At 45.5% G+C, this 71,474-nt stretch overlaps 1 protein-coding gene across 4 annotated transcripts; it reads left to right on the forward strand.

Moving 5' to 3' along the window:
* Positions 1-10,265: 10,265 nt before the first annotated feature.
* ERCC4 (ERCC excision repair 4, endonuclease catalytic subunit) lies at positions 10,266-44,974 on the forward strand. 4 transcript variants are annotated; one of them, XR_006382194.1, is made up of 13 exons: positions 10,266-10,472; positions 12,119-12,299; positions 17,408-17,603; positions 18,532-18,739; positions 21,672-21,852; positions 22,846-22,974; positions 23,918-24,028; positions 26,558-27,155; positions 29,434-29,526; positions 36,163-36,275; positions 38,734-39,657; positions 40,892-41,009; positions 44,649-44,974. XR_006382194.1 is itself a non-coding variant. In XM_044232714.1 (11 exons), the coding sequence occupies exons 1-11, from the start codon at positions 10,266-10,268 to the stop codon at positions 39,465-39,467; spliced, it is 2,751 nt and encodes a 916-aa protein (XP_044088649.1). In that variant the 3' UTR covers positions 39,468-40,455. The 4 variants fall into 4 exon arrangements, 1 of the variants encoding a protein (XP_044088649.1); XR_006382195.1 differs by lacking the exon at positions 40,892-41,009 and having other exon boundaries at positions 44,649-44,973; XR_006382193.1 differs by lacking the exon at positions 44,649-44,974 and having other exon boundaries at positions 40,892-42,865.
* The last annotated feature ends 26,500 nt before the right edge of the window (positions 44,975-71,474 follow it).

The raw sequence follows: 71,474 nt of genomic DNA on the forward strand, positions 1-71,474 counted from the left end.
TATAATTTAACATGTAACTAGTGTCTGAAATAAAATTTGTGGTGAATAAAAAGTTCGGGGGGCGCCTGGGTGGCTCAGTGGGTTAAAGCCTCTGCCTTCTGCTCAGGTCACGATCCCGGGGTCCTGGGATCGAGCCCCGCATCGGGCTCTCTGCTCAGTGGGGAGCCTGCTTCCCCCTCTCTCTCTGCCTGTCTCTCTGCCTGTCTCTCTGTCTGTCAAACAAATAAATAAAATCTTTTAAAAAAAAAAGTTTGGGACAGAAATGTGTCTTTTCTCAGGGTGCTGACAATTTGATATAAAGTACAGTTCTTCAAAGCTGCAGCTCACCCTCAAAAAATTACCTCCACACTGTCTTTTGACGTCTATGGTTGCCAAATTTCTCTGTACTTTCAGGCATCCATCTCATTCAGAAATATCCTTCCCCTAATATTTGCTGAGCTCTGAGTATGTGTCATGTTAACTCAGCTCATTTTCAAAACATTCCCAAGATTCGCCTTTCATTTCTGTGCTCTCATTTTACAAATGAAAAGTCTGAGGCTCAAAAACTTGCCTATAGCCATGAAATTCCTAAGATGCAGAAGCAGGGCTCCAAGACATGGCACTTTGGTTGCAGAGCCCAGGCTTTTGCGGGTGTCACTGGACTGAAACTCCTTGGAATAGAGCCTCTTCGGCTACGGTGGTTACGTCCCATAGACGGACATCCATGGACGTTCCAGAGTGTTGTTAGCTACTTAAAAAAAAACACCTGTGGACATCAAGGATGGATTAATACTAGGAGATCTAAAATTCAATGTATTTCTTCAATAGATCAAAGAAAAAAATCATGATTACGTCCATAGATGCTGAAAAATATTTGATAAAAGCCAGCGTCTGTTCCAGATTTGAAATGAACCCCTCAATAGGAGAAATGATGGGTATGAAAACTACCCTAGATCAGCAAAAGCATATTAAAGTGGATATGATCAGGGGCGCCTGGGTGGCTCAGTGGGTTAAAGCCTCTGCCTTCAGCTCAGGTCATGGTCTCAGGGTCCTGGGATCGAGCCCCGCGTCAGGGTCTCTGCTCGATGGGGAGCCTGCTTCCTTTCTTCTCTTTCTGCCTGCCTCTCTGCCTACTTGTGATCTCTAATAAATAAATTTAAAAATATATATATTTTTTTAAAAAGTGAAAATGATCAGTTCCACAAAAACCAGAGGCAAGGCATGACCACTTTCTTCTGCAGCAACCTCCCAGCGAAGTCCCAGAGCTCTGGAAGGCAGACTTTCTGCCCCGCCCCCACTGGTGGATTCTTCTCCCAAGAAACAAACGTGACCAAGAGAAAATATATAGAGAACATGAAGCATGGAGATCCTCAGTGAAGCCAACTAGTCTGCCAGCCTCACCAAAGCACACCGATAGCCAAGAAGCCAATGTGAGGCTCTGCCAACAACCGTTGTCCATTCCAATTACACCTGGCCGGCCCCAGAAAGAAGTGGCACAAGTCTTAGAGGCTAGGACGAGAGCTATTGATTCTCAACATTTCCAGAAGATGGGAGAATTAATGTTTCCATTTTAAGGGGAGTGTAGGCAGCAGAGCTCTAGCTGGGTGGCCCACCACGGTAACAGACCTCATATTCTTTGATGAAACTCATGGTTTAAAAAAAAGAAGAAAAAAGAAAAATCAAGGATTTATCTGAAAGTGGCCTAGGAGGGGACAAGAAGAAAGAATGCTATTTACTTTCTTTTTTCCAGATTGAGTAAAGAACCAACCTTGTGATTTGTCTTAAAGAGTAATTCCAGTGAGTAAGCTATTTCACAGCCTCATTTCTCCCACTGAAATGATATGTAAACTATCAAACTATTTCCTCCTTCTGTCGTTCCAAGCACTTGTCTTGACTTCTAAACATAATTCCTCACTCTAAATGTCAATGCTGTATATCGTATCTCCCTGTGCAGGTAAAAGCAGGCAACGATTAGATCTACATTAAATAATAAATTCCACTTTTGAAATGAACCAACTTTGAATTTCCTGAACCTATTCTTTTTTTAACTGAGAAAGCACCTTCACCCCATGGCATTTCTTAGGAAAATATAAAAAGAGAACTTCAAATTAAGCTACCTCAGAGGTCAGGAAAACACCAGGCTATGAAAAAATATTTTAATAGGTTATAATTTAATTTCATTTATTTAATGAATTGATGCTTTTATTCCCAAAACGCAGCACAATGTATATTTGATGTCTTATTTTTTATTGAACTCAATTTTTGTTAATTTTATTTAATTTTTAATACCAAGGGATCCAAAATAACAAATATAAGACAATGAATGATATCTCCCTCTTTTCCTCATTCCCATCTGTCAAATTTCCTCCAATAGAAAACCAACAGTGTTACCTTCCTATATATCCTGCCACATTTTCTTTCTGTATATTCAAGCATAAATATATATCGGCAAAAATGTCTTACACACCATTCTGTACTTTGCTTTTTTCACTTAACAAAATCAATTCCTTGTGTTTAATAAGAAACTCCAGGGTTTGGGGGGACAGATGGCAATAAAATATTAGGATTTTTTGGTAATCATAATATTCTTGCATACATGCTTGGGATGATAACTAGTTATTACTTATAATTTGTAGATTTAATTCTGTATACATGCTCTACCCCCATGACAAGTTCTTACAGAAACATGACATGGTTTATTTCTTTTTAAGATGATCATTGGTCACTACAAGCAATGTGATCCATTAATCAGGCCCAAATTTATTGTCATCCACCTGTTTCTTTCCCTGACTGTGCTTCTATGAGACTAGGTAGAACCATATTTGGAGAAAACACCAGAAGTCTGTGTGTAAGTCTCCTTGTGACAAGGTGCCAGAGAAATGCCATTCCCCCGTCACAACCCCTACTTCCCCTTCTTTACAAGAAACACTAACTCCAAATCAGGCAAGTGGATTACAACAGTGTCGGTAGTGCCTAGTGACAAAGACAGCTTTTTTTTAAGATTGTATTTGTTTATTAGTGAGAGAGAGAGAATAAACATAAGTGGGGGAGGGGCAGAGGGAAAGAGAAAAGCACACTTGCTCTAGCAGGGAGCCTGATGGGGGTCTCAATCCCAGGACCTCAATCTCAGGATCATGACCTGAGCCTAAGGCAGATGATTAACTGACTGAACCACCCAGGCACCCCTTAAATGAATAGTTCTTAGAACATTGTCATTCACAAGGTCAAAGCTCTTTGTCAAGGCCATAGTCAGGGCTTGTGTAATCACTAGGACCCCATGGCCAAAAGGGCCCCAGGCTTGGTTGAATGCTCTGCTATTGCCATCTTGAAATTCCCATTACATTTTTAACAGGATGCCCTGAATTCTCATGTGCACTGGGCCCCACAAATGATATAGCTAGTCCTCTCTCCCTTTTCAGAATACATTGTAAGAGGGAATATGCAATGGGAGAGAAGGAATGTCTCTAAAAATAAGGGAAAACACAGTTCACAAAGCTTTCCTGACTTAAGCATTTCTTCCCCCAGGGAGAGTCTCCTCCAGGCTCCTTGTAAATCCGTACAAAAGGTTAATTGCCTAATCCATAAGAAACGCTATCATTTTCAGATGTCCTTGCAAAGAGGGGCAGGTAATTGGTTTTCATGCTCAGATTCATTCTTACTTTTTTTTTTTCCTTTGCCGTTAATGATGAATGGTTTGTCAAACAGTAAAAAATATTTTTATATTTTTATTTTAATTACACAGTCATCAAAAGTCCTTATTTCCAAGAGAAGAGATTAGCTTAATGATTAAATTCCCTCTGCCTCTCTGAGTAATCATTACTTAACCAAATACAAGTCTTCTCTCAGTGGACTAATGATACAGTTTTAGTACACAGGTGACTTCATTTTCAGAGAATTAATGTAAGTGATCTGCAACAGTGGGTTCCCACGAACCTCAGGTCCCCAGCAAAATTCTGCAAGTACTACAAAGACTTCATCCTGTATCTACCATCCCTTGCCTGCAGACAGAATCCTAACAGACTGCTCAAGGTCATATACTAAAAATTTTCAAATGCTTCTAGATGCTGTTGGGATTAATAATCCACAAATCTATTTGAAACTGTTGCTGAATTCATAGCAGCTTTTTAAAAGTATCATAGCAGCCAACAGGCACAGAGCTCTGACTGTCATCATGAGGGATTGATCCAAGAGTGTTCTGAGTTTACGTTAAAGGGATGCATACGCATGGAAAGGAAGGGAACCATATGAGCCACATGTTCAAGTCTAAAGGACTCAGGATGTCATTGGTGGGCTGCTGGTAGCCTGCATCTAAGGAGGCAGTTGCAGGAGGGGTAGGTTTAGAAGTCAGGTAGGCTGTGCTCCTTGCTCCAGCTTAGTTGGGGCCCTTGGGCAAGCTACTTACCCTCTCTACGTCTTATTCTCCTCACTTATAAAACAATATAAGTACCTACCTTATCCTCTTAGTGGTCATCATCTTTCCAAGGAAGATCGCGGTGGTAGAGGGAACTCCCATCTCCATATAGGGGGAGGAAAGAGCTGAACAGGACAAGCTAGAGCCAGGACAGTGGTTAGCAATGTGCACGGCAGATCCATGGAAAAATCTAGCTGTCATGTCGACACAGTGCAAACCTATGCTAGAGATACCTTGGGTAATGTTATCATGGTCAGGTCACTTGCCCACCTGTTTCTAGCCGAGTGGTTTTCCTAACCCATATGATCATTAAAAGCACACTCCAGCTCAGCATTTCTCAGTTGTTTTGTTCATTACCTTTTAAGACATTGTTTCCTCTAATTCTTCCTAATTGCCTTTCTAATGAAATTTTAATACAGCAGATGTATTGCAATTCTGTGCGTTATGATTAATTTCATGTGTCAACTTGGCTGGACCATGAGTTGCAAACCCCACCCCTAGGGTACAGACTTGGAAAGGAGCTGTAGGCTCCAGATGAGGGGGTTCTTGGCCAAGCAAGATAGTGACACGTGGCTTTTGGGGACCCCTTGTCTCAGTTCTGTCTTTCCAGACTGTGGGCTGGACACCTTCCCTGAAAGCCGCTCCTAGGACTTTGGGCCCCACCTAGAAACCTCCTTGCTTGCTTCACTTCTGATACCCCCATCTTCCTTCAAGTTCTAGACCTGAACCCCCTTTACCCCTCTATGTAAAACTTCTAAAATTCTCTTTTCCTTTCATAATCATCTTTAAAGCATTTAAAATCTGGACCCCAAAGGATAGCAACCACGGACTACTTTCCCCTTATCAGAGGGTAGGGATGATTCAGGCATCAAACACTCCTTGGCATTAAGAGGGAATGTTTGGTTTTAATCCTTTCGGGTCTGTGTGCTTCAGGTCCTAGAATGAATTGGATTGTTTTAAAGCAGCTGTAATGAAGTTTCTGAGTTAAAATTGGTTGAATGCTGGGGCGCCTGGGTGGCTCAGTCCATTAAACATCTGCTTTCGGCTCAGGTCATGATCCCAGGGTCCTGGATTTGAGCACCACATCAGGATCCCTGCTCAGGGGAGAGCCTGCTTCTCCCTCTCCTTCTGCTGTTCCCCCTGCTGTTCTCTTTCTCTTTCTCTCTGTCAAATAAATTAAAAAATTAAAATCTTGGGATGCCTGGGTGGCTCAGTTGGTTAAGCCACTGCCTTCAGCTCAGGTCATGATCCCAGGGTCCTGAGATCGAGTCCCGCATCAGGCTCCTTACTCAGTGGGGAGACTGCTTCTCTCTCTCCCTCTGCCTGCCGCTCTGCCTGCTTGAGTTCTCTCTCTCTCTCTCTGACAAATAAATAAGTAAATAAAATCTTTTTTAAAAAAATTAAAATCTTAAAAAAAAATAAAATTGGTTGACTATTCATGTCCTGCTATATTCTTCATCTTGCTAACAATCACGTGAGGTAGGTCCTATGACCAGCCCTGTGTTTTTTTTAAAGATTTATTTATTTGCAAGAGAGAGACAGAGAGAACACGCGTGTGCCATTTGGGAGGTAGGGAGAGGGAGAGAGAGAATTCCAAGCAGACTCCGTGCTGAGCATGGAGCCCGAGTGGGGCTCCATCTCACAACCCCGAGATCATGACTGAGCCAAAACCATGAGTCAGTTGCTCCACTGAGTTCACCACCCAAGCACTTCTCTCACCCCCATTTTAAAGATGAGGCAACTCAGGCACAGAGAGGTTAAGTAACTTGCCTGAGGTCACACAGCTCGTAGGCACCTAAGCTCAGTTTCCAACTTTAAACCACCACAAGCTAACTCTAAGGGACTCACAGGTATTCCAGCCCTAGAATAGGAGGTAAGCCTGGGAAGCATTCACTCTTTACCCATCTTCTGGATTTAGTAGGCATTTTACATAGGTATGTGAAATACCGAGTTTTTTTTTTATTGTATTTATTTATTTGACAGATAGAGATCACAAGTAGGCAGAGAGGCAGGCAGAGAGAGAGGAGGAAGCAGGCTCCCTGCCAAGCAGAGAGCCTGACATGGGGCTCGATCCCAGGACCCTGGGATCAGGACCTGAGCCGAAGGCAGAGGCTTTAACCCACTGAACCACCCAGGTGCCCCAGAAAGACCGAGACTGTTAAGAGAAATTATAGGGCCAGTCAAGCTAAAGGTTAACCAAGGTGTGCTGGATTCTAGCTCAGCTCAGAGAGGAAAATGATGCTGAATCTCATTCCCATCCTCAAAGGCCAAAGGCCAACCTCCTGGCCTGTGCCCTCATGGGCAAAAAACTGAAACTTATAAAGTGACCTGTAGGGGAAGGGGCTATGGTGATAAGGACAGTCTAAAATATAAGGGGAGATTCGCAGAATTATTATGACAGAGACACAAGAAAAGAGGAAGAGAAAGAAGAATCCCATCACCTTAAGTTGGAAACTTTTGCCCAGGGAAAAACTAAAATGTCAAGACAGAATCTGTGAGAGTTTGTAAGTCCACTTCCCCAGGTACCAGATTTTGGCATTAAGCTTTGTCCACCACATGCATATTAAATCTAGAATTCACAAGGTAATAATTTTTAGGGCTGGTGAAGTATTTATACAGCAAGTGGGAATTGGTTTTGGTTTTATTATAAAAGCAATATAAGTTCATGGTAAGAAAAACCAACAGAATAGAAGGGAATAAAATAAAATATAAAGGTCTTACTCTGATGCCAGTCACTCATTTCAACTCCCCAGAAGCAATTGCTTTTGTTAAGAAATTTAATTCCAGAGCTCTCCTATGCAGTCATGGGAAAATATTGCTATTTTGCTCATGTTTTTAGACAAATGGGATGCCACTCTATATTAATGTCTTACAACTGCTTTTTTCGGTATATAATCACATGTATTGGGAGCTTGCCACATACTGCTTTTAATAGTTGTATGATATCCCACGTATTAGAGATGCAGGAAGACACTTTAATTAGTCTCCTACTATTGGACATGTAGGTGAAATATCTGAGAAGTAATGGTAGTTCACAAAATGATTTGATAAACATCTTTGTATATAAGCTCCCGCCGGAGTACAAGTTCTTTGGTGGCAAAGATGTCGCCTGCTTGGTTCACTCCTGAACTCCCAGCATTTAGTACATGGCCCGACATACAGCAGGTGCCCTATAAATGTTTATTGAGTGAATACATCTTCATGTGTATGTGTATCTATACAAGTATTTACATATTAAATATATGTTGACCAATCACCCACCAAAATTATTGCTTCCCTGTATACTCCCATCTAGGTTTCCTTCTGTTTGGTTTTGGTCTACTGGGGACATCTTAAAGCTCAATGTAATAGAACTAGTGAATAATTGTATATGTTTCCCATTGCTGCTGTACCTAGTTAACGTGAATTTAGTGGCTTAACATGATACCAATTCATTATCTTCCAATTTGGGGGGGTCAGAACTCCAAAGTGGGTTGGCTGGGCTGCGTGTTATTTCTGAAGCTTCTAGGGTAGAATTCATTTCCTTGCCTTTTCTGGCTTTTCTGGTTTTCATTCCTTGGCTCTTGGTCCCTCCTACAGCACTCCCACCTCTGCTTCCCCTGCCACCTCTCTCTCTCTGACTCTGACCCTCAGGAGGGTCATATAACAGGAGGTCATATAACAGGAGGTTATATGGACCCCTGTAATTTACACTGAGCCCCTGGATAACCCAAGATAATCTCCCTATCTTGAAATCACATCTACAAACTCCCATTTGCCACCGAAGGTAACATATTCACTGGTCTCAGGATTACGACAGGGACATCTTTGGGGAGCCATTATTCTGCCTACCACAGCTTGGGAATGAGGTTTCAACTTCACTGTCACTTAAACACACGCATCCTCAAGGTGTGTCACGTTCCTACTTACCGCATCCTGAGCAATATACTAACTCGCTCAGTGGTATTGCCCAAGTTATATAACCTCCCTGGAGAAATTAATACTTGTTTCCTAGGAAATGCGGCATGTAAAATATTGCAGACAAACCTTTGCATTCGACCAGCATTCGGGAATTATTACATGCTGTTTTAATCCGACAAAAGTAAGTAAAGTCCTGGTTAAGCAGTAACGGGGTAGAGAAACAGATCCGTGTGCATACTGCTGATGGGAATGTAAATTGGTGCAGGCTTTCTAGACGGCAACGTAGCACTGTGAATATAATGAAAAGCCTTGTGTTTGTTCTCTTTATCCCACTAATTATCTCTTCGGAGTGTATCTTAGGGGCATGGTTGAATTTATGTACTAAAATGTTCAGTGAAAAATTATTTATAGTGAGGGGAGGAGTGGAAACAAACTAGATGTCCACTAACAAAGGATTAGATTAATAGGTGTGGTACACCTCGTGACAGAAATCTCATCAGAGGGGCACCTGCGTGGCTCAGTGGGTTAAAGCCTCTGCCTTCGGCTAGGGTCATGATCTCAGGGTCCTGGGATCGAGCCCCGCATCGGGCTCTCTGCTCGGCAGGGAGCCTGCTTCCTCCTCTCTCTCTCTGCCTGCCTCTGTACTTGTGATCTCTGTCTGTCAAATAAATAGATAAAATCTTGAAAAAAAAAGAAAGAAAGAAAGAAAGAAATCTCATCAACCGTGTAAAAGGGTTTTGTAAAATACTCGATACCATGTTCAGAGGTTTGTCACATGCTAGCGACAAACTTGGAAACCTGCCTTATTGATTGTGTCAAATCAATAAGAGAATTCTGTGGTGAGAGAGTGTAGGTATAAAGAAAAAAGAAAAGATTGAAGGTATACATTTCATGATGTTACAGTGGCTATTTCTAGGTCATGGGATAACAAGTGATTTTCATTTTCCAGCAAGGAAGGCTGGGGTTGAGGCGGGGAAGGGACTTCCACACAGAACAGTTCCTCTGGTTGGGTTCTCAGGATGTCCTGGTATAGCAAAAACTTCCGAAGGTGTCCCTCTAGTGGAAGAAAGGACGCCGTGGCTGCGGGGACACCTGGTGGACTCTAAGAAACAGACGGAGGGTTTGAGAGGGGAGAGGGGTGGGGGGTTGGGTTGGCCCCGTGATGGGAATTAAAGACACGTATTGCACGGGACACTGAGTATTATAGCAAACAATAAATCTTAGAACACGGCATCGAAAACGAATGACGTACTGTATGGTGACGAACATAACATAAAAAAAAAAAAAAGCAGAGAATTCCTCTAAAAAAATAAAATAATTAAAAATTGAAAAATAGCTTATTGTATTCAAGACCTTTGCAGCGAAACAAGGGCCTGAAAGTGGTAAACTATTCTGGTTATCCCCCCAAAAATGTTAATAGGGACACAGAGGTCAGTTGCAAAAGTAAGACTCCAGCCTCGCTGTAGGAAACAGGCTATTCGTTCCAGGCGCCCTGGAATGCTGACGATTAGCTTGGATTAGTTCTCGTCTCCTTGCTTTAGGGCAGCTTTGGGCGCTAGTCGTTGATCCAGGCCGCCCCACTCTCAGACCGGGGCTGGAGCCTGAGGCCTGGGGATGACACCTGTCAGCAACTCCAGCGCCTTCTCCGGACTGTACGGTTCTTCGGCCCCATTCGGCTCCTCTTCGGCTACGTTCGGCCAGCGCTCCTCCCGGCTTCGGCGGCTCTTGGGCTGAGCTCGGCGGGCTCTCACCCTGTCGGGCTCGGCTGTCTTCGGCTTCCTTCGACCGACGCTCGTCTGGCGCTCGGCTCTCCTCGGAGGAGCTCGGTCCACGCTCGGCTCGCGCTCGGCTCTCCTCGGCGGAGCTCGGCCTACGCTCGGCTCACGCTCGGCTCTCTTCGGCTGCGCTCGGCCCACGCCCGTCCCGGACTCGGCTCTCTTCGGCCGGGCTCGGCCGCGGCCCCGGAAGGGCGCCCATGGAGCCGGGATTGCCGGCTCGGCCGACAGCTATGGCGCCACTGCTGGAGTATGAGCGGCAGCTGGTGCTGGAACTGCTGGACGCGGACGGGCTGGTAGTGTGCGCCCGCGGGCTCGGCGCGGACCGGCTCCTGTACCACTTCCTCCGGCTGCACTGCCACCCGGCGTGCCTGGTGCTGGTGCTCAACACTCAGCCGGCGGAGGAGGTGCGGCCGGCCGCGCGGGGGAGAGGGGACCCCGAGACCGTTGGGGGCTCCTGAGCCGATGCGGGCCCTGGCGCGGGTGCGAGGCCCTGGCGCTTCTGAGGGCGATTCCGGCCCGTGGCGCCGGAGGGAGGGGGCCCTGAACGGGGGTCTCTAGGCAGAGGGAGGTCCTGACAGGGGCTCGAGGACACGGCGGGTGGGAGGGGTCCCGAGGAGGATGCAGGTCCCTGACGCGGGTGCGGGGACGCTGAGAAGGAGGAGAAGGAACCCGAAGTGGATGAAGGTTTCTGATACGGGGTGGGAAGGGGACACAGAGGGTGCGAGGCGGTCTGAGGAGGATGCAGGTCCCTGGCAGGGGTGCAAGGACGCAGAGGGTAGGAGGGGTCCCAGGGCCAAGGCAGGTCCCTGACATGGGAGGGGGGGCTTTGAATAGGGGTCAGATGCAGGTCCCCTGACACAAGCTCGAGGACGCAGAGGGTAGGAAGGGTCCCGAGGCGGATGGAGGTCCCTGACAACGTATGGGAGGGCTTTGAATGGGGGTCCGTAAGGCAGTTGCAGGTCTCTGCCACGGGTGCAAGGACACTGAGAGGGATGGAGGGGCTCTGAGAGGAGTGGGGGAGTCATTTGAGGAGCATGGGGGCGGAGGGGAGGATTGGAGGTCCCTGAAGAGGACGGGGATGTCTATAGAGGGATACAGACACAGATACAGGGATGTGTAGGGAAAGATATAGATCGGAGCGAGGAGGAGTCCCAAAGCTGGATATCATGGGGCTTGCTGGGCTTGTAGGAGTGGGATCTGTGATGGGGAACAGAGGAATCTCAGAGGGTAATGTGTGAGGCTGGGGAGAGCCCTGTAGGGAAGGGGTGCACCGAAACTCGAAACTCGGTGGGGAGAGGGGCATTGGGTCAGAAGGAAAGGGAGCTGGAAGCTGAGGGTGTTGGGGATGGGTGCCTGTGGTTAAGGACTGGAGGACACTGAAGACAGAAGGCGGATACGCCTGGGCTAAGATGGGGGCTTGGTATTGGGAGGTGGCACAGCCTGGTCTGACAAGTCTGATGAGCCTTTTGCTAGAGCAGGTGGCCAGGAGGAAGAAGTCCACAGAGAAGAATGACCGCAGACTCCTTGACTGATGTGTCTAGGTATCCCCAGTACCTCCCACAGAACCTAGCACAACACAGTGTCCCCAAAGAGGAAGCGGAGGTTCCACTGAAGATATAAAGGGCCGAGGGAGCACTGACACGAAATCCCCTCTGGGGTGGATCGGGACAGAGCTAAGAGTCTAAAACACAGCCTGGGAAAAGCATTCCTTGTGATGGGCTTGCACAGTCCGCTTGACTGCAAACCTGGCTTTGGCGGCAACTATTTTGTAACTAGCAGCAGGCTTTTAGCCAAGGGTTTAAAATGTCTTTTTTTTTTGGTTGTTAAAGCGTTAAGAACAACTCAAGTGCAAGGATTCCTTCGTGCAAACCCAAAAATAAAAATAAAAGCCTAGTTAAAGGCAGATGATTGCGGGCGATCGATGTAAAGTCGCCACTTGGTTCACACGTTCCTTCAGTGTATTGTCTCTCTTCTTAAATTCAAAGACCTGCAGCCTAATTAAAACTGCTCTGTATTCAACAGCCTACTAATCACCTCTGGTTTGCTTTAGGAGTACTTCATCAATCAGCTGAAGATTGAAGGAGTCGAGCACCTCCCTCGCCGCGTAACAAATGAAATCACCAGTAACAGCCGCTATGAGGTCTACACACAAGGAGGGGTAATATTTGCAACAAGTCGAATACTTGTGGTTGACTTCTTGACCGATAGAATACCTTCAGATTTAATTACCGGTAAGATTTGAAACCTTATTATTTGTATATAAATGGGCACGTTTTCCATCGGTCCCCTCTGCTGAACGAAACCAGGACCTCCTTGTGCACACTCCTAGATGTTTTTGCTCAACACTGTGCTTCCAGGTGTTAGCACAATACCAGACACATTCTAGATGCTTAAAAAGTATCTGTGTCTCGGGGCACCTGGGTGGCTCTGCCTTCAGCTCAGGTCGTGATTCCAGGGTCCTGGGATCGAGCCCCACATTGGGCTCTCCGCTTGGCTGGGAGCCTGCTTCCCTTCCTCTCTCTCCACCTCTTTGCCTACTTGTGATCTCTGTCAAATAAATTAAAAAAAAAAAAAGTATCTGTGGCCCGCATAAGTAACTAAATTAGTGAGTAAAGTCAGAACGACTCTTCCTGGTTTCCTAAGCTCAAATCTGGTAAATATTTGGTGATTGCCTGGTATTTGCTTTTAGAACTGAATCAGACTCAAAATGTTTACAAATATTCTTTATATATTTCCTGAAATATTTGGTTTTCCCTTGAAAGAGGTTCTTTTTCCCTCCGTGATTTGAAATTAAACCAAGCAGTTGCTTAATTATTTTGAGAAGTATGGTTTCGTTTTTGTTAGAATTAATATGGAAAAGGAATTGTTTTTCATTATTATTCATCCTTCTGGAACCCTTTTCTGGTTTTCCCCAAAGCTAACGTGAGGGCCTTACCTCATTGCCCTCAGATTTCGCTTTGCTTCTCCCCAGTCCTAGCACTAAAGAACACCACGTTATCTTTGCCTGTTTGTTTGTCTGTCCAGCTCATGAGATAACAAGCTTCTTAAGTACAAGGGACAACTTGTTCATCCCAGGCTAAGTAACTGGTACCCGCATTTGTTGGACAAAAGGATGCATGAGTATGCTGTGACCTTCAGTGAACTTCTAGGAGGCAGAAAAACTGCAATATTCATAATCGTACTTCCCATTGTGGCCCTGAACCTAGAAGACCCTCAAGAAATAGTTAATGAATAAATATATGAACGAATGCTTTACGTGGTTCATGGTAAACTGATTGAAGAACAGTGTTGTTATAGTTTTGTAACATTTATTCTATTGTATTTTATCTTATTTTATTTTATTTTTAAAGATTTTGTTCATGTGATAGAAGGAGACAGTGAGAACAGGAACACCAGCAGGGGGAGTTGGGGAGGGAGAAGCAGGCTTCCCACCAAGCAGGGAGCCCGATGCAGGGCTGGATCCCAGGACCCTGGGATCATGATCTGAGCTGAAGACAGACGCTTAATGACTGAGCCACCCAGGCGCCCCTAGTTTTGTAACATTTATAATTGCCATCAGCCAGGGCCCAGGCGGTGAGGTCTGACTCACCTGGCTTTGAAGAAGGATGATGCCACGACTTACAGGCAAGTTACTTAATTTTAATAAGCCTCAAGTTATTTTTCTTTTTCTCATTTCTTTAAATTGAGAAAATAGCACTTCCCAGAGTTATCATTAAGGATTAAGTGAGTGAAAATAAATGGCTTTAGTATTGCACCTGGGACATACTAAACAGTAAAGAATAGCAAAAAACAAAAAATATTGGCTTTTCATCACCAGAAATTCTGATACATCAGAAGGTCTTTTCCCGCTTGCTCCTTTCTTCTCAGCCTGGTTTTGCATTTATTTTTTTAAGTGGATAAAATGGGGAGGGAGGGAAGCGCACTGGAACCACCACTAGATGTCAGTATTGCTCTGACTTTTAGTAACCGTTGGCCCCAATTAGGCCGAGAGCAGTAATGAATCAAAGAAACATGCCGCTCATAGCTTATAGGTAGCCCCTAATTAAAAGCGCAAAATTCCATATCCATTTCTGAACATGTCCCAACCCTAATGAAGCTGGGGCTGCTGCTGCCGCTTGGCTGAATGGAACGCCCATGAAGGCCAGAAGTGAATCCCTTCAGATTCTGCACTCTGGAGGTATCGTCCCCCAGAGGCTCCCCCTGGCACTTTCCCCACGGCTCTCACACACCAAACAGCAGTCCTTGAAGCATGTAACCCTCTGGAAGGTTCTGAATGCCCCCCTGCCCCAGGTTTCCCCGTCATTACCTATGAAAATCACCACCGCACCCACGCAAGGGTCCCTGCCAACTACAGCACCTCAGCAGTGAAAGAAGTGTGTACACAGGTACCCTGCTGGTACTTTCGAAAGACAGGACAGGAGGCTTGCATTGCCAAAACGGCTCTAGCACCTCCAAACAGAACTCAGGACACACTTTCCATGACAAACTTGAAAAAAAAAAGTTACATGTCAGATTGGTGCCCCCAGTGCTATAATTCAGTTTTAAGTTCATTCAATAAACATTAAATTTACTAAGGGTCCCTTGTTTGGCGGGAATGTGGTAGGGGCTGATGGTAGAAAGATCAGTGAGACGGTGTGGTGAGCAGTTCAGTGGAGGAGACAGATGGAAAGAAGTAATGACAGTTCAGTATGACACAAAGCTGTCATGGGAGCATCAGATTGAAATGTAGATAGGCTTTTGTGAGACTGCAGTTGCCCCCAGAAATACAGCCTGCTTGTGTTTTCTTTCTTCTTCTTCTTCTTTTTTTAAGATTTTATTTATTTGAGGTGGGTGAAAGCCTCTGCCTTTGGCTCGGATCATGATCTCAGGGTCCTGGGATCGAGCCCCGCGTCGGGCTCTCTGCTCAGCAGGGAGCCTGCTTCGTCCTCTCTCTACCTGCCTCTCTGCCTACTTGTGATCTCTGTCTGTCAAATGAATAAATAAAATCTTTAAAAAAAATTTTTTTTTATGTATTTGAGAGAGAGAGAGAACGAGTAGGGGCAGAGGAAGAGGGAGAAGCAGACTCATCACTGAGCAGGGTGCCTGATTCAGGACTCGATCCCAGGACCCCACGATCATGACCTGAGCTGAAGGCAGATGCTTAACCACCTGAGCCCCCCATGCACGCCTGCTTATGTTTTCCTGTTGCTGGTTTTTAAAATGGTGGTGCGGGTGGGGGAGTGGGGAGGAGTCTACAGGTGCTGTCACTTAGGAAAAACCAGGCTTTGTCGTCAGACCCCCTCCCCCCACCCCGCGCCCCGCCGGTTTGGAACCTTTAGTCTCCCATTGCTTGTTGGATAACTTTGAACAACTTGTTGCCCTCTCCTGGTCTCATAGTTATACGTATCTCATAGAAGCCTTGTGAGTATTAAATGAAAATAATCCACTAGAGTACCTAACCCCTGCACCTGGGATGGAATAGTTCCATTCCTCCATTTCCTCCAAAACCCGTTTCCTGGGTTTTCTAAAGAATGACAGTCTTTTCTTACTCTTTTTAAAGATTTTATTTATTTATTTGACAGAGAGATCACAAGTATGCAGAGAGGCAGGCAGAGAGAGGGGGGTAAGCAGGCACCCTGCTGAGCAGAGAGCCCGATGCGGGGCTCGATCCTGGGATCCTGAGATCATGACCTAAGCCGAAGGCAGAGGCTTAACCCACTGACCCACCCAGGCACCACAAGAATGATAGTCTTGGAGCACTGCATTTCCTTAAATTGAGGTTCATCTTTCCTTTAGAAGTTTCCTTTCATTACTTTAACCTTATGGGATATTTCAGTCTAGGCCAGCAAGCATAATCTAGGAAAGTACTTGGAAAGCCCAACGACTAGGCCCAGAATCCTTGCTCAGTAGTAAATCTGTTACGTGTACATACTGTAGTTATTGAAAGTCCTTTCTCTACAGATTCCTAAATAACACTGTTAATTTCTACTATACCTGAAAAACCATTTGCTTAGCTAGAATACATTCTAGCTCCATCCACGTCAATCCAGAATTTGAACACTGAAACAGGGGCATCTGAATTGGGCTCACTGAACTAGTAGAAGAAGGGGTCACAATCACTGTCAGTGTCATTTCCCAGACCCTAGGAGTGATGTGAATTGGTACAAAAATAAGCACATTTATGCCAAATTTATATATCAGTTAACGGCTTGTTGTAGGTCTAGGAGACTGAGAATCATCATGAATAATTGAGTTTTTGATTCAGAAATGATGTCTGTGGACTCTCATGTCATGTGTGTCCCTCATTTATCACTAACCAAACCACATCAAAGTGGCATATGTACGTATAATATTGTATGGTTTTATTATATTCACATATGAAAGATTATCTAGTCCAGTTTTCTTGTTTTATAAAGAAATGCAGTAATTGTCCTTGTTTTTGTTATCTCAGATGTGTCAGTCACACCACCCCGAAACACAGATATAGTAAATACATCCATTAATGGTTTTTATTTTATTTTATTTATTGATTTTTAAAGATTTTATTTGACAGAGATCACAAGCAGGCAGAGAGGCAGGCAGAGAGAGAGGAGGAAGCAGGCTCCCTGCCAAGCAGAAAGCCCAATGCGGGCCTCGATCCCAGGACCCTGGGATCATGACCTGAGCCGAAGACAGAGGCTTTAACCCACTGAGCCACCCAGGTGCCCCAACGGTTTTTATTTTATTTTATTTTTTTTCGGTTTTTTTTTTTTTCGGTTTTTATTTTAATGGACTAATTTACCTCTCAGTTGAATATACTCCCATTCCAAATTGGAATTATTCTTCTAGGTGATGCAGATGTTGCCCAGACTTCTGAATCACTGCTCTTTTATGTAGGCCACATCTGGTTCACCCATAAAAGGAGAGTCAGGGAGCCACCATGCTCTCAGAAATTCTCCCACCATGCCAGACACCCCCCACGCCAAGGCCTTTGCTCTTACTGTCCCCTCAGCCTGGAGCTCTCTTGGTGCACGTGGTGGCAGGACTCACCTCCTCATTTCCATCTAGCCTTGGCTGCCCCCCAGCAGCCCTCAGACATTCTCCCTCTCCTCCTCCTCTGATTCATTTCTTCCCCCCCAGCACTTACCACTCTATAACCTAAGCACTCCACGTGTTTGTCCTGTGTGTCGTAAGGACACCGAGCACAGGGATTTACGTCTGTGTGCCCGCTGCTGCGTCCCCCCACCAAAACCAGTGCCTGCCCGTGCCCGAGCAGGGACGCAGGAGGCACGCGGTGAATGAGTGAATGGAGATGAGCAGGAGGCTCCATGACCATTGGCTCCATGACCATTCCGCCCTCTCGACTGTGATCTCCTCTCAGGTGTCTTGGTGTACAGAGCTCACAGGATAATCGAGTCTTGTCAAGAAGCCTTCATCTTGCGCCTGTTCCGCCAGAAAAACAAGCGTGGCTTTATCAAGGCCTTCACAGACAACGCTGTCGCCTTCGATACTGGTTTTTGCCACGTGGAAAGAGTGATGAGGAATCTCTTCGTAGGGAAGCTCTACCTGTGGCCAAGGTAAACAGCGCCACGCCACAACTTGCCGTAAATGACCTGCGCGCTTTAACGGGACGTAAAGGGTACTGTCATTGCCCTGATACCTGATTGCCAGGTTCGTAACAAGGGCATCAAGGAGAAGCAGGTGGTCCCCATCCCTGTGGTTCTTTTACAAGGAGACAGAGATTTGCTAGTTATTTCCCCCGTAGCCCATCACATCTGTCCAAGGGCGGCCCCTTGTGCTCCGTCTTGCTCCCCGAGACCCCCAGGAAATCTAGAGGTTCACAGGTACAACAGCTTTAGCTGAACTGCAGATTTATTGGCTCAGATCCCCACTTCACTTTGAAAATTACCCATCGGGGAATAGAACGGAAAGATTTTGGAAGAATTGATGCCTGTGTCTAGGAAAAACCCTAAGGTTGTGGTGTTCCGACACCGAATGCCTATGCTAATAGGTATTTTGGTTTTACTATATGGCATCTAAGAGCATTTGCCATGGTGTTTTACCTTTCTTGATTGTACCTTCTTGAAGGGATCGGCATACTTTTTCTGCGAAGGGCCAGATGATAACTATTTGGGGCTTTGCAGGCCACGTGATATGTCACAATGACCCAGCTCTGCTGTTACAGCAGCAAAGCAGCCGTAGACAGTCCATAAACAGTGGGCGTGACTGGGTTCCAGTAGAACTTGTTTGAAAACCAGGCGCTGGGTTCAGCCCAGACAAAAGTCCTGCTGACCCCCCGTTATTTGAATAATAATATCCATTCGTTGAGGTTGAAAGTATTCCTGAAGGCATTGCCATTTTGCTTTCTATTTTGTGTCTTAATTCCATTTACAAAAAAAAGAAAGAGAAAAAAAAAAAAAAGATCTATGAGAGTATTAAACCCAAACCAGAAATACACAGCTCTTGAAACTCAAGAAAATCTTTGAAAACTATTTGTCTCTGTAGGTTCCATGTAGCTGTAAACTCGTTTTTAGAACAGCACAAACCTGAAGTTGTAGAAATTCACGTTTCCATGACGCCCGCCATGCTTGCCATTCAGACTGCCATACTGGACATTTTAAACGCGTGTCTGAAGGAGCTCAAATGCCATAACCCGTCCCTCGAAGTGGAAGATTTGTCTCTAGAAAATGCTATCGGAAAACCCTTTGACAAGGTACTCCGTTTCTTTTCCTCTTAAGCAGCGTTTGTGATGTTATAGTTTTAAAGAATCCAAGTCATTTTTGTGATTGCAGTGTCCTTAGTAGGAATTTGCTGTTATTTTAGAATTAATTTGGAGCTGATTCAAGGGTAGCTTCTTTGGTTTTCTGGAAAGTAACAATTTGTAGTAAAATACATGGGCCAACGTAAAAGCAGAACCCTGATTTCTGCAGTTATGCAGTGATTATCTCGTATTTTAAATATAATTTAGAAAGGGATACATAACCTTTTTTGCTCTGCAGTGACCACATTTGGATATCTACAGGTAGAAGAGTTTTACATAAGAATGCTTCATGATTTATGATCTTTTGTTTGGAATAAAAATAACTGGGATGAATTTTCATTACTGAGGAATGTGAACCTTGCTCTCTTAAAATTACATTTTGAATTGAGAAAATGGTAAGATTAAGTAAGACCTTAGTTCAAAGAACTTCTATTCTAACTGACTTGGGGGGACTGGGGGATTGTTTGGAGAGAGAGAGCATGTCCACACGCGTTTGGAGGGGGAACGACACAGGGAGAGAGAGAGAAAATCTCAAGCACACTTGATACTGAGCCTGAAGCCCAATGCAGGACTCGATATCACAACTCTGAGGTCATGACCTGAGCCGAAATCAAGAGTCGGAAGCTTAACCAACTGAGCCACCCAGGTGCCCCTCTAACTGATTTTTTTTAAAATCATAGATGAATTAATACTGTTATATAAATGTCAAAGATTGAACTGTAGATCCAGAAAATGCTGACTTTTAAAAAACTCTGGGCAGCGTTTTTTCTTTTTTCATATTTTGGTGGAACAAATTCCTATCTTTTAAACTCTGAATCAGTCTCTCACTGGAAATAATGTATAGTGATTATTAAGCAGGAAAAATTGAACTCCTCACATCTCTAATTCTTCCAATAAGTCATTTTATTGTGAAATAACAATATACGAAACTAATTTCATGTGTTCTGTTCCTGTGTTCTTAAAGAAAAACCATCAAAAACAAACCTTCATGTCCTTTTAATAGAATGTATATGTTCTTAGAAAAAAAAAACAAAATGTAACCTGATATTTTTGTACTAAGTTTCTGCTTACCATTCCCTGGCTAGTAAAGGTCAAAGTATTATTTTGGATATTCTTTTAGCCACCAAATGTAAATGCAGACATAACTTTGCATCTTGTTAGAAAATTTAACTTTGGGGGGCACCTGGGTGGCTCAGTCATTAAGTGTGTGCCTTCGGCTCAGGTGTTGATCCCAGGGTCCTGGGATCAAGCCCCCCCTCATCAAGCTCCCTGCTCAGTGGGAAACCTGCTTCCCCCTCTCCCACTCCCCCTGCTTCTGTTCCCTCCCTTGCTGTGTCTCTCTCTGTCAAAAAAGTACATAAAATCTTTAAAAAAAAAAGAAAGAAAGAAAAGAAACCCCATAGCTTAAAAAAAAAAAAAAAAGAAAGAAAGAAAATTTAACTTTTATAGATGATTTTACTGAGCAGGTATGCAGTTATATGTTCCATTTGGTCTAGGACAGTTATAGTATCTACCTGTTCTCCTGGAATAATGATTAATAATATAATTTCATTTTCACAAGAGTCCCATTTTGGACAATAAATTATACAGCCATCCAAATATTACTCCTGCTGAGTATTAATCTTGTTAGATAAGATGCTGCAGAGTAATACAGCTTCTATAGCATGCTATAAGTATTATCCATTTTAGTTACAAAATCAGTTTGTGAAGGAGTGTGTGTGTGTGTGTGTGTGTATACACACACATATATAGCTGTGGGTTTGTAGATATCTCTATAGTCTATACAAAAAGCTATTCTGTACCTTGGCAACTTTTTAAAAAAGATTTATTTACACTATTTGAGAGAGAGAGAGAGAAAGCAGGGGAAGGAGCAGTGTGGGGAAAGAGAATCTCCAGCAGAGTCTGCACTGAGCACAGAGCCCAATGCAGGGCTTGATCTCATCACCCTGAGATCATGACCTGAGCCAAAACCAAGACTGGGATATTTAACTGACTGAGCCACCCAGGTGCCCCTATTTTGGGGGTCTTAAAAAAATTCATGTTTAGTCCACTGTTAATTTAACAAGTATTTTCCCATCCATGAATCACATTAAAAAAACAAACAAACAAAAAAAAACGAAGTAAATCTTTTACACCACCAAATAAGGGACATTGTTATTTAATTTGGTACATGTACTTTCCCTGGTATATGCCCTCTGTTCCCTTTCCAACTGGATGCCACATTTTTATCTCTCTAGGATAGGGTCACAGCCAACCTTGGCAGAAATCGATACGTTTAAGCAACACACTTTGACCCTTCATAAAAACAAATGACTGGGGGCACCTGGGTGGCTCAGTGGGTTAAGCCTCTGCCTTTGGCTCAGGTCATGATCTCAGGGTCCTGGATTGAGCCCCGCATTGGGCTCTCTGCTCAGCCGGGAGCCTGCTTCCTCCTCTCTCTGCCTGCCTCTGCCTACTTGTGATCTCGATCTCTCTCTTTCTCTCTCTCTCTGTCAAATAAATAAATAAATAAAAAGATTTAAAAAAACAAACAAATGACTGGTTATCTGATGTTTATCAGGCCTATTCTTCTAAAAAGGTGCGTATGAATAACCATGAATGGACTCTCTGATCACAAAGATTCTATGAATAAGACACTCTGCTTTATCTTTGAAAATTTAAACACTGTAATTGGAATCTTATGAACTGAAATTTTCTATCCACTTTCTTGGGAGATGCTGTTGGGAGTTTTTTTGTGTGTATGGTAAAACAGACACAACATAAAATTTACCACCCTAAGCGTCTTTAGGTATATGGGGATAATATTCATTGCAAGTATAATTGGTATTAATAATAGCTACATGGAACATATTTTTAGGAATACTACATTTTATTCTTGTTTTAGACAATACGCCATTATCTGGATCCTTTGTGGCACCAGCTTGGAGCCAAGACCAAGTCCCTGGTTCAGGACTTGAAGATATTACGAACTCTGCTGCAGTACCTCTCTCAGTATGACTGTATCACGTTCCTTAACCTTCTGGAATCTCTGAGAGCCACAGAGAAGGCCTTTGGTCAGAATTCAGGTGGGAGATAAAAATACTGATATTACGGGAGCTGATTTGAATAAAGTGTTGGATTTTGTTGAGGAATCAGATGTAGGGAGTGCTATATTCAACTACGTGGTATACTGAGATTTCAAATTACGTTTTATGTTCATAGCGCAAGGATGTAGGTTTTATTGATAGCTAATGTTTCCGCCTACGTAACTTCTGTTCTGTATAATAATAAATATGCATATCCATTCCAGGCGATTTTATTTCTAGAAAAGACTCTGTGTATTACAGGCAGTCCCCAACTTAGAAATAGGTTGTGTTCTGGAAGCTTTGTTGTTAAGAACTTCAAATTTCATTTTCTCCAAAGAATTAGCGAGGGGGTTTAGGGTTTCATCAGCCAGACTGCTGAAGACTGAAGAGATTTGCAGGGAAACATACATATACTACTGGCCGCCATCTTGTTTTTCTACCAACCACATCTGCCTCAGTTATTTTGTCCTCTGTCACTGTTTGACTAGACCACCGATTTTCAAGTAGTCCATGGGCCCCTGAGGCCAAGATTTAATACAATTAATAATTGTTACCTCTTCGTCAGGGACATTCTTAAGTAATAAACTACAAATGCGTAGCAATGAAAAATACATTGACTGCTAGTCCGCTTTGGTTCCCCTGCCTTGAGTACACTGGGGCACCAGCAGTATTACCCAGCAATGCTTTTGCACCATCATTGGGAATGTCAACACAGTGGGGAAAAAATTAAACTATGAGTATTCTTATGAGAATAGATTTGATGTCCAGACCCCCTGAAAACATCCCAGTGACCCCCAGAGATCAGTAGGCCACACTTTGAAAACCACTGGTCTAACCAAGCAGTGATGGAGGCCACAGTAAGGGAGAAGGTGTGGTTCAGACGAGAACAAGATGGCGGACAGTTGTCCTTATAGGGCATGTGACCATCAGAGACTTTAAAATTCATCCTAAATTGAAGACCTTTTTTTGTTTTTTTTTAACGTTTTGTGTTAGGTTGGCTGTTTCTTGACTCCAGCACCTCAATGTTTGTAAATGCTCGAGCAAGGGTTTACCATCTTCCAGATGCCAAAATGAACAAAAAAGGCAAAATGTCTGAAAAAACAGAGATTAAAGAAGAACAAGGTATCTTATAGGCTTAATCTTTAACTGTGTCCTTTATTGAAGTATTTGGTGTGGAAATTCTTATCAAGTCAGTGTATTAATCTTAAATATCTTTCAGCCATGTGAAAGACCTGTGCCCATATGTTAAATATACGTTATATGCAATGTATGTTAAAAGTATCCAATACAGCAAGTCTTAGAATCCATTGTCAGGGGATTCCAAGTAACAAGTGCCAAGCATCCGTGAAGAGTATTCTCACCACTACATAAGAGCTACAGATTGATTTTCTTTTTTAAACTTCAGAGTAATAACTACTTTTGGCACCTTAAAGTCTTAACAGAATGTTTAACATTCCTTTTAGCTTAAAAAAAAATAAATATACTAGAATGTGGCAAGTATGGATTTTATTCCAACCCTTATCTAGTAGATATAATAAATATCATTGGTTTTTTTTAAAGGCATGGGATAGGGTTCATGCTGACATTCTATATCATTCAAAGGTCTAGTTCAGAACTTAACCGTGTTAGTGATGTGTCTGAGTACTCCCAGAAACATTTGATTGCTGTCTACTTGTATCCCATCTTCAGGATCGTGACTGTCATGGGGATTTTAGAAATAATAAATACCATGACTGTACTGATTCTTTCCTGTTAAGTAGCCTCTTGTATCTGGCATCACTGTAGCCGACAACACAGAATCTTCTCTAATTCGTGACCGTGCATGTAACTTGCTCTCAGGGCACTGGGAGGCCTCTATCAACATTGGTCTGGAGTGTGTTTCATTTAGACCTTAATAAATAGATCTTTTTCAAGAAAGAAGATTGTATCTGGCCTCCGGAAAGAGGCTCAAAGGAAGGGGCTTTTGGAAGGATACCCGTGTCATCTGTTGTTTTGAAAGGCTATGAAATGTTTTATGGATAAATGTTATCACGTAGAATGAGGTTGAACTTTTATTTCTACACAGAAACAAAAAAGGAACTGGTCCTAGAAAGCAACCCCAAGTGGGAAGCATTAACCGAAGTACTGAAAGAAATCGAGGCAGAAAATAAGGAGAGTGAAGCCCTTGGTGGTCCAGGTAGGAGAAAAGAGATGCTGACATTTGCTTTCAATATGGAGCAAATGAGTCTTCTTTGTTAGTTCTTTAAAAATAACTTATTATGGGGACACCTGGGTGGCTCAGTGGGTTAAGCCTCTGCCTCTGGCTCGGGTCATGATCTCAGGATCCTGGGATTGAGCCCCACATCGGGCTCTCTGCTCAGCAGGGAGCCTGCTTCCCCCTCTTTCTCTGCCTGCCTCTCTGCCTACTTGTGATGATCTCTCTGTCAAAAAAATAAATAAAATCTTAAAAAAAAAACTTACTATGATTTTGTTTATAAAATGTAAAAAAATGAATGCCAAAGGAACACTGAAATCCTAGTGGCAGCCTCGTTTTCTGTTTGTTTGATGTGATTTTCTCCAGGTTGAATCCTTGCATATTCATGATAGCGGGTTTTTTCACTGGTTTTCTTCTCAGGACTTCTATTTAAAGAGGCAGTTAATCTCCACATACACGTTCACCAGGCTTTCAATCTGGAATCCCCAAGGAGAAAGCTAATAGGCTTGCTTTATTCTCAGCAAGCATCTTTCCAAAAAGTCTTAACTGTTCTCTGGAGCAGCATTGACTAGGCCCTCCCCGCCCCACCAAAAAATTCCAGATTTCAGGGCTGCTATCTTCAAACATGAATATACTAGTAGATTATTAGCACAGGAGACAAGCTGAACTACATTTAAAAAAATAAAACCTGTTATAAAATAAAACTAGATTAAAAAAAAATCCATTGAGACTGAACTCCTATAAATCAGCACAGACAAGTGCATAACTCTTATCTGAGTAAATGTGCTGGTGATGTTATCCCAGAACCTGCAGTACTGTGATTAAAGACCCAAAGTCCTGCATGCTCATTTAGGAAACTTGCTAAGTATGAAGGAAAAAGAGAACGGGAACAAAATGATGTCTGGGAGTCACATGGGCATATTTGGTTCCAGGGTTTCTTCTATGTATTTTCTGCCTCACACTGTTTAAGGTCATAGTGCAGATATAATTTCTGGGTGTATAATTAGAGAGTCAAATGATAACGTTCTTGAGATATATTACCACATTTGACTTGTACAAAGTTTTTATGAATTTTCATTTCCTTTAGCAGCCTAGAAGTTCATCTCTTTCGTTTTTTTATTTATTTTTTTTAAAGATTTTATTTATTTATTTGACAGAGAGAGATCACAAGTAGGCAGAGAGGCAGGCAGAGAGAGAGAGGAGGAAGCAGGCTCCCCGCTGAGCAGAGAGCCCGATGTGGGACTTGATCCCAGGACCCTGAGATCATGACCTGAGCCGAAGGCAGCGGCTTAACCCACTGAGCCACCCAGGCGCCCTCTTTCGTTTTTTTAGATTAATTTACTTATTAGAGAGGTAGAGCAGGGTGAGGGAGGAGGAGGGGGCCACAAATCTCAAATAGACAGCATGCTGTGTGCACAGGCCGACGTGAGGTCCAATCCCACGACCCTGAGACCGTGACCCGAGCTGAAATCCAGAGTGGGTCACAACCAGCTGAACCACCCAGGCGCCCCAGAGCCCATCTCCCTTTCAGCTAGCACACAATGACTGGAGATTCTCTCTATGTTCATGTTTATGTATACCTATATATGTGTAATGGTTTTAGCAATTTGATTGGAGAAAAATGTCCTTTTGAAATTTGGTGCTAGGTAAGCTCACTGTTTTTTTAAATGTTTTTTCTCTTTTGCCAATTTTTTTTTCCTTTGCCAATTTAGACTATGTTCACAATTTGTATTGGCTTTTTATATATTAAAGATACTGTCATTTATGATGGCTGTTTTGGAAATTTGGTTTTTTGTCTTTGCTTTCTTTTTTTTTTTTTTTTTAAGATTTTATTTATTATTTGGACAGAGAGAGACACAGTGAGAGAGGGAACACAAGCAGGGGTAGTGGGAGAGGGAGAAGCAGGCTTTCCCCTGAGCAGGGAGCCTGATGTGGGGCTCGATCCCAGGACTCTGGGATCATGACCTGAGCTGAAGGCAGATGCTGAAGGACTGAGCCACCCAGGCACCCCCTTGCTTGTCTTTAGCTTTCTTAATGCACAGTTGTTTAGATTATAGATATCAGTCTTTGAGATGTCTTCCATTGCTTTTAAGCAGAGAAACTCATCTCCATCCAGAGAGGTGGAGAATAGTCACCTTTTTTATGATTTAATATTTAACATTTGACTCTGTAATCCATTTGGAATTTATTTTGGTATATCAAATCCTCTGGAAAATTATTAATTAAAAAGAGCTTTTGTAAAGCCTCCATTATACCAGGGTACGCTTTCATAAGACTAAATGTTTCTGGCATCAACTTTACTCAAAAGATTTAACTAATCCTTTCAGAGAGGGAAAGCATTTGATAAGCATCTGAGACCCTTTTAAGCAAATTGTGAATGTTGTATCCTACCGCCAAGGGGTAAGATGTGTTTTCTTTGTGGGAAGGGAGGGAAGAGGCGAGGGGCCAGCCAGGGAGGGAACAGGGGGACACGTGAGGTCATAGTAACATAACACTGTTTCGTAATTTTAGGTCAAGTACTCATTTGTGCAAGCGATGACCGCACGTGTTCCCAGCTGAGAGAGTACATCACTATTGGAGCAGAGGCCTTCTTGCTGAGGCTGTACAGGAAAACCTTCGAGAAGGATAGCAAAGCCGAAGAAGTGTGGATGAAATTTCGACGTGAGGACAGCCCCAAGAGAATGGCGAAATCGAACAAAAGGCCTAAAGACCCCCAAAACAAACAGAGGGCTGCCACCAAAGAAAGGACTCTCAAAAAGAAAAGGCGAAGGTTAACCTTAACTCAGATGATGGGAAAGTCTGACGAACCGGAAGAGGAAGGGGATGTCAAGGAAGGCGGGCCTAGGGACACAGGCAGTAGCCCAGAGAGCTCCTTAGAAGAAATTAAGCACGAGGAATTTGACTTGAACTTGTCCTCTGACGCCGCATATGGACTCCTGAAAGACCCGCTCACCATCCTGCATCCGCTCCTGGGCTGTAGTGACCCCTACGCTCTGACAAGGGTGCTCCATGAAGTGGAGCCGAGATACGTGGTTCTGTACGACGCCGAGCTCACGTTCGTTCGCCAGCTCGAGATTTACAGGGCGAGCAGGCCTGGGAAGCCTCTGAGGCAAGTTCTAAAGAATATGAGCCGTTTCTTCTCTCTCTCTCTTTTTTTTTTGTATATACATACCTATATATGTATACGCATACACACACACACAGTTGACACATAGTAAATTAGTTTCAGGTTTAACAACATCATGATTCAACCATTCTGTATGCTACCGAATGCTTACCATGACAAGTGTATTACAATATTTTTGGTCACATTCCCTATGATGTTCTTTTCATCCCCGTGGCATATTTATAAGTTTGTACCTCTTCATCCCCTTCACCCATTTTGCCCCTTCTCCCCACCCCTACCCCTCTTTGACAACCATCGTCGTGTTTTCTGTTTGAGTCTGTTTTCTCTCTTATTGTTGTTTATTCTTTTTTTTTTTTTTTTTTAAAGATACCACATATAAGTGAAATCATATGGTATTTGTCAATCTCTGTCTGGCTTATCTCACTTAGCATACTACCCTCTCGGTCCACCCATGTCGCGGTGAATGGCAAGATTTCATTCTTTTTTTATGGCTCAGTAATACCCTATCGTACCGCTTCTTCTAAAGGTTTCAGTTTCATGGTTTGTTAGGCTTTACCACAGATGGCCTACCAGTTACACGTGGATTTTCTTTAACATTCTGTTATGACGTAGGTCATAACCATTTATGAATCCTTCTCGCTTCCTGATCAACCTGGGAAGTTGGCATAGGAAGGATGTCAGATGTAGTAAAACAATGAATTTAGGAAACTGTCTGTGTTCAGGTTACTTGCTGCTCTGTTGTTCAGTACTGTTTCCTTTCCGCATTGGTCCTAGCTTATGGGGTGCTGTATCTGACCAAGTCTGGGAAATGTATACTATCCTAACTTGTACCAAAAAGTACTGTAACTTTGACTCAGCTAAATGGCTTTGATCTTCTAAAATGTCATCCTTATAAATTTCAAGAAGTGACTTTAAATTACATTCACATAAAACACAAGTATTTGGGGGAATTATTGTACTAAGTTTTCTTGAGTTTCAAGAAATAGCAGATAAAAAATCTACAGAAATATCAGATGAGAAAATGATGCCTCTCAAAGAATATAGTGTTCTGGGCCTCCAATTATCTGAGGGAAATAAACAGCAAAATTAATATCCTGAACTCAGGCTGAACCAAAAACGGAGCCAAAAGAAACCTTGCTAGCAGCTTAACTAATGCACCCTTTCCAGAACAGAGATGAACAGAGCAGGTAGGTCAGAAATAACACAGGATGAAGAGATTAGATGAAGCTGGTCAAAGAATTATAGGCAATTATAGGTAAATTTTTCAGACTTTGCTACTGATCAGCTTTGTAGCTAGTTTGTGTGCTCCCAAGTTCTTGGTTGCCTAAGAATGGAATAATGTGATATTTGGAAACAAAATGGCGGAGTCGGAAGAGACCCAAGAGTTCAACTCCTCCCTCCGTCGGTGGGAAACTGAGGCCCAGGATTAACGAATGACTTACCCTTGACCACATAACACTTGTGGGGAAGAGCTGGGGGTGTCCGGACTCATTGTCCAATGGTTGTTTTTTTTTTCTCAGTCCATACTTCAAAGAAATATAACCTAGGAGCATGAAGTCCAGAAGAAAAGTCAAAGGCTAAAAAAGGAAAAACCTCTGATAGAAGGTGAGGAAGAGGGAGAGAAGAAGTGCTCAAGTCAGCCTCTGAGCAACAAATAAGCTAGAAAAGCAGTCCTCCCTAAGAGAAAATAATATATCAAATTATTTTCTCGAGCCCGATACCATCCGTGTGTCTTCTGCGTCTGTGTTTATATAACACGTGCCATGACTTGATTCTGTGAAGACATGGATAAAACAGAGCCGAGGAAGAAGATAAAGGTCATATAGATTTCATTTGTTTATTTCTCACTAACATGAACTTTCACAAGCTGCGTTTTATAACCGCTCTCCAACTCTGCAAATGATTGTTTGGCAGAGGTGTAAAGAAAAAATTGAAAAAAGAGAAGCCACTGAGATTTTGTGTTTTCTGATTTGTTTATAGTTCTGAGGCAAGAATTATTCTATCCCTCTCTTTATATTTCAGTGTTTACCTAAACTCTGTTCCTCCTTTCGGTGCAGGGGAAAAATGTGGTAATGAGCCTTTCACCAGGTGGGGTTTAGGCAGCTTAATTTTAGGTACGTGATTAATGGAGCCTTTTATTCTTGGTCAAATATTTATTATTTGAGCAGTTTAGATTGCTGATTTCCAATGCTATGCTCTTCCTTTCAGGGATTAAAAATTATGTTTTTACAGCCTAAGAGAGTTCTGTTTTAACCGGCAGGGTCTACTTTCTGATATATGGAGGTTCAACCGAGGAACAGCGCTATCTCACTGCCTTGCGGAAAGAAAAAGAAGCTTTTGAGAAACTCATAAGGTAATAGATAGAGCTGCTTCAGGATCTAGAGGGTCCTCTGGATGGGGGCATATACGGCTGCCCTGGGGAAGGATGGAGGGGGCATGAAGTTGGGAGCATCGCCTCCGGATAAACCTGTGGTCTGATTCATCCCAGGGTATGTGCACCTTTCTGGTCTCCTCCCTCTCTTTTCCACCATCTCCAGTCGCCTCTCGATGATTTAACAAGGTACTGGAAACATGGCGAGAGCTGCTTCTCTGCTCGCAAAGACGGGTGACATAAAACACCAAAAATACACCTCCACCACTGCTTTTCTGAGAAATATGTTCTTAGATCTCCCCCTCCCCACCGCCACACACGAGCTTTCTCCCTTCCATTGAAATTATGATTTATTTTCTCCTGGTAAAATTTCCATGGTCTGTGGGTGGGCGACCGCCTTCCCATTTGCTGGGAAATGCTTTTACAACACAGGCAGTTCAGATCACCAGCGGTAGAATCACTCTGGGAAGATATTTTTTTGAAGGTGTGATGTTTATCTAAAAGTACGTGTACTGTTTCTAGGATGAGTGTCTGGTAAGGTTCCAAATCTGAATAGAAATTGCTTTCCAGTGTGACATCAGGAAGGTGTTCTAAGTGACCTGGGCACGGACTAGACGGCCAGGTATTTGAGAAATCTGAGAACCTTGCACCAAGGAGGTGGCAGCTTGGCGAGGGAAGATGGGTCACATGGTCTGTAAGGGGCCTCAGAAGCCAGGGCAGGGGCAAGACAGGGCATCCTTGAGCTGAGCCATAGAATAGACTAGACCAGAGGAGATCATGGCTTGGACTGACCAATCTTCCAAGCCACAGACATTGGTAGAGCATCAGCGGCAGTGAGAGGGCAGAAATCATTTTTAGCGGCTGTCAGCAAGCTAGGGCTCTACACGGAATTTCAAAATGGACAACCTTCCTCCAGCCCTGACAGTGGGCTCTCAGCAACTACCTCGAATATCCCCGAAGCCTGGTTCAGCCAGGGCATGCATTCCCGAGAGCCTTCTGAGTCAGGGCCACTGGGTCCCTGCGGAGGGCTCAGCACAGTATATGACCAGGCCCCTGAGTACCTCTGAGTACCACAGGCTTGGGCCATGGATTCTTCTAGCTTCCAGTCAGTCCTTTCAGCCTATGAAAATGTTTTCTGTTAACCTGCTCTGTGGGCTGGTTTATATGGTATATGTGTGTATACATGGGGTTTTCTTGTGTTTTTTTTGTTGTTGTTGTTGTTTTAAGATTTTGTTGATTTATTAGCATGAGTAAAGGGGAAGGGCAGAGGGAGAGGGGAAAGCAGATGCTTAACCAATAGTTTAAAATACGTAAGATATTTCAGAAAATGTGATAACCAACCAGGTTAAACAGCTGGCCTCTCCTTGTCCAAAGCTTTTAGTGCTTCTCTATCTGCTAGACCCTTACTGCCCCAAGACTCAAAACAGTCACAGAGGTGTCCTGGGCATGCCCTGTGTCAATAAGGAGATGCTGTGGTCACAGTGGTGCCGGAGGTCCCTCCCTCCTCGAGCTCATCCTCTAGTGGAGAAGATGAACATTAGGTGGTGAAGAGTATTATGCTAACTAGACGTGTACAGAGTCTGGCTGCAAAGGTAAAGAACGGGGTGCACTAGCGCAGGTCCGACCTTGCCCGGGGTGAGAACCCAGGTGCCTTCCTGGAAGAAGCGGTAGGTATGCGATGCATCAACAGTGTGCATTAGGTGCTACCCTGACAGGGCGGGAAGGAGCTTCTGTGTGCGAAGGCTCCAGGGTCCCAGAGGCCCTGCTGATGATTCAGAACATGCCTGTCAAGGCAGTAAGACAGCACCAAAGCATCCTCGGTATGAAGTCTGTTTTTAGAGGCTCTCGCTGGCCTCCAGTGGAGGACTAGATGGGGCAGGGAAACGAGGCAGTGGTAGCCAAGATTAGATTGACAGGGAGAAGGGAACAGGCTGAAGAGAGATGTAGGAGATGGAATCAAAGAATTGGTACCGGGGCGCCTGGGTGGCTCAGTTGTTAAGCGTCTGCCTTCAGCTCAGGTCATGATCCCAGGGTCCTGGGATCAAGTCCCACATCTGGCTCCCTGCTCAGCAGAGAGTCTGCTTCTCCCTCTCCCTCTGCCTGCAGCTCCCCCTACTAGTGCTCTCTCTCGTTGTCAAATAAATAAATAAAATCTTAAAAAAAAAAAGAAAAAAAGAATAAGTGCTAGAGGGTATGGGTCAGTACCTCCTAACCAGCCATTTCCCCTTTACAAAACGTCCTCTGCCCAAGGCTTCACGGGTTAACCATCCCCAAGTTAATAGATGACCACATAGAGCTTCAGATTTTAATGTACTTTTATCTCTGGCCTGGCTTAATTCCCCAGCTGTCAGTGGTGACCGTCTACTTATTATAAGGTAGATCTTCCCATATTCCACAGCAATCAGATCGTTCCACCATTCAGAATCTTCAGATATTTACTTTCCCAGGAAAGGTGGGGAATTTGAGAAGTGTTTGTTTCAAAAAGGAAAATATCTGTGAGGTGCGATGCTGAAAGAGCGTTCGCACCGAGCCTGCATGTAGAAATTTGACGTGAGAATAAGACAAGGTGCTTTTGCCAGGACCTCCACGGGTGATGTCGTCAGCATGAAAGCAGCGCTACTATTGAAAATGCCCCAAAAGGAATGAATCTGGCAGACTGGCAGTGGAGCGATGGCTTGTCTGGGCCAGATCAGTCAATTACAGATGTTGAGAGAGAGAGAAATGAAACTCCTAAGTATGGATAATAAAATGCTCCCTAGGTAGAAAAATTGGCTGTAACATTCTGATATACATAGCTTTAGAGAGGTCACTGCTTTTCAAAGGCAGGGGTAAGGTTCTTTGGAATTTTAGTTAGAAAACATGCTCACCAGGGCACCTATCTGGCTCGGTCGGTGAAGCACATGACTCTTTTTTTTTCTTTTTTAAATTTTTTATTTTTTATAAACATATAATATATTTTTATCCCCAGGGGTACAGGTCTGTGAATCGCCAGGTTTACACACTTCACAGCACTCACCATAGCACATACCCTCCCCAATGTCCATAACCCCACCCCCCTTCTCCCAACCCCTTTCCCCCCAGCAACCCTCAATTTGTTTTGTGAGATTAAGAGTCACTTATGGTTTGTCTCCCTCCCGATCCCATCTTGTTTCATTCATTCTTCTCCTACCCCCTTAACCCCCCATGTTGCATCTCCACTTCCTCATATCAGGGAGATCGTAAGATAGTTGTCTTTCTCCGCTTGACTTATTTCGCTAAGCATGATACCCTCTAGTTTCATCCACGTCGTCGCAAATGGCAAGATTTCATTTCTTTTGATGGCTGCATAGTATTCCATTGTGTATATATGCCACATCTTCTTTATCCCTTCATCTGTTGATGGACATCTAGGTTCTTTCCATAGTTTGGCTATTGTAGACATTGCTTCTATTAACATTCGGGTGCACATGCCCCTTCAGATCACTACATTTGTATCTTTAGGGTAAATACCCAGTAGTGCTATTGCTGGGTCATAGGGTAGTTCTATTTTCAACATTTTGAGGAACCTTCATGCTGTTTTCCAGAGTGGTTGCACCAGCTTGCATTCCCACCAACAGTGTAGAAGGGTTCCCCTTTCTCCACATCCTCGCCAGCATCTGTCATTTCCTGACTTGTTAATTTTAGCCATTCTGACTAGTGTGAGGTGGTATCTCATTGTGGTTTTGATTTGTATTTCCCTGATGCCGAGTGATGTGGAGCACTTTTTCATGTGTCTGTTGGCCATCTGGATGTCTTCTTTGCAGAAATGTCTGTTCATGTCTTCTGCCCATTTCTTGACTGGATTATTTGTTCTTTGGGTGTTGAGTTTGCTAAGTTCTTTATAGATTTTGGACACTGGCCCTTTATCTGATATGTTGTTTGCAAATATCTTCTCCCATTCTGTCAGTTGTCTTTTGGTTTTGTCAACTGTTTCCTTTGCTGTGCAAAAGCTTTTGATCTTGATAAAATCCCAATAGTTCATTTTTGCCCTTGCTTCTCTTGCCTTTGGCGATGTTCCTAGGAAGATGTTGCTGCGGCTGAGGTTGAAGAGGTTGCTGCCTGTGTTCTCCTCAAGGATTTTGATGGATTCCTTTCTCACATTGAGGTCCTTCACCCATTTTGAGTCTGTTTTCGTGGCACATGACTCTTGATCTCGGGGTTGTGAGTTCAAGCCCCATGTTGGGTGTAGAGATTCCTTAAGGAATAAAAAATAAAATAAAATAAAGAAAAAGGTGATCCCAAAATCAGTTAGCATGAGGGCCAGAATCTGTTCCCTTTAAAGGCAGACTTCTAGTTCAGCGCCTCCTTCCTATGTTACCGTGTTGTACAAGCAATTCAGATATCATTGAAGATGGTGAAGCAAAAATCAGAAAGCTCTGTACTGTAGATTAAGTAGAAATAGGATTGCATTGATAATTATTTTGTGTCTGTCACACGGAGCGACTTGGGTAATTATGCTAAAGGTCGAAAGCAAAGAACTGAATATTTATTATGATGGCAAGTTTCTGTTACATTAATTTGAGTTACCAGTTTAGGAGACTTACTATGTTCTCCACAATCCAGGCTTCACTTCAGGAATTTACTATTTCCTGCATTCAATTTGCAGTTAAGTTATAACATTTCACAGTACACTAGCTGCTTTTACGTAACAATATGAATTGAAACCGTTGTGAAATCATCTCAAAGCAAATCTTTTTCAGCATTGTCACGGATAATTAGGGAATAAGGTTACCACGTTATTAGAAAAGTACAGTTTTAATAACAGCAAACATTTTATAATGTCTATTATGTGCCAGGCACTGTCCTGAGTACCTTCCACAGCAGGTAATCCTAACATGCCTCTTTTGAGGTAGGTTTTATTATTATGCCCATTTTACAGATGAAATTGAGGCACAGAGCCATTAAACTGCTTGTCCAAGGCTCATGGCCCATCAGTGGTTTCAGAACCACAGACTAGAGACTCATACTCTAACCCACTAGGCTGTACAGCCACTCAACAGACTACAAATTAATCAGAAAATTGGGATGTCCCCATGTGTGATATGTAGCTTAGCAAGTAAAGTAAATGGAAACAGAGAAAAAGGATCCCCAATATTAATCCCAATGTCAAAGAAAAAGAAATGAAGGAGCAATAATTTTTCAATAGCTTTCCCTTTGTCCTCAACTTGAGTCTACTAGATGTCACAGAGCAGTAACAAGTGGCTTTCAGGGCCACGGCCATTGCAAAGACTATTCCAGCAGGCCACACTTGACACTGGTACTGAGAATCATGAGGGAAAGACCTGGAACTGTGCCCGCCCCCCTTGCGTGAACTGTGCCCGCCCCCCTTGCGTGAACTGTTTACAAAATGCTGGGCTAATAATAACTTTGTGTTTGTATATTGTTTCAAGGAGTATAGAATTTAAAGTGGTAATTTCTGTTCCCCAGCGGTATCTTGGAGTGGTACCCTGTTCTAAAACATCATTTATCCAGAGTTGTTGGAAAATCGGTGTCTCCGGTTTTATTTCCTTTCACTGGAAAACCTTTGCTGTTTTAGCCCTTCCTGAAATGATTAGTGAGTATGAAGGACCCATTTCCCTTCTGCTTCACGGTACCTAGGGCTCTGTTCCTGCCGTTGGTCCTACCTTTGTTTCTGCCCGCTCGTGCTCCCCCAACTCCGTTTCCTGCCTGGTGAGGGGAGAGAGCCAGCCTCATACATCCTTTGTCTCCCTCCTAGACCGCTGGCTGGTTCACGGATTGATGGTAACATACTTCTGGGTTTGAAATATAAGACCGTGGCAAGCCTGGCCTCCTCTCTTTGGCTCTCGAGCATATCGTCAGGACTGATGTAGTCCCTATGACGAATCTGAGTTACGGTTGTGGGGTCCTGTCAGCCTACCAGGTGTGAGCTGCGAGCTTCCTAGAAGGCAGGAATTACCGCATAACCATATGTCGATCAGAGCACCCAACCTAGCAGGTGGGAACACTCCAGAAGGGTTTTTACAACCAATGCAGGAGCAAGGGAATTCATGCTGCTCTATTGCCTAACCGGAGATGTTGATTTTTTTGTTTGTTTGTTTAAATCCCTGTTGGGAAATTTGTATGACTGAAGTTTCCCTTTAAAACTAAAACCATTTCTTGGGGCCTCTCACCTGGAGTTTTTTTAAATCGAAGTTCCGTCACCTGCCCTGTGATTTTCTTGATCATTGATTTCTAACCATCCCTATCTACGATTTACTCTGAAAGTATCGGAATGTAAATGATTTAAATTATTCTTAATGCTCAATAACACGTTAACGTGTTTTTATAAAAAGCCCCAATCTCTTGGTGGCATTTTTTTTACCCACTTATTTCATGTCCCAAAGTGCTTAAAGGACACAGAGGATGGAAAAGAACAGCAGCTCTTCCGCTCTGGAAGATGGTAGTAGCGCCCAACCACGGACTTCTTTCTGCTTCCTTTACTGGTTGCTCATCTGTGTAGTTTTATTGTACTTATTTATCTAACAGATTTCTCATCTTGACACTCCTGTGGCCGTGTTCTAAGTTACCATCTGTAAAAGATTAAAATCTAGAAATTTTGAAATTTCGTTCAAAAAAGGTTGAAACTATTTTCCGCCCCAGGGAGAAGGCCAGCATGGTGGTCCCTGAAGGGAGGGAAGGTAGAGACGAAGCAAATCTGGACCTGGTAAGAGGCCCCGCGGCTGCAGGTGCTGCCGTGGACACCCGTAAAGCAGGTGAGTCCCGCCCTGGGCCATGTGCTCCGGCGCCCGCCATGGAGGCTGTCGGGGTTCTAGAGCTTTCCCGCAGAAGCATGCTTTTTCTCAACGACCTTGTAAAAAATGGGTGCCGGCTCCCATACCCAGGGTCAGCACTGCCTTTCCCTAACCACGTGTCCCTCCCAGAGCTGTAGAATAAAGGGGTTGTGTTGTAGGCACCCCAGCCTCAAAACCAGCCACATTCCGGCACTGCTCATAAACGTGGTCGGCTGGATGAGAGCAGGACGTACTTTCGCAGAGAAACTTTGATAAGCGCCCATTAGGTTCTCATTTTGACCCGAAGGAATGGGCTTAGCTCAGACAGACATTGCTGGAACGCCTCCCCACGTCTCTCCTCGCCCCCGTGTGTTGCTTCTTGGCACTTCCCCAGGTCCCAGGTGCGTGACACCGTCTGAACCATGGCGTGCCAGCAAGACGTGCTGAATGCCAGTTGCAGTGTAACCCAGATATAACCCCCTCCCCGCTCCCCGAATCCTCGTTTCCGCATGGCAAGCAGCTGCTGTCAGCCACGCGGCCTGAGAAACGCAATACGACCGAGTTGACTTAGCCTTTGCGGCGGGGGGGCCCGGTTAGAGCCACGGGCCTCCCAAATCCAGTATGTCCAGGAATGACCACAGAGGCTTGTTAAAGGTGTGGATCCAAAGGCCTCACTCCATGCATCTGAAATGGGGTCGGCAGCTCAGGGCCTTCTGATGGGAATGCGCCTGGACTGTGCTTTGGGAAACGTGGCCTCAGAGCATCGAGGTCTGTCTTGAAGATTCTCACAAAGTCAGATAGGTTGGTGACACTTCATGCAGAATACAGAACGAGTGAAGGAAGCTAGACTTGACCATGCAGGTGCCACACAGAAAGCTATTTACGGAAGTTTGTCCTTCTGAGTTCAGGCTTTCCCGGCCCTGTAGTCACGTCTTGCGGCTGCTGTAACCACTTAACTGCACACTCGGTGGCTTGAAACAACATATATTTCTTATCTTACAATTATTAAAATTCCAAAGTCCAAATGGGTTTCACTGGGCTAAAACCGAGGTGTGAGCGGGGCTGTGCTCCTCCTAGAGGCTCTAGGGAAGGCTCCGTCTCCCTGCCGTTCCCAGTTCCTAGAGGCACCTGCACTCCTGGGCTCCTGGCCCCATCCTCCTTCAGAGCCGGCGGCTCTGACTCTGCCCTTCCCGCTTCTCTCTCACTTTTAAGGACCTTTGGGCCCACCTGTATAATCCGGAACAATCTCTTCATCTTGAGATCCTAAATTTAATCATATTTGCAGTGTCTCCTTTGCTTTGTAAAGTAACATATTTACATATTCCAGGGATTAGGATGTGGACATCGTAAAGGGACCATTACTCTGCACATGGCAGATGCCGGTCCTCGCTAGTGCTGTCCGTAAGCCAGCAGCCTTAGCGTTATCTGGGATGTTGTTAGAAATGCAGTTTGGGGTGCCTGGGTGGCTCAGGTCATGATCCCAGAGACCTGGGATCGAGCCCCGCATCGGGCTCCCTGCCCAGCGGGAAGCCTGCTTCTCCCTCTCCCACTCCCCTTGCTTGTGTTCCCTCTCTCTGTCTCCTTCTCTGTCAGGTAAATAAATAAATAAATCTTTTTTAAAAAAGAAAAGGAAAGAAATGCAGGGTCTTAGGCCCCACCCCAGACCTACTGAGTACTGAACCACCTCTAACTTGCTCCCAGGCGGTTCTGGGCTCATTCAGATGTGGGAAGTTCTGGTCCACGGGCTTCTTCCATCTTTCTACGTCCACATTTACTGGTACAAAGACTAGCGGCTCCAGAATTTTTCACGAGAGCCTCTAAAGCAGTTGACCCAGCAAGCGTTTGTAAGTGTCCGGTACGCGCCTGACTCTGTCATAGGAATTGGGAATGCGGTGGTCAGCAGAAGGTGAGCAGTGGGGCCATCCGGGACCGGCGGTCAGGGGCACTGCCGAGGGAAGGCAACAGCGAAGGCCGTTGTTATGAATCATCAGGACTTGCCTCAGCTCTATTTAGTTTAAGAGAAATCGCCTTTATTTACTCTGTAAACAAACCTTTCTGAAAACACAGAAAAATGAGGAATAACAACATGGGGTGTTATGTTACCATGTATCACAGGTTGACAGCAGAAACACAGATTTGATTTTATTTCTCTACGTTTTTAAAGATTTATTGTTTATTTTAGAAAGAGAGAGTGCAGGCGGGAGAAGGGGCAGAGGGAGAGAGAAGGAGAGAAACAGGCTCCGTGCTGAGCATGGAGCCCAACCTGGGGTTCCATCTCGTGAACCCCGAGATCATGACCTGAGCCAAAACCAAGTCCAGCACTTAACCAGCTGAGCCACCCAGGCGCCCCTGAAACACAGCTTTTAGACTTCTGTTCTGTTCCGTCTTTGGGAGTTCTTCCTCAGTGACATCACCTGCAATGCACACTTTTTGCTCCCAGGTGGCCAGGAACAGAACAGGACGCAGCAAACCATAGTCGTGGATGTGCGGGAGTTCCGCAGTGAGCTCCCCTCCCTGATCCACCGTCGGGGCATTGACATTGAACCCGTGACGCTGGAGGTCGGAGACTACATTCTGACCCCGGAGATGTGCGTCGAGCGCAAGAGCATCAGCGACCTGATTGGCTCGTTAAACAACGGCCGCCTGTACGGCCAGTGCATCTCCATGGCCCGCTACTACAAGCGCCCCGTGCTGCTGATCGAGTTTGACCCCGGGAAGCCCTTCTCCCTCACCTCCCGGGGCGCCCTCCATCAGGAGATCTCCAGCAACGACATCAGCTCCAAACTCACCCTCCTCACGCTCCACTTCCCCAGACTCCGGATTCTCTGGTGCCCCTCGCCTCACGCCACCGCCGAGCTGTTCGAGGAGCTGAAACAGAACAAGCCACAGCCCGATGCGGCCACAGCCGTGGCCGTCACTGCAGATTCGGAGGCGCTCCCCGAATCAGAAAAGTATAACCCCGGTCCCCAGGACTTCTTATTAAAAATGCCAGGGGTGAACGCCAAAAACTGTCGCACCTTGATGCAGCACGTGAAGAACATCGCGGAACTGGCCAGCCTGTCACAGGACAAGCTGGCGGGCATTCTGGGCAATGCCGGCAATGCCAAGCAGCTCTATGACTTCATTCATACCTCTTACGCAGAGGTCATGTCCAAGGGAAAAATGAAAAAGTGAACAGTGACGGCTGTCTTCTTGTCACATGACTGTGCTTTTCAGCCACTCTCTGCCGGTATTCCTAGGCCCTGATTAATTATTAGCTCAGAATTTCCCTGTCTTCCAGCACTTAATGGCTGTGCCCTCTGCTTCCTGGCTCTGCGGACCAGAACCCAAGACTCCTCTTGGAACCCCAACGCTCTTCATTGAGGTGGGTCTGGAGCCGGGGAGGTGTCTGCAGGTGCTTCTAGAAGGCCATTCTTGAAACAGGCAGCAATTTATGTTTCTGACACAAACCAAAAGAACACACAATCATGTTCTTGCCCTCTTCAGAGACACCCCAGAACCCAGAGAAAGAAACCCCTCTTCCATCCCTCCCCACTTCTCTCCACCTTGTCCTCAAACATATTCTTCCAGCTTTCTGCCTCTAAGAGAGATTCCTGGGGACTTTCTACTGTGGGTGTAAGATAGCCTCCTCTAAATCTCGCTGGTGCATTTCCTAATCCACCAAATCTATGCAACATGTACAAAGCCAGTAGTTTTTAGACATGAATTCTCTCTTTCCAGAAATTGATGGTACAAGGGAAAGAGTCCTTGGAAAGCTCATTTTTTCAAATATTTAACCTCCTAACTCTGTGATCTCTAAGCCTGAATGGCCAGTTAGAGTCTCTTAAGACTTCCTGGTTCCTGGGCCTCTCTTCCCACACCCTGAGACCACCAGCACCAGAGCTTCTCCCCAAGCAGTGTAAGCTCACCCTCCACTCCCTCCTTCTATGTCCCTGTGCCGAGCACATCCTTGTGTCTGTGTGAGGACTGACCAAGCAAATTGAGTGGCCCACCAAGTCTTTAAGATTTGGTTTTCCCTCCTGGAGTCGAGATAAAGGACTTAAAAAGTAAATGGAAGATCAATGCATAGACTATCTTAAGAAATACACACCTAGGGGCACCTGGGTGGCTCAGTCATTAAGTGTCTGCCTTCGGCTCAGGTCGTGATTCCAGGGTCCTGGGGTCGAGCCCCGCATCGGGCTCCCTGCTTAGCAGAGGGCCTGCTTCTCCCTCTGCCTGCTGCTCCCCCTACTTGTGTGTGTGTGCTCTCTCTCTCTTTCTCACTATCAAACAAATAAAATATTTTTAAAAAAAAAAAGAGAGAAAGAAATACACACCTACTTAAAAACTCACAAAACCATCTCCTCCTTCTCAAACCTTCTGACTGGGTTAAGTTAGCTTTCTACTGAAGTGTACATATGGGGACATTCATAGCATCTTTGTGCCATTTTTAAGCTTTTATATTTCACCATTATTAACTTAGCTCTTATTCTCCTATCTAGTAATGAGTAGTGAATTTTCTACCTCAAGAGCTGATGCAGATATAGACATCGGTGCCTCTAGCCGTACTGCTCAGTTCCACATTTCCTCCATGTCGCCCGTGTTTTTGTTCCTCACAGTGTTTGCGCTCAGAGTAGACACTGGACCATGTAACGCAAAATGGTCTTCACCTTCACAGAAGTTCTTTCAACTGACCTCTCCAAGCTGAACCGCTAATGTCAACTTCTTGCTCTCCTGGTATGTTAACCTACATTAATACTGCTAAAGTCGATGTGGATTTCAAACTCGATACAGGGTACCACAAGAATGAATTGAGGGGTATCAGGGAACCATATTGTTCTATGAAATTCTGTACAGTGATCTGAGGAACATAGAAGAGGACAGGAAACAGAAGTTAAAGGTGGAATAAAGGATCAGGCTTCTAAATGTTTCCAAGGGCTAAATAGCTACCCCGGAGACTAGAAAACAAGATGTCAGGTACAGATGTTAATTTTCACTTCTGTACCCGTGTATTTAAGAGTCCAGTCCAAGCACATTAACATCGATACAGCGCCTCAAAAGGATGGTTATTACAATTTTTTTACCCTCGTCTAGCACTTCTGCTTGTGGTGTATAGTTCCTGGTTTTTCTTGTAGAATTCCACCTGGCTTATATTGTTCTTTCCCTATGTAAAAGGCAGATGGAACATAGCACATCTTTTGATATAGGTTTCACTCCAGTTTAAACTTTCAGAAATAAGCTCTGTTCTTAAAGCCACCATAAATAGCCCTTGTCGTCTCGTACAACGTGGAGAACACTCTTGGTTGTATTTAGAGGGCCGGTGTCTCTGGCTCTTGGAGTCTGTTATCTGCTGTTGTATGCACTAGACATTTGAAGATGTGCACTGTCTCGTGTGTACTTGAATTATGAATGGTAGTTTCTAATGAACTCGAAAATGCTCATTATAGATGCAAGGCTCTCACTACCACTTCCCCTTCCAAGTAAATAAATATATTTTAATGCATCTGTAGTTGTGGAAAACCTTCAATACAACCTTCGTGTATTGACTTTTGCCACATCCTTTTACAAATTTTTATAATCTAAGAATCTTTGGCAAAGGAACTAATGCATGAATTTGCAGAATTAATGTATCACTTTATTGTCGAGCATCATATTGTTACCTTTGCCTTTTTTCTTTCAGAATAGTAAATATACCAGTTACTTATGAACTTATGCTTAGCTTTTTTTTAAAAAACCTGAGTTCAGCATTTTTCTATTTTACAAGCTTTTTGCTGATTTGTAAAAATCAGAGTGTATGAAAGATAAATCGTTTCCAACTTTGTTTAAATCATAGTGCCTCTTGATGTTCTTTAAAAATTATACAGCAAGAAATCATTTTATAGTAATAGTGGCCATAAATAATGTCCTTTTGTCAAGAAGTTGCCACTTTTTTCAGTTTGGGGCTCAGGAGACCGTATGTCTCCGTGCAAACTCCGAATGCTGTTTCCCAGCCCAGTGGGACTGAAAATAATTGTCCGTTCATCAACCCACTGGCACACAGAGGGTTAAGTCTAGATTTGGTTGTGTTGAGATAACAGAATCTAGAATGAATGACTGGCCTTCAGCAGGAAAGTCTACGCTGAAGCAAATCTGAAGATGTGGTGGGGGAGAGAGGCAGACATCATTAGTCTTTGCTTTTGTTTTTCAAGCGTAATTCGATTTTCCTTTGGCTCAGAAAACTTCTTTAGGGAAATTCTCTTCTCTTTTGTGTTCAGTTTAGCCCAGAAACGTCCTCTTAAAAACCAACAGTTTAGGAAAGTTCTTTACTCAGTCTCGAATACATTAAAACGCATCCAGACTTCAACGTGCGTTGTCATTTTTCTTCATAATTTTGCTTTCTGTTTTGGTTTATGGCTACATCCTGTCCAATTCCGAACCCCAGTACTTCACTGTCTTTATCCGCAGGTTTTTGGTAAGCCACCCTACTGCTGTTTTTTAATTTAAGGGCATGTAAGCCAAAATTTGGATGGGAGGGAAACATAATTGATTTATATCAATTTGTAACAAGAATTGTATGTGAGTATGTTTTTAATAAAATCTGTATTTATTCAGTATTTTCCTCAGCATTTTATGGGCAAAGGAAAAATAACAATATATAGCGAAAGGACCTGTATTCCCAGCGTGTCGTATTTCCAACACGTTGGCAAATATAATTGAAAATGAAGAGAGTATTTCATGTGTTTTTTTGTTGTGCAGAAGAAATGATGAAAGCCAAGCCACCTTCGAACCCCCTGCTTTAGCATTTGACGTTTGTGATAAACCCACTTTCTTAGGCCTTAGCATGATTTTCTTTGGGTTATTTGGGTTATTATTACTGCTTTTTATTTTGTACATGTGTCCTTAAGGAGAGGGAGAAAAAAGACTATTCTCCTTCTGAAAACACTCATTTGTTGACCTGTAATGAATGTGTGGCAAGCACAATGCTTGGAACATTTTAACTCAACAGAGATTAATTTCCTGCTGCCCCTGACTCATACCATTTTTTGCTTTTTTTTGTTTTGTTTTGTTTTGTTCTTTGGTTCCTTCCACGTCAAAGTTGAAAGTAAATTATCCTTTTGACACATCTAGAATTCGCTGTAATCTCTTAGGTTTAATTATTATTTGATTAGTTTACTAACTGGCTCGCTTTGATGATTTAGGTATTTTGGTTTCTGCTTGAAAACATAGAACCAATCCCTTTTTAACAAGGCATAAGTTGGGTTATTTCTCAAAATGTTTTAATGTCAGAGTAAAGACTCTGGTAGAATAATTAACCCTTTCTTAGGAGTCCTGATATAGCACATTTACTGAGCTCTCTTGCCTCATCTCCATTAATCTTCATGACTATTACGTAAAAGCTTCTCTTGCTGTGGTGGAACTGAGTGACAACTTAATTCATTTGCCCAGGGTCACCTAGTAGTAGACAATAGAACCATGATTTGAACCCAAGCAGTCTGACTCCAGCACCCATGATGACACACTACTGACCGGTGGAGGGGGGAGAGGGGTTTGTGTCTACTTTCAAATACCTAATGACAGATGTGTCACAGAAAAGGCAAATTGGCTTGTTTTCACACCTTTCTTAAATGTCAAAAGCAAGCATGCGAAATTTGGAACCTGTTCAAAGAAAATACCGAGTACCCTGGATACAGTATCCAGCTATATACAGCTGGCTATTGTCTGGGTGCCTGGCTGGCTCAGTGAGTACAGCTTGGGACTCTCAATCTCGGGGTCATGAGTTCAAGCCCCACACTGGGTGCAGAGATTACTTATAAAATAAAAAAGAGCTGGATGGCCTCTCGTAGCATACGCTACCTGGGGAGTCATCTAATTTCCAGGGCTCCTGATCTCTTACTGTTTCGCAACTTTTTGAGAATAGAGGTTAACTTGTAGAAACCCCAACAGCAATACAACTGATTCTTGTTCAGTAGCGTTGCAAGGTATAGCCTAGCAGGACACGAAACACTTCTGCATTTATTTGCAAAAATATTTCTGCATTCATTTGACCAGCTACAAATATCTGGGTTTTCATTTTCTTTTATTATTATTTTATTTATTTATGTATTTGACAGACAGAGATCACAAGTAGGCAGAGAGGCAGGCAGAGAGAGAGCCCGATATGGGGCTCAATCCCAGGACCCTGGGATCATGACCTGAGCCGAAGGCAGAGTCTTTAACCCACTGAGCCACCCAGGTGCCCCAGTCTTTGATTTTCTTTTAAAATCAGCCTAACAGCTTATTGGTTTCCTCATTAACTGAATCTAATAAAATCTTTGACTTCTGTTGTTTTGGTTTTGATTTTTTTCCATTTGTATGATAGTCATATTTCTAACGTTGTGCAAAAATTAGGCTTTGTAGGTGGCGTTGCCAACATGAGCTCCCACATGATGATAATACTGTATTTCCTGCCTCATTCAACCTTAAATTAAGTCTCGTAAACTAGAAGATGGATACTCTACATAGGCATATATATACATATATATTTAGGAACTGTACTTTGATACTAAGATGTTAATATTACAAACTATCAATTGATCAAATATTTAAGAACTATAGACTCATTTTAAGATGCTGGCTCAGTGCACCCCCATTTCTCTGTTTGCAAAAGCACAGCTGAATATTTCATCCCAGAGCTAATTTTGTGTAGCCCCTGACTAAGAGTGTTAAGGAGAAGCTTGTCCAAGATGAGAAAGAAGAGGAATTTTAGATATTCCCAAGGATCCACTTGCCTGATGAAGATATTTCTACATCAGAAGAACACTGACTGCTCCCCAAGGGCCTGAGAGTCAGGTAAACAAAATCAACTTGTGATTTCACCCAAGAGAGTTTCCTGGGATTCATGAAAATAGTAAATAGACCATGTCTAATGAAGATGATGATATTTGGGGATCCTTTTCCAAAGAAGTTGGTGTCAGTGCATGCCTTTCACTGAGAGATTTGCTTCTCCGTGCAACTTCATTCCTGGGAAGGGAGACGCCCAGCAGAAGCTTAGGGAAGCAGATAATTTAGTAGACTAAGGGAAGCATGACTGGGCAGGTTTGTTTTCAGCGTAAGGCGTTTACTGCAGAGGGCAGAGGGCTGTCTCTGGGCTTGATACTGCAAAAGCCCCTGCCACCAAGGGACATTCAGCCTTATGATGAAAAGAAGTCGAAGAACACGAGCAAGTAAAACAACTAAAATACCACAAGAGAGGTAGAAGTGTTCTGGAGGTCAGAGGAAGACCTCATATCCAGCTGTAGGGATCCAAAATGGCCTCAGAGAAAAGGTAGAGCTCAAGATGGGTACAGCACGGGTACAGCTTCCTCAGGCAGACACAGGCAGTGTGGACAAGTGCACATCCAGAGCATTAGCAAAGAAACAGAAAAATGGTGGTGTTTAAAGAAGGCATCATCAACAGCAGATTTGGGGCAATTCACTGGGGCCCTATTGGAGGGGTCTCCTCTATGTCAGACTTGAGGAGTTTGTTCTCATTTCAGGAGGAAGATGAATGAATAAGGGAAGGGTATGATCAAGTAGTCTATTTTACAGCTGCAGTCTGGCAGTAGTGAGTCTGAAATGGAAATATTAGTCAAGCACTTACAATGTACTGGATATTTTATGTTCCTTACCCCATTATGTCCTCACCCCTGAAGTAGGGACATTCCCCGCTTTGCTAATGGGGCAGCGAAGACTGAGAGATTAAAAAATTCAAGTCATAATGGAAGCAAATGGCAGAGATGAGACTCAAACTCCCAAGCTGACTTTCTTTCTGTAGCACCTTGCTACCTAGAAGAAAGGACTGGAGATGGAAAGACCATTCTGGAAGCTGTGGCCATAACCCGAGCCTTAGAAAATGATGGCCAGATCTAAGATGAGAGCTTTGGAAACGGAAAGAAGGCCAGATATTGAAGAGGAATATGGCAAAGAACATCAATGTCAAGGACGAATCTACATCATTATTGAGAATTTAAGCCCAGGGTCAGAAAACGATGATGCTGTGAACAGGAAGGCCCTGATCATTTTATAAAGAAACTCAAGTTCAGTTTTGAACAAGTTGATTTTGAAATGACCAACAGTGAGGCAGATCGTCTTAATTCCAGGTGTACCTGATGGCTGCCCTGAAGTGAGAACCAATGGGGCCCCTGGGTGGGTCAATCATCCAATTCGTGATGTCCTCTTAGGTTGTAAGATCGAGCCGCACGTGGGTCTCCTCACTCGGCGGGGAGTCTGCTTGAGATTCTCTCTCGCTCTGCCCGTTCCCACCCCGGACATGTTCTGTCCCTCTCTAAAATAAATAAATATATCTTAAAAAGAAAAAAGAAAAAAAAGTGAGCACCGAGGACGTCAGATAAATGGTTGACACAGAAAAAATATGAAACTGAACATCAGGAAATGCCCAAATCTAGGAGGCAAGAGCATAAGGGAGGCTGATCCAGGAGCTCCTGAATGTCTCACAGCCACCAGCATCAAACCAGACCAGGAATTTCACAGGAGTGACCCGCAGGGTTAGGAGCTGAGCACGGGCCATGCCAGTGGACCCAGAAAGCGACAGCAATGACACCATAGAGAGCCCTCCCAGGGATCCTGAGGGCACACACCAGACGGGGATCGGAGGAAGCCAGGGCACAGTGGAGCTGGAGAAAAAGAACAGACGAGCAGCACTCTGAAGGTAGTTGTGTGTGTGTGTGTGGGGGGGGGTGATCAGAAGGAAGGAGCTGAGCCAGAGAAGATGCTAGAGAGAGCAGATCATTCATGGAACCCAAACCCACTGCTGGAGGGCCCGGAGGTGGAGGAAAACAAGAGTGATGTTGTTTTTCTTTCTTTCCCACCCACGAAAAAAACCCATTTTTGTATTGATTTGCCTCTTCTTAAAAACTAACATCTACAGCACCGTGTACCCCCCGCTTGGAGGGGACTGGTAAGCCACGAGCAGTAACAATGAGCCCTTTTCCGAAGTTCTAACACGGTGCTGCTGTTTGGCGGTGAGGTCTGGCCGTGTTTAAGCTGGCGGGGGGAGTGATCTCCAACCCCTCCATCTGTAACCTGGCTGCAGGGTCGCGTTATTCCTTAAAGCATCCCTTGCAGTGATTTATGAAACGCAACTCATGGGCCTGAGAATGTGGCCTGAAAACACGGCCAGCGCTGGGCAGCCCTCACCAGCCAATGCTGAGACTCGGTAAGGATTTTTATTTTGGTCGCACTGAGCCTGCTGTAACTGGGGCGGCCGAGTTGCTATGGGGATTTCTTCTCCAAACAGTGCACTTCGCTTCAATACGTTGAAACAGCAGATAAATCTACTTTATGTTGACTCCATTGTGACATAACTCTCGTCGAAACATTCCCCAGGCTCCCATCAGGACTTGGGTGTAGGAATTTTTCAATCGGGGCCAAGGAGGCATTGATGGGAAGAATCGAAAGGGTGGCCGTTTGAACCCCGGAGGCTTCACAGCTCACGCCTGCGGAAGCCCAGAGCCGGAGCCCGGAGGCGGCTTGCAGCTGGGAGAAGGTTCGTCCCTGAAGCAATGACGTGTTTAAGTGCTCTAGTGTGGGCCTAGGCTGAAAGCTGTGACTCACGCCCCGCTCTGTCACTAATAATTGGGGGTGGGGGTGGGGGTGGGGGGCTGTTGGGCAGGATGCACAGAAAACTCAGCTGGTCTCCCCATCCCTCTTGCAAATCTCCTCTAAGTTGCAAAGATCCGAGATGGCCCTGGAGTGTGGGAAAGAAGGCAGGCCCCTTCCACTCCGGGCCGGGGCGCTGCCGGCCTCCACCAGCAGGGGTCCCCATTGAGTCAAAGGTCCCCAACGCAGCTCCGCGGGAGTCGCCGGACACTTTAAGGATGACTGCACTTTGAATGGGGGTGTATCTGCCTCTGATTCTTGCCTAACCATGACAGGAGAGGGAAGAAAAGTAGCTGCCTGTTTCCAGCATGACTCATTATAAACAAACGGAGGACAGATTGACTGCGTCTTATCAGAGCCCGAGTATGTGCCCCGGGACTGAGGGTGAGTCAGACTGGAAGTCGCAAGTCTTTTGTTGGTCGAAGGGATTTTTGTTCCTTGCGGAAGAGGTGGATGGGGGTGGGGGCCTGGGGGGGGGGTGCTATTGATTTCTTAAACACAATCAGTGACACCACACAGGGAGCCCTGGGCTTCTAGGTGAGGTCAAATCCCCCACCACCACCCCCCAACCAAAAAAGGCTTCCAAACTGAAGATTAAAACTGCCCGGCGGGACACGTGGGACGCATTTAGAGTCGATGGACGCATTCGCAGTCTTGCTGTGAGCCTTTCCCAGCATCCGCATAGGCCAATAATCATCAAGGTGTACACTTTAAGTATGTGTGATTATATGTGAATTACCCCTCCAAGAGTTTTAAGAAGAAATACAGTTTCTTGGGGGAACTTAGTGGGGGGGGGCTGGCCAACCCATTTTTACTGTGATTTCTCAGGAAGCTATCTGGACACCCCCCTCGCTTCCCCATCCACCCCTTTGTGTTGCTGTCTGCATTTAGGTGCAAAAACAAGCAAAAGGCACGGCACCTGGAGGGAGCAGGACCTGGTATCATCTCACGCTGATAGGCTGAGCCTTGATCCCAGCTTTCAGAGGGTGTGTTGGGAGGCGGGTTATTCATGCCTCCGGAAGGCAGGCAGTAGGGACAGGTAAAGGCATAGGCAGGCAACAGATCTGGAGTGGGGTTTAGATGTTGGCTAGCAAAGGACAAAGCAGCACCCTCTTGAGGTCCCCGCCCCTCACCGCCTCCCCGGCAGCCACAGGACCGCAGCGGGCTGTTTATGCCCCGGGTGCCTTCATAGTCGGGCGAAGGCAAGTCAGATCAGGCCCACGGCGTGACTGCTCTCAAGAGCTCGGCAGGGATGGGCCGTGTCGACAGATCGCGCGCACGTGAATGACTTAACACTTGGACGCCAGCGAGCGAGTGAAGTGAAGGGGGAGTGAACACGCGTGTGCTTGGAATAGTGAGCGAGAACCAAGTTAGCCGGGCAGCTGGAGTGCAGCAAAGATGAGCGGAGGGCTGGCCCAGATTTAAACGCCGACGACCTCAATTAGGAAAAGAGAGACCTGTGTGTTTCTGGACTTGATAATGAGCTCCGCGGGCAGGAAGGGAAGCTCTTCTTGCGAATACCTGCTTCTGACCTCTCACCTGTCTCTTTCATGTTTCCGTGTTGTGTTCTGTTCCCGCTGCTGTCTTTCGGTGAATAAATTCAAGGTTGTACATCAGACTTGGGGGGATTTGACTGTCCCCTTTAACGAAAGGGTCCTTAACGTAGGAGGGCTTTGTCTCAGTTCCCTGATCTCCCAGCCAGTCACCGTCTCTAAGTGTGCGTATGTGTGTGCATGTCTGAGTGTGTAGGAAATGGAATATTTGAGTGTGTGGAGGCGTGTGGCTGGCGGGTGGGTATGTGTGTGGGGGGGATGCTTTTTTCTGACACCCTGGATTCTATGTCTCCTCTCCTTTGAATCTATGTCCACAGCGGCTGATCTCACATAAAACGGTCACATGTGTCCTTAATCTGCGAATACGGAACCAGATTTCAACTCTTCTTTCGACATACCCCCATAAATACATTCATACCTTTCTGGATCATTCTTTGCTCTTTAAATACGACCAGTAGGAACAATGTTTCACTCCACACACGATTCTCTTGGAATCCAGGGTCTCCCACGTTATTATTTAGAAAAACATGTCTAGTTTACAGCCATGCGTTCTTGAAGTACCTACCGTGGGCCCGAAAGTAGAACCGTGCCCCTAGAACGGAGTTACGGTCTATTCCTTCGTTCCAGTCTTAAGAGGTCCGGGAAGTAGAGCCAGGTTTTGTACTTGTAATAATGGAATTACAGACAAGAGTTACTTACATTAAAAAACAAAACAAAACAAAACAAAAACATTCATTGCCTGGAAATGACCAAAGCTTCCGCGCACTGGGCTATCCATTAGGGAGTCCTGGGGGTGGTGAGCACAGGTTACGGAAGTGGTAAGAGTGTGTCACATTTAATTAGGTCACATTTAATGCCTTGTAGGAATGAGATAGCACGTGAGCCGAGGCTTTTGAGCACAGACCCCATGTCCTAGGTGTTCAGGATCTTCGGACTAGTCCTTGGGACTCTGAGTGGTGCCACAGGGTACCTCTGAAATGGGAGAGAATTTTTATAAAAGGAAAGATGTTCTCCAGGTCGGTCTGTTCAATGTACTCCTTAGGCTGGTTTAGGAGACACATTTTTCTATGTGTGCCTTTCCGTCGGTGCTCCAAACCTGGGTCTTGGGTCCCTTCCGACGGCCTCTTCAATCTGTCGTCCAAATTCAAGCTTTCTATGATTCCTCTAATTAACAATCTTGTTTCTCTCACCACATTCTAAATTTGGCTTCACGTAAGGTGGTGTGTTTTTTTGTTTTGTTCTTCTTAACTGGACTGCCGGGACCCAGAGCTGGAGAAAGCAGCGTCTTGGTTTTGAAACACACTCTCCTCTGAGGCATGCATGACCTGCTCTGATTTAATTTGTTGGTTTTAAGAATGGAGAAAGTACTCCTGAAGCTAGCAGCCTCTGCAAAAAAGCTAGAACTTTGACCCTAAGATTATAACCTACATCAAAGCCCGGGGGTCCGCCTTCCCAACCCTCCTACCCTCCTCCTCTCAACCCAAAATGAACAGTCATCCTGATTTGTGTGTTTAGTACTCCCTTGCTTTGTGTAGCCCCTTTGCTTCTTATATTTACGATGGGTATGCCCAAAAGAATATGCGTCTCTATATATGTCATTCTTGACGTTATAAGAAAGATGTCATCCTGTCATACATCCCTCCCGTTGTCGTAGGCTGCTGTCATTCATTTGTTCCGGCTTCTCTATAATGTTCCGTTTCAGTGACTATACCACAGTCTACCCACCAATCCTTGTTCCTGGCTATTTGGTTTGTGCACAGATCCGTGATTTTGTAAATGGTACTTTCACGAATATTCTCGTACCTGGCCTTCTATGTGTGTAAACAGTTCTCTCGGGTACGCACTTAGGAGTGACATTGCTGAGTTAGATGGTAGATGTGTGTCCCATGTTAGGGCACAATGCCAGACAGCGTCCTGAAGTAGGGATAACGCTCGACACGCGCATCAGCTGTGTGTGTGGATCGATCCAGACCCTCCCAACACTTGGAATGATCAGACACTTCTCGAGTCCGTGGATGGATTTGTGTAGAGCATAGGACCTCATTATGGTCCTGGTTTGCATTGTTACCTGTCATGCTGAGGACTTCTTTGTATGTGATTGGCCAAATATGTCTCTCACCTCCTGAGAGATAGCCATGGTTTTTGCTCATTATTCTACAACTCTCTGTTTGTTTTTTTTTTAAGATTATTTATTTATTTATTTGAGAGAGAGAGAGAGAGCGCTTGTGAGAGAGAAAGATCACAAGCAGAGGGAGTGGGAGGGGGAGAAGCAGACGCCCCGCTAAGCAGGGAGCCCGATGCAGGACTCAATCCCAGGACCTGGGATCATGACCCGAGCCGAAGGCAGACGCTTAACCGACTGAGCCACCCATGCGCCCTGTTTGTACCCTTCTAACTAAAGGAACACTTACTATACTCTCGTACCGATCCTCTGTACTTCTTTTCACTTCCTTTAAGGTATCTCTTGACAAGTAAAAGTTCTTAGTGGAGTTAAATATATTAATCTTTTATAATCAATACTTTTTATTTAAGAAATCTTTTAAGAAATTATTTAATAAAATCTTCTCCAACTGGAATATCTAAAAGCTATTTATCTATATTTTATACTAAAAGTGCAAAGGCTCTCTCTCCTAGAAGAAGTTGAAAATACGGGTGGGAAACTAGGAAGCAACGGGACCCTAGGCACAGTGACCTGTGGCAGGGGCAGGTGAGATATCGGGGTGATGGGGCCAGACCCTGGGGGATTCATACCCATGATCGGCTCTTACCATATTTATTAGTTGTATCGTTTTTCCCTCTAGTTACAAACATACAGAGTCTCACCAACTTTGGACCATCGGAAAGAAAAGGACCGTAATCCCATCACTGGGGGATTTTTCTGTACATTTTCACATGCAAGTCTCTTGATACACACCTCTCATTCTCCTATTTATCCTGACATCAGTACCCTGACCTTAGCCATGGACACTTTGTAGCCATTACCTTCCTTGACCTAGGAGTAATTCCTACCAGTGTTGACCATTACCTTAAAAAAAAATAAATAGAAGTACAATGAACTCGAGCTAAAGAAATTATACTGAGCCTGGGTGACTCAGTCAGTTAGGTGTCTGACTCTTGATTTTAGCTCAAGTTGTAATCTCAGGGTTGTGAGATCGAGCCCTGAGTTGGGTTCCATGCTGGGCACGGAGCCTGTTTAACATGTTCTCTCCCTCTTCCCCTCCCCAATACTCTCAGAAGAAAGAAGGAAGGAAGGAAGGAAGGAAGGAAGGAAGGAAGGAAGGAAGGAGAAAGAAAGAAAGGAAGAAAGAAAGAAAAGGAGGAAAGGGGGAGGGAGGGAGGAAAGAAAGGGAAAGAAATTACACTTAGAATCTTGTGCAGTTATTGAAAAATAAGGGTAGGCAAAACAATGTCTCATTTTACTAGCCAGAGTTATGATTTCTATCATTTTGAAAAGTATTCTAGACTTTTTTCTATCTTTCTTTATGTATGTATTACATTCCATTTAAAGTGGAATCTTCCTATATATACTGTTTCGTAAGGTGGTTGGGTTTTTTTTTCCCCCTAACATTGTACCCTATTTTTCCAGTGTAAGAAACACTTTTCTACACCATGATCCAAAGGGTCCAGACTATCTCCTTGTGTGGGTAAAATCTAGCAGATTCACCCAGCGTGCCTCACAGCCACCAGCCACTTGGAAAGGACACTGGCTAGTAATGCTCTCATACCCTCAGTCAGATTTGGGCTTTTTTTTTTTTAAGATTTTATTTATGTATTTGACAGACAGAGATCACAGTAGGCAGAGAGGCAGACAGAGAGAGAGGAGGAAGCAGGCTCCCCGCTGAGCAGAGAGCCCGATGTGGGACTCAATCCCAGGACCCTGAGATCATGACCTGAGCTGAAGGCAGAGGCTTTAACCCACTGAGCCACCCAGGCGCCCCAGCTTCGGGCTTTTTAAAACCCAGTCCATACTGTCAACCTTACATTTCCCATTGCTCCCTATTAGCAGCCACGAGGAAACGAACATATCTGAATCTTTGTGCACATCTGTGATCACATTCTCAGGATAACTTGTGGTAAGTGGGAATTCCTAATCAAAGAGTAAGAAGATGTTTTCACTTTTTGATAGATGCAGTTGAATTGCTCTCCAAAAAAGGTTTTATCCATTTATATGCACACTAGCAGAATATCAGAGGCTACTCTCCCACACCCTCACTAAGAATAGAGATTGTCCATTTTACCATCAGTATGCCAAGTTCAAGGGCTGGGTTTCCTAGTTTCTGGGATTCACTGTGAGGTTCAGGTTTTTCATGTTTTCTGGACTCTTGTTCTTGAGTCTGTGGTCTCCCCCTCCCTCCCTCTCTCCTTCTCACTCTCTCTCTGTGAATTGCCTATTGGTATCAGTTCCCCTTTAACCCATCAAATGTTCTTTCTCTTATTTATCTGTGCGAATTTATATCTGGGGAGGGTTTTAGCAAGTCCCATAAACCTTGCAAATATCCTTCTAAATTTGTGTTTTGTCTCTTTGCCATGCATTTGCCTTTCAGGTTTTCAAAATTGTGTATGTTGTCAAAGCTTTCAGAGTTTTCAAAACTCCTTTTTCATTTGAGAATGCATAAAATCCACCTAAATTTTCCTCTGGGATTCTTGTTTCCCGTTTTTTTTTTTTTAAGGTTTTTATATTTTATTTATTTGTCAGAGAGAGAGAGTGAGCACAGGCAGGGGCAGAGGGAGAATCAGGCTCCCTGCTGAGCAAGGAGCCCGATGTGGGACTCAATCCCAGGACACCGGGATCATGATGACCCGAGCCAAAGGCAGCTGCTTAACCAAATAAGGCAACCAGGCGTCCCCCGCTTTTTGTTTTTTTAAAGACTTTATTTATTTATTTGACAGACAGAGATCACAAGTAGGCAGAGAGGCAGGCAGAGAGAGCGGGGGAAGCAGGCTCCCCGCTGAGTACAGAGCCCAATGCGGGGCTGGATCCCAGGACCCTGAGATCATGACCTGAGCCAAAGGCAAAGGCTTAACCCACTGAGCCACCCAGGCACCTCTGTTTCCCGTTTTTTATGTGTAAATCTCTGTTCCATTGAAAACGCATGTCGGTTTGCAACCGAGCTCACGTGTTTCAAAATGGCCAGCCAGTTGCCTGGCACCATTTGCTAAAGAGTATTTTCTTTACTCGCTGCTGTGAATTCGTATCTTTGTCTTATGCCGTATTTGTGTTTATACTTCAATATGTTTCTAGGCTTCCAATTCTGTTCCTGTCATGTAGCTCGTTTCCCTATCATATGCGTTTAATTATCGCTTTGTAATAAATTTTGATATTTTTTGGACAGATGCCTCCCTGTTATTATGCGCTTTGAAATTTTTATTGGCTGGCTGGCCAGCCTTAAGCATTTACTCTTTCAGATGAACATTTCAGACTCTTTTGGTCAAGTGTCCAACAAACGTTACTTTTTGATTTTTATTGGAATCACATATTTATGTTCTTTTGGCGATAACAGACACCCTTACGATACGAGCGAAGTGGCAGGTTTTACTTGTGTTGAAGTCATTTATCTGGTTCTTTGGTTCGATTTTATAGTCTGAGTCTTACACGTCCTTGGCGTGTTTCTTGCCGAGTTCATTCCGAGTTATCTGTTGCTATTGCGAATTGTGACGGTCCTCCCTTTCCTTCCCCAACCCCTCATTATTCTGCTGTATTCGTTTTGATGGATTTTATAACTGCTGAGCTCACAGAACTGTTACTCATTTTCGTGGTCGTTCAGTTGATTCATTTGGAGAGTACAGGTAGGTTATCCCTTCATTCAACAGTAATAATGATACTTCTGTCCACTTTTCAATATTTCTACCTCTTTGTTGATTTCTTACCTTACAGCATGGGTTGGAGGACTCAGATGCCCACGGGCCCGGGAAAGTAACATCACTGAGCGAATTGGGACAGATGAGGCCTTTGGCAAACAGGAGAACACAGGTCTTGTCTGAAGGGGGAGTTTCATACTTAATTCCAGCCAATTTCTGCTGTTTGGGGAATCAGCCTCATGTTGACAGATGGTCAGATCAAAAACAAACAAAAAAAGGTATACCAAAGATTTTTATTTTAAATAAGATACTTGGTTAAGTATCTCCAACGTTGAAAATGAATTCAGATTCAAATTTTGTCAACATCAGGCAAGTCAAATATAGACTGACAGGTTGGGCCCAGGCTCATAGCGTGCCCTATTTTGGCTGGAGCTTCTAGAATTTAAGAACATATTGAGTTGTAGGGGCTCCTGGGTGGCTCACTTGGTTAAGTGGCCAACTCTTGGTTTCAGCTCAGGTCTTGATCTCAGGGTCATAAGATGAAGCCTCACGTCGGGCTCTGCTCTCAGCATGGAGTCTGCTTGAGATCCTTTCCCTCTCCCTCACCCCCTTCCCCACGCTCTGTCTCAAATAAATAAATAAAATATTTTTTAAAAAAGAGAATGGATTGAATTGGAAAACTAGGCATTCTTGCCTTATCTTTTCCTAAATGGGTAAAAATGCCCCCAATTATTTTACCAATTATTTATCCATTTTGTAATCTCTTGGTTTAATATTTTTCATATTTAAACTCTGCCTCTCTCCAGTTTAACAGGAGTATGGCAGGAAGAAAGAAGTTTGAATTCTGTTAGCTGGCACGGTTTTCTTCTGTGCCCTGTGTGATAAAGTCATACATTTTCTATTACCAGACCATCCCTGCATTTGTAATTGGTGGAATTAAACCATACTCAGTCATGGTATAAAATTCCTTTAAATATAAATATATTATATTATATTGTAATATAATATAAATATAAATAAAGAGTTGTATTTTATTTTCTATTTCATATAATGAGTACGGCATTGGAGGAAATAAGTTTTGGAGTTTTGGGTTTTTTGTTGTTGTTTGGGGATTTTTTTAGAGAGAAAGTGGACAAACGAGTGGGGGAGGAGTAGACGGAGAGGGAGAGAGGGAATCCACTTAGTGCAGAGCCTGATGCAGGGCTCAGTCTTAACAACCCTGAGATCATGACCTGAGCCAAAATGGAAAGTCGGACCCTTAACCAATTGAGCCACCCAGGCACCCCTGGTTTGGGGTATTTTTAGCAGAAAAATTCACCTATTGCTTCTCTGTCCATATCACCATCAGCCCCTCCTTAATTGATGATTTCTCAAAATATTTTTATTGAATCATAAAACCATCAAAGCTTTCTCTTTTCTCCAAGGAGTAGCTGGAGGGGGGAGGCAGTGTGAGCATGTTGTAGGTAGGAGAGAGGGCCTGGAATAGAAAAGATCAAACACTCATTTCTCTCCTGGGGACTTGGCTGTGCATCCAAAAAGCCAGCTGGGTAGATGATGCTACTATAAGATTGCTTATAAGATTGTAGATAAGATTGCTTATCTACCGGTGCGTCCCACTGAATGCCAACTAGAAGGCCAAGGTGGTCTCTACTTGCTGTAGAATGAATGTTCTGATCCCCTCAAAAGTCACAGTTTGAAACCTAATCCCCACCATGAGGGTATCTGGAGATGGGAATCTTTGGGAGGAGTTTGGATAATGAAGACAGAACCCTCATGAATGGGATTCATGCCCTTTGTAAAGGGACCCCAGAGAGTTCTCCCTGCTTCTGCAGAGGGAGGACCCAGAGAAGATGGGCATATATAAACCAGGAAGGCGTCCCTTCCCTGACACCAACTGTGCCAGCACCCTGACCTTGGACTTCTAGCCTCCAGAACCATGAGCAATAAATTCCCATTGTTTATAAACCACTGTCTGTGATACTCAGTAACAGCCCGAACAGACTAAGACTCTAGTCACGGCCCGGGCTTCATCTGCAGCAGTTGATACTGTAATGTGACCCTTTAAACTTTATCCCAGAGGGTTCAAGGCCTCTCAGAATGAGTTTTGTCTTATCTGGGGAATCCTGGGGCCTTGGCGATCATTGTTTGGAGTTGCGCCAGCCAGCAGGAAAATGCTATGGCCGTCCGTGACAGACAGATACATGTGCTGGGCGTGTTTCTTAGAAGGATAAGCGCCTTCTCTGACCCCAGCCCTAACTTCCCTAATATTCTCTCTTCTTCTCCTGGCTCTTGAAGGATCTGTAAGATCAAGACGAAAGGGAGCCTGAGAAGAGGGTGGATTGAAAATATGAATTGCCATTGTCAGCATAGCTTTGAGGACGGGGGCACAGCGGGGAGTGAAACACACTTTCCAGCCCGACCAGGTTACGCCTGCTTGTAAGGCGCGGTGGCCGGGCTTCCTGGAAACTCAGCAGAGGACAGCAGTGGTCTGGGGCTGGGACACCTGCCCCTGATCCCTGGTCCCTAAGTGGAACTTGGCGCAGGACCTTGTTAGTATCCTCTGGGCTTTTGCAGGGGATGGTCAACAGAGAGGAAATGCAAAGTCAGGGGTTGGAAGAATGGGGGTCTCTGCCAGGCCCCAACTCCCAAACCCCCCTTCTTTTTTTTTTTAAGATTTTATTTGTGTGAGAGAGAGAACAAACGGGGAGCAGCAGGTAGAGGGAGAAGCAGGCTCCCCACTGATCAGGGAGGCTGATGCAGGACTCCTGGGATCATGACCTGAGCCAAAGGCAGAGGCCTCAACCCACTGAGCCACCCAGGCACCCCCCAAACTCCCTTCGTCACTGGATCTAGATCTTCACTCCTCATCAGTTATTACAAAGTCTCAGTCCTAGAATTTCTCTCCTAAAATAATGAATAATAACAAACACCTATTGAGCTCTCCCTATATGCCAGATAACATGCTTAGTGTTTTTTTTTTAACTGCTTTATTGGGATAGAATTTATACACCATAAGATGGACCCGTTGTGAGTGTACAACTCATTGATTTTCAGAAAATGTATAGGGTTGCGCAGTCATCACGATCCGGTTCTGGAACATTCCCTCACTTCCCAATATTACCTCAAAGCTGTTTGCCGTTAATCTCCACTCTCCCTCTCAGCCCCGGGCAACCACAGAAGAGCTTTCTGTCTCTACAAAATTGTCTTTTCTGCACATTTCAGAAAAACTGATTCATTCAATCTACGATCTTGCATCGGGCTTTTTTTTCACTGAGTATGTTTTTGAGGTTTGACTGCATGGTAGCCTGTATCAGCATTTTGTCCCATTTCTTGCTAGGTAGTGTGCCATGGCATGGACAGACAGCACATTGTGTGTCTCTGTGCCAAAGGACGGATGTTTGGAGTGCTCCAACTTTGTAGCTATCGTGAATAATGCTGCCATGAACATTCAACCTACAAGTCTGGGTGTGGACCTATCTTTCCATTTCTTTCTAGCAGATACTTCGGTAAATTGCTGGATCTAAACAGAACTTGTGTTTAACTTCTTATGAAACTGTCAAACTGTTTTCTAAAGTGGCTGTGCCATTTCACATTCCTGCCAGCAGTCTAGAAGAGACCTGGTTTCTCCACGTCTTTGTGAACCCTTGCCATCATCTGTCTTCTTGATTACAGACATTCCCCTGGGTACAGAGCAGAAGTTGTGCATTTTGTTTTTTAGATCTTATCCTCCCTCCCACAAACACCTAATTAGTCAGGTTATGGGTAGGAGAAGCTGTGGCTAAGAGGCAAGCCCCAAACCTCATTGGCTTCGAACAACAAAGGTTTATTTCTCACTCATGCTACGTGTCCAGTAATGGATAGAAAGAGTGATGTTCATCGAAGACACCCAGGGCCCCAGGCTACTAGGAACTCCTGAATGGCTTTTCACAAATACTAAGAGGAACACATTACCATTAGCGTTTTATCAAACTAAAAGCTGCGAGCTTAAGGGCCTTGGTGGGGGATATATAGCTAATAAATGAAACCAAGGCAGTCCGACTCCCAAGCCTGCACTCAAGCTACTGCTGTAGATTCTGTGGAGATACTGCTAATTATGGATAGATTTTTCTGAGACATCCCCGTTGGAAGAGTAGGGGACAAACTTTGGCACCAGCTTTGCTTGAGCTCATGATAGGATAGGTCACAGGTCTAGAGAGATCCGTATTATGGTCACCAACTTCTACTGGATATTGGTTACTGCCTTACGCTGGGGTCTGTGTGATCCCATCTCGAAAGGTAGAGAAGACCCATATCCAGTCATTACCTTTGTAACCACAAATCATATCCTTCTGTCCTGCCCCCACCCCAAGGACGAACCATGTTTTGCTCTCAAAAAACTGAAGACCCCAGAGTCCTGTGTGATTAGATGCAATCACATAAACTTCTTGGAAACCAACTGGAAACCAACAAAAATGCTGAGAGAGGGTCCATTGTAGTGAGTAAGGTGTAGCGGCAGGTAACTCCCTACAGACTTGGTGCCCCAAAGGGAGGGGCACTGTGGGGTTTTAGGTACCATGTGCTGAGAGCCCTGTGATGGTGAGGGGTATGGGTTCTGGGCTCAGACCTGGTTTGGAAACCTGGTTTTGTTGGCTGGCCATGAAACCTGGTGCTGGGTGCTCCCAGCCTCAGTTTCCTCCTGTGAAAACAGAAATAATATACAGGAGGATCTTTTCCACTGCGTTGCTAGGATTTAATCAGAAAACATGTGAAAAGCACTCAGCATGGTGCCTGGAACTTTCTGAGGTTCTGCGGTCCTGTTAATAACTCCAACAGTGTCATAGACGTCACCGAAGTGTTGAGGTAGATGGAGACAGGAAATCTTCCCGATTTGCTGTTCAGGGCTTTGCTGGTCCTTGATTCGTGTTCTTGGCTGAAGTCATCCTTGGATAACCTTACCCACCTCTGACCAGGCTGTGCTTCTGTCAACGCTGGCCCGGGGACACGTATGATACACTGAAGCAGAGGAAGGGAATTCAAGAAGAATTAGATAAGAACAGACCAGTTAGGAGCAGGAGAGACCGTAATTTCCTGGAAGGTAAGAAACAGCAGAGCACTGTGTTTAAGAACACAGTTCTGCCTTTTTATGAGCTCTGTGACTCTGCGCGGGTCACTTACGCTGTCTGGCCTTCTGTCTAGGACAACTCACGGAGCAAGGTCATTAAGACAACTTCACTTTTGTCCCCTCTTATCTCCTTCAGATTTCAGGGCAGTGTGTCCTTGTCCTGGCAGAAGATGGAAACTTCAGGCAGGCACCATGACCTTTTTTTTTTCGCCTTATGTTTATAAAAAAGTCATATGATTTCTAAGTCATGGATGAGTCCCATTTCCAAAGTCGGAATGTCCTATCCAATATACTAATCAGTTCTTCAAACTTTAAAGTTAAGCCTCTCTTCCTCTTTCTCCATCTGGGGACCGCCCCACCCTTACATTCAGGGTCCACAAGCAAGTTCCTCTGGGAGGGGCAGACCCTTACAGGGACCACCATCATGGGCTGCTTGCTTTGGGGAAGAAGGAAACAGACACGCTCTCCCACCGAGGTACATACAGGAGCGGTTGGAAAAGAGAAATGCAGGGCCGAGAAGGGTGGGTGGAGTACCTACTTGATAATTAGAACGAAAAGATGGTGTTGCCCCCTCTCGGAGTGCTCAAGTCCCACATGGGGTCATGGGCAGGTGCCAGAGAGTTCCCAGGTCCCTCACTCCCTTGGGCGTCCGATGATCTGCCCCCAGCCTCTGTCTGATGAGGGCTCGTGGCCCATCTAGGCCACCCTGTGAGACCGTATCTAAGAGGATCCAGCAGCCAGTTTGCCTGTGTGAGGTTGCAGGGAAACATACTCACTCTTCGCCAGAATGAGCCTTGGATTTGCAAACTTTCTGGCCACGCCTCCCGCCCTCTGGACTTCTCAGAAGTGAGTCAGAAACAGCTCCCCCGGTCTCCATCTCTCCAGCTCCGAGGATGGCTCATCAGACTCTCCACAGTGTCTCCGAGAAGCTGCTCTGACCAGATTTGACATGCAGGCATACGTTAAATACCTCACCTCGTGTGTACATGTGTGTGCGCATGTGCACGGGAGTCTTTGTGTGTGTGTGTGTGTGTGTGTGTGTGCGCGCGCGTGTGTGTGTCTCCGGCAGGAGACGACAGCATGGTATTTGGAAAAAAAGAAAAAAAATTGGCAAAATCCTCCCTTAATACCTATTGAGTCTTTTACATCCTCTTTGTGGCTTAGGGATTTGTGAATGAGGGATTAGAATATGAAACTAGGTGTAGAGTCTTTGCTGGGAAAATCTACATCTTCATTGGGTCACTCCGCTTTGCAATTTCTGTTCGAAACTCAGCATCTTGCCAGAACCTCCCAGTTTAGCACCCTGTTACACGTGACGTGGGGGACTCTTACTTATACTTGCCCGGCGGGGTTTTTTAGGAGAATGCCACGGCTTAATCGCTGGCACTAAGCAGCACGCCTGACACTTAGAAAGAGCCCAGATACATGCTGATGTGGTCGTCTTGGCTTTGAACCCCCGCAGGGAGCTGAGAATGTGCGTTCTGTGAATGTGAATGAACACCTTGTAAATATAAGGTAAGCGCTGCATAGGCATTTGTTCCGTACGGTGCCCACCGGGCCAAGCAGTAGGTAGTTCTGCTGGGTACGATGGAGGGAGCTTCAGCAAGTGCTTGGGATCTCAGTAAACAGAGAATGAAGCCATTGTGCGAGTGCCTGGGAGCAGGCTGGTACGTGTTTCTGGAAGATTCCAACAGGGCAAGAGAAGGGAGTGCAGGATAAACTCTTGCTTATAGGTGGGGCTGGGCTGTCAGCGTGGCCAAATCCTGCTTTACTCTGGGCCCGCCGGGCTCCGCTGGGAATCCGTCGCGGCAGCAAGGGATAGGAAATCGACCTTGAGCGGCTTAAACTGAGAGGGGACGTCCTGGGTCCTGAAAGTGCAAAGCTCCAGGGGAGGTACGGCTACGGGGGCAGCTGGACCCAGGAACTGGTTGGTCTTCCTCAGGGCTGATTCCACCCCCAGCCAGGCTCCTCCCCTGCCCCCAGGGGCCAGTGGGCTGTGACACTTCCTGAGGTTGCCCCCTTTCCAGTGCCACTCCGGAGGGAAATTCCGTGTGTCTTCATCCCAGCATCCCCAGAGGGAGTCCTGAGGTTCACGGTCCCGGGTCTGACCTGGACCCCGTGCTGATGGGGCGTTCCTGGCAGATGGGGACTCCATGATCCAGGAGGCTTCTCTTGAGTTCAACCACCACCTCTGTGACCCCGAGCAAGGTCATAGTCTCCCAGTGCCTCCAGAGAGAGGCAAGGCCCTTACCTCGTAGGGTTTTTAGAAAGATGAAGCTTTTACCCACTGCTTCGACCCGTGCCTGGGATGAGGTGACCAAGGGCTGATTTGGCGATAGCGCTTGCCCCGCCAGTGACTAGACTCTGTTGCTGCAGCCCTCAATATTTATTCCCACTTATTCCAGGTCTTTCCACCCCAACTTGTCTGTCACAGCAATGTCATCACAGAGCCTCTCAAAACCCAGTAGCCTGTGGGAGACAGAGCAAAGTCATGGCAGGCTTGGACCACAGGCCACCTTGCTCCCCACGGGAAGGGGGACTGCTTTTAATTCATGGCTCAGCATCTGCCGTGGAAACCCTAGCCATCCCCATGTTTGAGCCCGTGGGAGCAGCCAAAAGGAAATTCTACCTTTCGGTCCCTTCCCTTAGGGAGTTTGCAGTCTAATCTAAAAGACCAGAATAGTCTATCAAATACGGCCGAAACCAGGACCCATTTCCGGAGGGAACTGCCAAATGGCCCAACCAAGGGTATTTGCAGAGTGATGTCATTCCTTGACAGCTCCCTCTCAGTTATAACGTGAGAATTTAGTTTAAAAAAAAAAAAAAAAAAGGAGACAGAATCGGGCCAAATCCCAATATCCAGTTCACCTGCTTCCCTGCCCCTGCCCGCTGCCACCTCCTGGACCACACTTGAAAAAGGACAACCCTTCTTCACGTAGTACCAGCAGGGTAACCCGAGAGACACCCATTTAGCGCATCTGTCCCTGTGAAAAGGACCTTTCAGTGACACTGAGCTGAGTGTATCCCGCTCTATTTATAGGCACTGTTTGTTTAATTTGAGTCCAGTCTCTAAGAATAAATAATGAACTCATCCTGGGGACAAGCCAGAGCCTACAGCTCTGAGGCGACCCGTAAATCCCTTTTCCTTTCCTTCTGGTTCTAGAAGGGATTCTGTAGTTCTAAGGTGAGCTGCTTTTGTTTGCTGGGCTGGGGTGGGCTCGAGACCCAGGCAGATCTGGAGATTTGGTTTTATGGAGGTTTTTCCTGAGGGATGTGGGGGAGTTTTTTTTGGTGTTTGATTTTGGGTTGATCTTGAAGACCGAGATTTTGGCTGTCTCTGTTACCTCCAAAGGAGGGACAAAGACCAAATGTCTTGACCCCTTGATTGGTTAAACGTCAGATGCAAAACGACCCATTAGGACACAGCTGTCCCTCAGAAAGGAGGATGTGGCAATGGAGAAGAAAATTCCCTTTCCTTCCAGCACCCTCCTGACCCGGTAGCAGAGACTGGGACTTGCCTCTCAAGGTACAGTACCCTTCCTGGTGTTTCTTTGTTTTTGTTTTCCCAGAATGTGTGATGAGGACCAGGAGCCATAGCTCACTTAAACCTTAAGTATCTAACCCCAGAATATGGTGCCTATGAGTCTAAAGGAGCAAACTTGGTTAATTGGTGCTCCAAGTTTCTCCCATGCTGACCTCCTGGTATCGTGACGCCTAAAAGCAGACCCACTGAGTCTGAGGGAATGACCTGAAGGAAACCATTGGGTTCAGTTCTGTATATTTTTATACTATAACTCCCCACGCCCATTCTCCCTTTCCCGGAATTTATCCTGGAGAAGTTAACCATCTTCTATGGTAAAGAGAAGAACGGTATCCATTCATTTCTTAATTCTCGCAGCATCTGCTGACTCTCTGCTCTGTGACAAATGGTGTTCTAGGCACAGGAGACACCTTGATGGAGAGGACAAGGTGGTCATACTGTGACAAGGTCTGATTTCCTTTGAAAGATTCAACCTCTTTGCTGTCTTCCAGCCAAGAAGTCGGGCTGGCTGGGACATGCTTTCCCAGCAGACCCTGCACTCCACTCACTTACCCATCTTCCATTCAAAAAATATTTCTAAGGCTCACTGTACACGTTAGGCATGGGGTTGGTGCCGGACACCCCTGGATACAGTGGTGCGCGAATGAAATCATCCCTACCTTTGAGAAGTTTGGAGTCCGGTGGGGAAGAGGGATGTTACTCCAGTAATCACCTAAATATAGTGTTACAAACATTGGGGAGTCCTGTAGAGCAAGGTTCAGTATGTCATGTGATAGTGCAAGAGAGGGATGGATCTGGTTGGGTGGACAGAGAATCAGCAACGACAGAATATTTAAGTTCCTGGGTGGCATGTCATCTGCTGGGCACAGAGACAACTGAGGTCCATCTGTAGGCATGCTTTTGAGTTTCCATTAGCTGCGCTGAGCCCTCCACACTCACCTGACTGTCCTGAGGACTGTTACAGACTGGTAGGTCTCAGTGGCCCCGAGAATGTTTGTGTCCCTCAAGAGCATGTGGGTTCTTCTGAGTCATCAGCATACTGAGCTTCTGACGTTGACTTACGGGGCAGCTGTGGACGAGGTGAGATGTTCTTCTTCTTATGGGACATTGGGGAAGGGAGTAAACAGTGTCATCCCATGTTGTTTTTGTGCTTTTACTCGTGAACAGTGATCTTGCCACCTGAGTCAGAGACCCGGGTGGACAGATGGCCCCGCTTGCCTCGCTAGAGCTTCCCACCCTTAAACGTTCATGTGCATCAGCTTAGGAAAACCAGTCCCTCAAAGAAGCATTGGCGCATCCCAGGTCTCTTTCTGTACTAATTTGGGTGCAACCTGGAGCAAATCCCTTTAGCAGAGAGCTCCTTTCTTCATTTGAAAAAAAAAAAAAATTACCATTTATCACATTGTGTCTTTCGTGTTTTGTGCCCAGTATTTTGGTAGGCACCCAGTTAAAGCTGGGACAAACAGAAGATGTTACCTTGCTCCGCAGAAGTTTATAAGGCTATTCAGAAAAGAATTCTCCTTTGGGACCCAACCAATTTTTATCCAGTACCTACACTCTGCCAGTCACATAACCAGGAACTGCGAGGTCCGCACATCAATAGGACAAGCACGGTCCTTGCTCCGTGGATCTCATGGTCTATCCCAGGGAGAAAGATAGTCAAACCATCAAGAAATAGGGTGCTTGTGGGTGGTTTTACACACTAGGTCGGTCAGAGAAGTCTTCCAAGAAGTCGTGATATTGAAGCAGGGTCCTGAACGATGAGATAAAGCCAACTGTGAAAAAATTTAAAGGAATTCAAGATCCTAGACAAAGAGCAAGGGGAGAGGCTGTGTAGCACAAGGGTGATTGGCTTGTCCAAGCAATGACCAGAAGCAGGTATGGCTAAGCGTGTAGTCGGGGGTGAGTGATAGGGAATCCAGGACGTAGTGTGTAAATTTTATTTTGAAGGCAGAGGAAGCCTTTGGCAGGTAAACAGAAGCCACATAAGCCGGTGCCTACCCACCTACCTTGGAGGGTAGTGGTGAAATTTTGGGACTAACAGGCCCAGGATTCTTAGAACTCAGAAAGCCAGGTTAGCCTGAAACTGATGTTGACCCGTTTCTGGATAAGAACAGGCACGTCTAACCTTGGGAGCTTTCCCGGCTAGCAAAGAATCAAGCAAAGTGAATGCAGCACAAGATAGTCTTCTGACTGTACCCTTTTGGGTATAGTGTTCAGAATCTTCAAGAAACCATTGCTTCCCTGTTCTTGGGAATCTGGTTTGCTTAATCTAACCAATGAGTGTTTTTTTTTTTTTTTTTCATCTTCCGGCCCCTATACCAAAGTGATTGCTCAGGAATGGCCATATAACACAGTCAAAGCCCATGAAACACAAGAAAACACTTCTTGGTACCTTCTGGCCAAAAGAATTTTCCTCTTTCTTCCTTGGAAGCTACCAGTATGAGGAGGTAAGGTCTAGATCCACTGCTGCAGCCATTTCTGACCATGGGGGGAGATTGTGGAACTGTTAGAGATTGTCGGTGCCTGAGGCACAGGATGGTGCCCAAGGATGAAGCCAACACCACAGAAGATGGGGTTGAGAGATGGAGGGAACTGAATCTTTGGGACAGCACCAAACTCCTTGATCAAACTTGACCTGAAGCCTAACCTTTGCCTAGGCCTTTCAGTGGCCTCAGCCAATTTAAAATTCTTTATTACATAACCCCATTTAAGTAGGGATTTCTGAGTCTTGCAACATAAAGGACTGATTTGATGCAAACCTTAGAATAGGTACCCAGCAGTGCCAAGGGCCTCCTCTGCACCCCGGGTCCTCTAGAAGGAAGTGAGCCTGTTCCAGAACCCAAATAAAAGGTCTCACCTCCCACTTGTCTATTTCAGGGTTTCCATGCCTCCCGTCTCCATAGCACTGTGACTCTCTTGGAAAGACAGAGGAACCAGAGAAGGAGAATGGGGCCTGTTTCCAGGCTGCGTTGCCACGCTGAATGGCTGGGGAGGCTGGGGGGCTGGGGAGAGAAAGGCAGCTCCACGCTTGACATTTCAGGATAGAGATAACAGGGTAAAAATAAACCCCCAAGCGCCTGTAGCCGAGCTCGCTTCTCTCCTTCACAGTTCTTATCTCTCCTCGCTTTGGGGACAGAAAGGTTCCTCTCAGGTCACGCTGGGCCTGTCTCTGTGCCTCCGCGTGGGGAGGAGGAAGTGCGGGTTAACACCCTTTCCGGCCTGTGCGTCTACCTCCGGGAAGGCAGGGGATTCCCTCCATCCTCAGCCCTGCTCCTGATGGCACAAATAACCTTTTGCATCTTTGTCGCCATCTGACGCTCGGGGTTGCTGGGGCCAAGGAGCTGGGGTGTCTCCGTTTTCCAGATGCAGAATCAGTAGGGCTCAGAAAGTGAAAGGATTGATGGGTGCAGAGCTGCGGGCCGATGGGAATGCATGAGCTGTGATCTATACTCAGGGCCTTTTCCGCCTTTGTGTTTGCCCACAGGTAAAGAGAGTTCGATGCCCTTTCTGCACGCCGGTGTGCAGGCTTTGTAGGCTGGGCACCCCGTGACTGCCAAGGTTGGGGGTGGATGGGGCATTCATACCACCTGCTCTGTAAATATCAGTCCTTGTCACTTGAGAGCCTCACCCCTTGGTCCCTTCCCAACCACACCTGCCCAGAGCTTGGTAGGTACCGCTGGACAATCTCCTTGTTTGCTGTAGAGGCGTGGCTGGGACAACACGGTACTGAGGGACAAGGCTTGATTCTGTCGCGAAGGTTCACCGAGACCCCCTAGACCTCTGTCTTCTCGTCTATAAAATGGTGATAAAAGTAGGCAGTCATGTAGGACTGTTACAAGGGTTAAACCAGCCTGTGCCTACTAGCTGGCCCTCTGGAACTCGGAGCTCCGATAGCTTTCTCTGTGCCAGAGTTTGCATCCGGTGACAAAAACGCCTCTCACCTCTGCACATGGAAGAAGCCTTCCGCATGCTTTCCGTCTCCAAGGCCAGGGATTTCCACCGAGCCATTTTATCGGTTAAGATTCTTGGTGGTTGAAAGTCACCAAAGCACTGATCCTAACTGGATTACATGAAACGAGAATGTGTTGGCTCCGCGGGGACTCTAAAAGGTGGTAGAGGCTAGCTTCAGGCACAGCTGAATCCAGGGATGGAAACGATACCATCAGGATCGGGTTTCCCTCTCTCCATTTCTCAGCCCCTTCCCTTGTGGTTGGCTCCCTCCTCGTGGTGGCAGAAAGGGCTACAGGAGCTCCCAAGTCTCTGGCTCAGGATCAAGGCCAGGGGGAAAGAGCCAGCCCCCAGTATTCCCAGCAACTCCCTTCTCATCCCTGAACCCATCCGTTGTGGTGGCCGGAGGAATGGGAAGCCCAGGGGAAGCCAGGCTCAGATGGCACACCAGCCCTAAAGCCACAGGCGGGTCTCTCCCTCTCAAATCCCGCCTCCGAGAGGATGGACTGGTGGTAGACAGAGGGGAAATCAGGTATGGCAGCCAAAAGAATAGGTGTCCTTAGCAGCCACCCACATTCTCTGACCTTGTGCCCCAAAGTAGACCTTGATGAATTGGCTTCTGGAATCCCAGGGAAACAGAGCGGGCTAGGAGTGGGTGCGAAGCCAGGCTGAGTATCTCAAAAAATAAAATAAAATAAAATAAAAAAATGGAAAATTCCCACCCGAGGTTCCTTGGTGCCAACCGCTGACCAACTCAACCAGCTGACCTTAAACAGGATCCTTCCCCGCACTTGACCCGCAGCCTGCCAGGGGGAAAGCCGGCATCCTGGACTGGGGGACTGGGGCGCTGACAAACTGGGGAACTTTCCAAAAGCGTTCAGCATTCGGGAGTGTATCCCTGTTCCGCTCTGATTATTAGTTACTAGTTACTCGTCTTTCCTCTGAAAAGGACCAGCCATCAACACAAATACAGAGCACTCCCCTCCAGCCTCATGGCACACGGAGAACGAGTCATAATGCGAAACAGCATTGGTATAAAATTGCAGCAGTCACTCTTGTGTGCTCTAAGGCTGAGGACTGCTGGGACTTGCCACTCTTAAAAGGAAAGTTAGCATGCATCAGAGAGTATTAAAGACCTGCCTAGCACCGACTTGAGATTTGCTGAAATGAAGACAATTAAAACAAATTAGAAAGGGAATAACTTCCCACCAGGTGATTCTGTGATGTTGAACCCTAGCGTATTCCTACTTGGGTTTCCTGCCTGGACCATCTAGAATTCTTTTGTGTGCTGCAGGGCAGGGGAGTGGGTCCCACACTTTGCCTGCAAGAATATGGTGACTACAGTTGAACCTGCAACAACAAAGATACTCTAGAAGCTTCCCTTGCCCCTCGCCTCCCAAGCCTGCTGCAGAGATGGAAAAGAAATGGAGACGAGCACCAGAAAGATTTTTTTAAAAATAATTATGGTAATTATGTATGCATTTCCAGTGGGAGATTCTGGGAATTATTCCTAAAAGGCTGGAAAGAATTTCTTCTTTTGATCTCTATTCGGAGCCAGAGAAAATCAAATTAAGAAAGAAAAGCAACTGAGAATCCTCAGTGGAGAGGAAGGAGCAGGACTGGGGCTACTGGCAGGGTCCTGGGGGAAAGAAGAGGAAGGGAGAAGCCCCAACACCTTCCTGAGAGGAGAGTGGGGTTGTGTCCACACGTCTTGCCTGTGAGTCTCCCTTCCCTTCCTTTCAGGGGCCTGGAGAAAGGACCCCTTGGAGTTCTTGAGAGTCACGGGGTGGGGGTGGGAGGTCTGGCCAGCCTTCCTCAGCAATGGCCCTGACTTCTGGGGAGCCCCCCAAGTCCTAGCCAGCCTTCTGAGGCCGTGTAGGCGGCAGGCAGTTCTTTAGGGGGAAAAAAAATTAGAAAAAAAAAAAAAATCCTCCCTTTGAGGCACTGGGAGAAATGGTCCTGTCACTTCCCTAAATCTTCTCCTGTGGTTGCTAAGCAGCACGCCTCTGCCCCTCCACTTCCCTCTGCTCCCTGTCTGCCTCTCTCCACCCTCCGCCCCCTCCTGCCCACGCTCACAGTGCTCTGCCCCACAGTCCCTGAGTGCAGGTCCAGCTCGCGGGACCACACAGCGCCTCCCATCCAGCTCTGCAGATCAGGTCCTTTGGTCCTGGCCCAAGAGACCCCCAGGAGCCTCTCCAGGCACCCCCCCCCCAACCCCAAGCTCCCTCCTTCTCCCCTTCCTCCCTTTTTTCTCTGCTTCCTTCCCTCTTTCCTTCCTCCCTCCCTCTTTTTCTCCCTCCACAAATAACACTGAGCACTTACCATGAGCCAGGAGGCCCCTGGGAGCTAGCGGGGTGCAGACACAAGCCGCTGGAGCATTGTGGGAAGCACTAGGAACCTCGGGGCTGGGGCACCCCTTCCCCTCGCCCTGTGCCCCTAACGTTAGGAGGGCTGTGCATTCTCCCGAGTGTGAAGCATGACACGGGGAATTTGCAGCCACCTCACCAAACATGCCTTGCACGTTCTGTGGTCCCGAAGGCCTTCTCCAGCCCCGGGTCCCCTCTCTGATGTTCTCCTAACTGCCTCTCCTGGGAGCTCTCTGCTTCCTCCTCGGGCTCCCCGCGCTAGTCCCCTGCCCACCCCCTCACCCCCACCTCTCCCCGCTCTGGCTTTCAGACAGCTGATTGCTCTAATAGCTTCTGCCTTCAAACACGCAGGAAGCCTTGCCCCCTGACACGAGGCTCATGTCACCACCCCCCCCCACCCTACGCACCCACCCCAGGCAGAAAGGCCATCCAACACCCTCGACCCAGTCTGGGGTGCGTGCACGCATGCGCGTGGGGTGCGTGCGTGCGTCCGTGCGTGCGCATGGGCACCTGTGCGCAGACGCAAACCGCGCTCCGGTGTCACTTAGGGAAGGATTCAAAGTATAAAGAAAGACGCATACATGGTAAGCCCCAATTTCAATCAATCGGTCATTTCCTCTGATGGGGAGTTGGGCGGGAGGGGAATGATCTCGAGGATGTAGTCAGGGGTGGGAGGCGGGGACGGCCTGTGAGCGGGTGCGCACCGAGGCGTCCCAGGCTGCAGACCTTGCCGTGCTGAGCCAGACCCGTCAATTTGGCCACCCCAGGCCGTGCTGTCTCCGTGATGCTTTATCTTTCAAGGACAGGAGCGGCGATATGGGACTTTGCCACATTATCTCTGTACCTTTTTGTAGGCTTAGAACATTTCGTGGTGAAAAGAAGAGAGAATCTCTCCCAAGAGAAAGTCACTGATTGTGTGGGGAGATCAGAAAAGAGTTGTAGGAGGTACTATTCGAGGCGAAGCTTGAAGGCTAAGTGAGAACCACTTCGTTTTGGAAATCTTTTCCTGCCTCTCCAAATACCTCGCTTCAGCAAAACAGGAACAGAATGTCAGGGCTCGTCTTAGGGGTCAGCCTGGCTGGGCCACGGGCTGCTGGGATCGTTTGGTTAAACACTGTGTCTGGGGAGTCTGTGAGGGTGTTCGTGGAGGAGTGAACGTGCAGATGGGTAGATTGAGTCAAGCAGATCTCCTCCCCGAGGTAGGCAGGCCTCATCCAACCCGTTGAATACTCAGTAGAACAAAAGCCTGAGTAAGAAGGGATGCTTTCTCTCTGC

This window comes from Neovison vison, chromosome 14, assembly GCF_020171115.1.
Source record: "Neovison vison isolate M4711 chromosome 14, ASM_NN_V1, whole genome shotgun sequence".
In the NCBI taxonomy this organism is placed as follows: domain Eukaryota; kingdom Metazoa; phylum Chordata; class Mammalia; order Carnivora; family Mustelidae; genus Neogale; species Neogale vison.

Bases quoted from the DNA above. Each gene is read 5' to 3' on its own strand.
- ERCC4 (XM_044232714.1), top strand. From the start codon at position 10,266: ATGGAGCCGGGATTGCCGGCTCGGCCGACAGCTATGGCGCCACTGCTG. The intron at 18,740-21,671 runs GTACTCCGTTTC...TTCTTGTTTTAG, and splicing joins TCGGAAAACCCTTTGACAAG to ACAATACGCCATTATCTGGA. The intron at 21,853-22,845 runs GTGGGAGATAAA...GTTTTGTGTTAG, and splicing joins GGCCTTTGGTCAGAATTCAG to GTTGGCTGTTTCTTGACTCC.